We start from the raw sequence: 72,089 nt of genomic DNA on the forward strand, positions 1-72,089 counted from the left end.
ATAAAAATTCTATTTGACAAGGGTATCTTTTGAAATCAGAGTAAATCATTCATATTTTAAAAATTTATTTCAGATTATTTTTATAAGGCTAATCCATAACATATACATTTTTAAATTACATATGGAAGATTACAATAGTCTCTTAACTTTTGCCTCTTCTGAAAGTAATACTAATATTATATGAGTTCTTTTAAATTTTATCATATTATTTTAAAATTTAAAATTCACCAATGATTGTAACTTTTTGAAATTTACATTTAGTTTTTTTATTTAATTTTTGGTAATAATTAATGTTCTCTCCATTTTGTACATATCTTTTAATTTAATTTAATCATAAACTTTTAATTCTTTACAGGTTTTCCCCAATTACACAATCTTATCAGAATATTTTAAATTTCTCTCTCACAAAACTGCTTGCAATTTTCTCCCAGAAAATATTGACCAAATATAATTTTAAAATTAGAATTTTTAATAAGTTATCAAATTATTCATACCATACACCCCTTTGATTGACTTGAAGAGATACATGTCTTTAAAATTGCCCAGTGTAGGCCAGGTGTGGTGGCTCACACCTATAATCCTGGCACTTTAGGAGACCAAGGTGGGAGGATTGCTTGCGGCCAGGAGTTTTAAGACCAGCCTGAGCAAGAGCGGGATCTCATCTCTACAAAAAACAAAAAAAAATTGGCTGGGCATGGTGGTGCATACCTGTTATCCCAGCTATTTGGGAGGCTGAGACAGGAGGATCACTTGAGCCCAGGAGTTTGAGGTTTGCAATGAGCTAAGGTGACATCACTGCACTCTATCCAGGGTGACAGAGAGAGACCCTGTCTCAAAAAATAAATAAATAAATAATAAAATTGCTCAATATCAATGGTTTTCATTAACCCAAGGGCAGAGGGAGGCAACATTAGACCTTGGGTCTTGTTTGCTTCTGAGAGGAGAAAGAAAGAGTTCCTTACAGATGAAACCATAAAACTAAGATCATTTCAAGGGAAGGAAGCTACAGATTCCCATTTCAGTCCTAACGCTAGTAATGGAGACCAACAGTCCATGTCCTGATTCGTATTTTTTAATACTTTCATTTTTATTGGTAATTCTCTTGAAAGAAATTGAGAGTTCTTTTATGAAAGTACACTGTGTTTTCAGGATGAATATTATTGAGTGATTGCAGACTATGTTAGACTTTATGAGTACCCTGCATGCCCAGCATTGAAAAGGTAGATCTACTTCCTTTACAATTACCTAAGACTTTGTGAAAACGATGAGTAGTAGATCAAAACCTGACATCAAACAGGATGAAAATTTTCAGTAACAGACAAAATTGTGGCTTAGTTACTATAAATTAACATTATACTTTTATCTACACTAAAAAAAAATTGATAAAAGAACCACTGTAAGTCCAAATAGTACTAGCCAATTTAAGTAGCTTTTATTTATTACAGTACATCTTATATTTAGTCTTAATGTCACCTGAATACAGCCTGAAAAATACAATTTGGTCATTTCAATATATGTTTTTAAATTACTATAGTGATGAGAAAAGAGTACAGTATAATAAAACATTTAATCTGTACAAGTTTTACGTGAGTGATAATGTAAGTTCATGAAACATTTTCTTAAAATTATTTTTCCTTGATCCCTGGCATCACTCTTTTATTAATTTCCTGTAGGAGAAATTGGGGCTGGAGTCCTTGTGTTACCACCCTCCGAGTGGAAGTTCTTTCAGGTGCTTGGTGATCACTGGCAAAAGAATTTCAGGATGCATTAGTAAGCCAAAGAGAACAGTTTTTATGGAAAGATAAGATTGAAAGCGAAAGTGAAAGTACACTCAAGAGTAAGAGAGCAGGCAGGCGCAGTGGTTCACGCCTGCAATCGTAGCACTCTGGGAGGCCGAGGCAGGTGGATTGTTTGAGCTCAGGAGTTCAAGACCAGCCTGAGCAAGAGGGAGACTTCGTCTCTACTAAAAATAGAAAGAAATTATATGGACAGCTAAAAATATATATAGAAAAATTAGCCAGGCATGGTGGCGCATGCCTGTAGTCCCAGCTACTGGGGAGGCTGAGGCAGGACGATTGCTTGAGTCCAGGAGTTTGAGGTTGCTGTGAGCTAGGTGATGCCATGGCACTCTAGCCCAGCGACAGAGTGAGACTCTCTCTCAAAAAAAAAAAAAAAAAAAGAGTAAGAGAACCAGTAGGTTCAAAAAAGAGCAGCTGCACGGAAAGGAAGGGGTTTGTGGTCTTATGACCACAATTGAGGGGAGGAATATTCAAGGTTAAGGATTTGGTTTTATTAATATTTGGGTAGTAATTCCTGGAATTGGATCCCCTCCGATTTTCATACTTTATACAGTTGTTTCGGAACTGTCATGGCTATTTCAAGGGTGGAGAAACCTTAAAACCACAGTGTAAATGATATTATAATTAGCCAAAGTTTCTGAAAGGTGGCAGAGATAGCTGACAAGCAGTTTGAAGCCAGTTCTTGTCGATGGTTATAGACTTTAACACCTGCACCCACTCCCCCAGCCCCTGCATCCGGCTGGTAGCCTAGTAGCCTAGTTAGCTTCTGTCTGAGGGTTGTTTATTTCAACAGCTGTGCTCCATTCTGCAAGCCCCTGCATCTAGTCTCAGCCCTGTCTCCTATTCTAACACTTGGACTTACAGTAGATTGGGTTTAAGGTTTGTTTCTTTCGGGACATCTGACCCCAGAGTATTTCACTAGCCACAGAAAAATTAAGCTAGAAATAAAGAACAAAAAAGATGACTCGAAATGCCCTTAAGTACTTGGAAATTTAAAAAATATACATCTAAATAATTGAGGAAAGGAAGAAATCGCAATGGAAATTGGAAATTATTTTGAACTAAATGCTTATGAAATTATGACTTATCAAATTTGTAGAATGCAACTTAAACCCTGCTTACAGGAAAGCTTATAGATTTAAATGCATATATTAATAATAAAAGAGAATAAATAGTAAAGATCAAAGGTCTAAGTCTCTACCTCAAGAAATTGTATAAATAAGAGGAAGTAAATTTGAAGAAACTATATGGAAGGAAATAATAATAAGAGCAGCAATTAATCAAGCAGAATAAAACATAGATCTTAGAAAAAAAGAGCCACAAGTTGGTTCTTTGAAACAACTAATAAAATTGATAAACCTCAGAGAGGATTAACAAAGAAGAAAGAGAGAAAACACAAATCACAATATCAGGAATACAAAGGAGAACATCACTAGACATTCTAGTATTGTTAAATATTAAATAAGAATATATTATAAACAACTTTAGTTCCATAAAATTTGTAAAATAGATGAAATGGACAAATTCCTAGAAAAACACAAGTAATCAGTATTAATATAAGAAGGAATAAAACATCTGAATAGTGATATATCAATTTTTAAAAAAATCTGTAATTAATATTCTTCTAATAAAGAAATCTCCAAATCCAGATGTATTATTATATATATCTACCAACATTTAAGGAAGATATCAAACCAATCTCACACAAATTTTCCAGAGATCAGAAAAAGGAAATATTGACTTTTTTTTTTTTTTTTGAGACCAGTAAAACTTGATCCCAAAATCTGACAATGACATTATAAGAAAGAAAAATTACAGGGCAATCACCTTCATGAACATATATGTGAAAATCATAAAATATTGGCAAAGTACAGCAATATGTAGGCATAGTAAACTATCATGACCAAAATGGAATTATTTCAAAAATACAAAATTAGTTTGAAATGTGAAAATAAATCCTTTAAATTTACCATATTAAAAAGATAAAGTAGAAAAATCATATGATAATCTTAGATGTAGAAAAGAAATGGATAAAATTAAATATCCAATAATTATTAAAAGGTACACCATAAATAAAGAACAGTGGAAGACTTCCTTATCTGTTAAGTATCTTAAAAGAAAAAAAATGTAAATCACATACTGATTGCTGAATTTTGGAATGGTTTTCTCTTAAGAGTGAAATGAGACAAGGATGCCTGCTATTTCTATTCCATATTTGCCTGGCCAGTGCAGTGAATTAAGAAGACATAAAAAGTGGTATGAGTTGCAAAGATAGAGTGAAATCTATTTTTATTAACAGACAACACAACTGCATAGGAAAAAATTCCAAAAGAATGCATACATGAAATAATATAATTTAAAAGTTCATTTATTCAGTTTAGTAAATAAAGATCAATATACATAATTAATTATAATTCTATATACTTGCAATAAGCAATTAGAAAGTATTTTTAAAATAGTACCATTTACTAAAGCAAATCAAAAAAACATTAATAGCTAGAAATAAATTTAATGAAAGATGTGTCAGATCTCTATAGAGAAAACATTAAAACATCATTCTGAACAAGTAAAAACCTAAATAAATGGGAGGCGGGTAGGTGCTGTGTTTTAGGATTACAAATTCTAGTTAAAATCTAAGCAAGGTTTTCTTTTGTGGAAATTAACAAACTAATCCTACTTTTATATAAAACATACATACAGTATAAAGGAACAGGAATAACAAACATTCTAATATTTATATAAAATTGCAGAAGCTCAACTCAAGGATGGATAGAGAAGGCAAAGAGAAAGGTCCCAAGACATTGAGAAAGTCACTCCATGAAGACAATGCCCAGGTTGCTCATCCTATGATGAAGACCACTGTAAACAGCTTCCATCCACACGCAGAAACTTTCCAATCAGATTTTCAGCAGCCCTCTACTCTTAGATATGAGCCAACAGTTATAAATAATCAAAAGACATTTCACAATAGCATTCAATGTGATTAATAGCCCAAAACAAACAGAAAAAGAGCAAAGAGCAAACCAAAACCAATCAAGGAGGGTAAAGTAACCTAAAAAATTATATACCTTTTAGAAATATATAATTATATATCTTTTAGAGATAAGAGAACACATTGCTACCATGAAACAGGATGCTATAAAAAAATATATACAAAAACTGTGGGAGTAGATTCTCTTGGATATTAAAAGTATGATGGAAAAAATAAAATGCCCAATTGAAGGTTTGGATGATAAAGATGATGAAATCTTCCAGAAGATAGTGCAAAAGACAAGACATCAGTAGAAAATAAAAGATGAAAAATTAGATGATCAGTCCATTAAGGGAAGATCCAAATAAAAGAAGTTCCAGAAAGGAAGAATAAAAGAAACAGAGGGGGAAAATTATGAAAGAATTATTCTTTAGTAGTTCAAAAAAATTTTCCAGAATTAAACAGCATGTTTTTCAAGACTAAAAAGGGCCCACAAAGTGCCCAGCACCAATTAATTACAGAACTCAAATGATAAGGACTCAGATATCTCATATACTTATTTTTATTTTAATTCCAGAAATCCTAATCACTTCACTATCTTTTTGACCCAAAAATATCACTAAGGAAATTTCTGTGAATATGTTGAATATGTTAAAAATTTTTTGTTTACTTCCATTAAAAAAAAAGGTATGCTTCAGTGTGTAGAAAGTTTTGCCCTATTTTTAACTAGAACAAAATCACTTGGATGTTTACTTAGAACAGTGTTTGGCAAAATCACCCACAATAGAAAAACATTATACAACATAACCGATAAGCAAATAATTTTTTACCTAAATGAAACAAAATTTTGCAATATGATATTTACCCTGGCTACGTGCAATGCACTCTAGTCTGCCCCTATCCTATTTAAAGAAATAATCACTGCTAGTGAGGCCCTATAAATGGATTTCACAATGTTCTCAGATGACTAGTTTAAAAAATGCTGCCTTTTTAGACTGAATATATAATAAAACTTATTTCAAAGTTCCTTTCTACTGAGTTTTTTTTAATTCTAGTAAAATTATGGCAATATTAAAATTTATTACAGTTTAAATAGTTTCGAGAGTGTTGAGAAGGTTTGAGCAGTATTCTTAGAAGTAAGAAGCATAAATTAAGTTTCTTCTATTTTCAACTATGTGGTATGATTGGCGAGGTCCTGTGCAATATTTCCAACTTACTGCTTTCTTGACCTTAGAGGTAGTCTTTAAGAACGTTATAAGTTTTTACAGTAATGTTGTAAGTCTGATTTATTGTTAAAGTGGTCATTAGGCCTACCACCTGCTTTAGCAGATGTAGCTGAATCTATCTTATTCACAGTCTAAAGATTACTAAGGAGAAAATACTATTAATTTTTCTTTATGGAACTGAAGGTCATTTACTAAACATACTATATTTGCCAATTATCAACATCTTAAACTTTACAGATTCGTAGATCATTTATTACTAAAAGGATAAGGAGATCAAGGAAGATGTAACAGATTCTCTGAGATATATCCAAATTTTTCATAAAACTTAAAACAGTATTTTTTCGCTTTTTCTTTCTCAATTAATAAGAGCACTATTGTTCTGACATTTTCTTTGTTCACACTTCTGAATAAATCCATACCCACACCTGTTCTTAGGTTACTTTTATGTATCCCTAGGAGTAATATTGTTAAGAACATTGTTGTAGCAACATAGTGAATTAATTTCATCTTAGTGAAATTCTAGAATTAGTTTGGAGAACACCAATCCTCTTTTAAATTGGGTGGAAAACAACAACAACAACAACAACAACATCAACAAGAACCAAAACTAAAGAACTCCACAAGCAATGAATGACCAGAGTATAAAAGGACAAGATTAGAAGTGATGATAATCTGAAGAAGCAATTCAAATGAAACATAGAATAAGATAGAAGTTTAGTTAATTAACTCCTCGGAAGTCTAAGAGTTTTTTGTCTACCTTTTCATTTTCCTCAGTTTTAAGTTCAAGTGTATATTGGTCATTTTGTACATCTGTTTTTGGATTTCCATTTTCTCCATTGTTTGTCTCTCACCATAAATTCTTCATTGTTCCTTTCGTTTAAAAATAAAAGGCATTTTATAGTTTATGTTTCTTAAAAAAAAAAAAAAAAAGAGTTCTTGTAGATCATGTCCCTCAATTTACCATTTCATGGGCCAGTTATCCCAAATAGATAAAAGCTTCTTAAAGCACAGTGTACACCTGCAATGTCAAATATGGTGGCAAATAGCCACATGTGAGCAATGGGGAGTCATTACAAATACAGATGCAGCTTCTCTTGCTTGCCTGCCACTCACCTCCTGTTACGTGGCCCAGTTCCTAACAGGCCACCACCAGGATGGTTGAGGACCGCAGTAAAAGCTTTGAATAAAATGGTGATTGGTATCATCCTTGTTTGATTGTCATTGATGAGCAGGCTTAAGAGGGACAAATTAAGAATGAAGAAGACATGGAAAATTCTGTGAGCTTTCAGTGTCTTTCTGTTCCTGTGAAGTCTCTGCTAGAGACAAATATCAAAACAGCAATTGACGTGGTGTAACACATTACAGTTTATAAAGTGCTTTCATATGCACGGTGTCATTGAATAAATCTTTAAAAAAAGTACATGCAGTAGGCTTTATTATCTTGATTTTACAAATGATGTAACTTTGGCTCAGAGTAACAGATACAACAAATAACAATATAACTAGCAGGAGTTGCATTAAAATCCAAAACGTGCAAGTTGCCAAATGCTCTCATCTTCTTACATACCAGTGGTCCTTATACTGTTTTGGTCTCAGGACCCTTTACACTGTTAAAAACTGTTGAGGACCCCAAAGAGCTTTTGTTTATGTGGGCTATCTCTCTCAAGGTTTAGCATAAAACTAAAATTTTTAAAAAATATTATGTATTAATTCATTTAAAATAGTCAATAAACTCATTACATGCTAACATAGAAAACATTTTGACAAAAATAACTTCTTTCTCAAAAACATTAATAGAAAGAATGACATTTAATGGAAAGATTTAATGGAAAGATTTGACATATTTGCCAAATCTCCAATGTTTGGCTTAACAGAAGACAGCTGGATTCTTAGATCAGCATCTGCTAAATCTGTTGAAATACATTATTTGGGGCAAAGTATATGAAGAAAATCCAGCTTCGTATAAATATGAAGATTGTTAAGGGAGGGGTATTTCAATAGCCTTTTAAGATAACTGTAGGTATTAGTTTTTGATATTATGCCAAAATCTCAACCAGGAGTAGTGCCTTAAATGTTAGCTCCAATGGAATGTGAAACCATATCAATGAATTTTTTTGGTACTCTGTTGATTTGAAATTCGTTGGTCTATATTTTGCATTGAATGACTCCTTTACTTATGAAGGATTTTGCAACATTAAGCATTGATTGTATGGAAAATGTTGGTCCAATGAGTCATGCAGCTTCTAAATGGCGATCCATTTCATTACATGAGAAAAAAAATTCACTTTTGTTAACATCACACAAGTCTTTTAAGTACTTTCAAGCTACAATGATAATTACAAGTTTTCCAAAATTCAAATTTTCACTTGAAAGTTCAAATTTTATCATTGGAAAGAAATTCTGTCAGTGGTTTTTCTTGAAGTAGCATGTTCACTTTATGCATTTTCAAGAAAACGTCTGCCAAACACTTGTCAGAATATCTATAATTTGTGTGTCAGTTGTTCTATCAAGTAAAAATGGTGTTGGTGTTTCACGACAAAAAAGGGGGCCAGTTCAGCTTGTAACTCAAACAATCACACAAATTCTTTTCCTCGAGATTACCATCAACCATCCTACTTCAGTATTAAGTGCTTTGTACATACTTCTCAGTTTGGCACACAGCATATTAAAGAGATGGGAGCTCAAGGGTAAAAGTCTAGTAAAAGTAATAAATTTTACTTTTTGATCAAGGACAATCTTCAGTGAAATTGGCACAAATATACATATATGTGTATGTATGTGTATATATGCATATGTAAGCATCTGTGCATATGTGTGTATATATACATATATACGTGTATATTTATGTAAACTGTTAATGTGGCAGTAAGAAACACAATGACTACTAGAGCAGTTTGTGTCACTGCATCAATTCATGTTAAGGTGCCAACAATTTTACTCCCATTACTTTTGTACAAAAAGACAAATAACTTTGACTCTACTGAATAGGTCTTGGGGAGCCACAGGTGTCTATAAAGCTTACTTTGAAGACTGCTTCACTGTACACACTTCTTGCTTCTTCTGCTTAATTCTTCATGTTGTGCTACTAAATGAGAAAAGATAGTCACTAAATAATATTAGCATCTTACTGAAAACACTATATAGTATATTACTAATCAGAAGGTAAATGGTTAGGTTCATTAAACAGTTTATTTATAACAAAAATCAAGATGGCCCAGGCCAGTGTTACAGACTGAATGTTGAGTGTCGCCTCCCTCTCAAAATTCATATGTTGAAACCCTAAGCCCCCCCATGTGGCTATTTTTGTAGATGGGGCCTTAATGGAAGTTTAAGGTTAAATGAGGTCATAGGGTGGGGTCTTGATCCAACAGGATTCGTGTCTTCATAGGAAGAGATCCCAGAGTGCTCACTCTTCCTCTCTCTGCCATGTGAGCACGCAGCAAGAAGGCAGCCATCTATGGGCCAAGAAGAGAACCTTCACCAGCAGCCAACTTTGCCAGACCTTGGTCTGCAACTTCCAGCCAACAGAACTGTGAGAAAATAGATTTCTGTTGTTTAAGCCACCTAGTTTATGGTATTTAGTTATGGCAGCCTGAGCAGATTGATACACCCATTTACTTTATATTTCATAAAAACCCAGTCAAAGCCCTAGAATTTTACATTTTAAAAAATATATATACTTGTTGACTTGAATGCAAAATAAGCTTTAAAAAAAAGCTAAATTTCAAATGCCTAATGTAGCAAGATATTATACTAAATTTATTTACATATTGGTTCAGCTCTAATGTTAGGAAGTTAGATTAGATTATTGCTTTCCTTAATGCCTCATACATCCCAAGAGCAAGACCATATTAGCTTGAAGAGTCTGGATATATTTTCCAAAATCAATACTTGTTCTTTAGCAGTTACACAGTAGCAGACAATTGCATAATGAAGCTGTCTGTCTTTATTTACACAATGTATTTTTGTATTCACTAGGCCAGAAAGAATAGTTCTGTGTAGCAGCTGTCATTGTATTTTTTTGCTTATCTCAGTCCTGTCTGCCAGTGTTATAATTCACCAGCTGACACCCGCCTTGGCAGAAACCGAGGGCCGTGATTTCATGCCAAGGCAACAACGGGGCTCTGAACTCTGACACAATTCATCTTAGTTCTAGTTAGTAAAGGGGGATTCTTTGAGTTTTCCCCTCTTCTGTTGAAGTATTTCTCCGCTGGGAGGGGAGCGGGAGAGGAGCAGATAGAGGAGGTAGTGGTGGGATGGAAATGAACACGGAGAAACAGTCATGGCTCTGTCTGGTGCAGTGGAACAGGGTCACAGGAAGACAGGGTCAGTTGTGAGGGATGAAGGCTGGACGCCCAGATAATGAAATTCCTGCTTGTTTGATTTTGCAGAGTTGGAAGGATATGAGAGCACATTTGGTATCCAAAAATACACTTCTGTTCAACTCACACTATTTGGAGGTTCAAAGTGTAATTTCTGGCACTTTCTGATTTAGGAAGCTTAGACTCAGGCATGAAGGCAGTTGATTGTAGTCGTCAAAAATAGCCCTATTTTGGTTGTGAATGCTAAATAAAATAGAAGATACACTTGCTGTAGTTAATTTCTACACATTAATGTTCATGGTTCATATAGGTTTTATTTTGCAGGCAGAATATTGATAGGCTTCACAATGTACACGATGTTAAACCTGAAGTATTGGCCAGATAATCGTTACTTTTTAAAGCATTTCCTTTTTATAGTCAAAAAAAGTACATGTACCCACTCTAAGAATCCCCTAGATTTCCCACAATGTACCTAGAATAAAAACTGTACTTTCTACCTATTTCCTGAACCAGGGTGTTATCATAATGCAGAAATATAAGAAAACAAACCAGAAAACTGAAGCCTTTGAATATCACTTTGACCATAAGCATCTTAAGAGATCAGCCAAAAACAATTTTAAAGCTTGAAATATTAAGGTGAGTGCCTCAGTTTTTTCTCTTTCCCTTCTGTGTGTAGATGTAATCTGTTTAAGAAAGCTTCCAACGGGGGATTACCTTAAAAGTAAACTGACTTCCTATTGTGTAATAGGCTGGTGTTTCTTTACAAGCTATAGAACCAGTTCTGATAAACCCTGTATTATTAAAGAATACATTTGAGTTATTTCTGATTATGATCTTGGCATTGTGTTAACAGCACGACCCTAAATGTGGAGAGAAAACTTACATGGCAATATTGCAAATTTACTAAGAATAATAAAACCAAAAGAATAACAACTTATCAAAATCTCTTAAATAAAACTACAACATTAGTTTGTGTGCACTAGAGTACTAATGGATCAATAGGCACTGAGTACTAAAAGGAATATTGATTGGTTTCATATGTTTTGCTTACTCCTGAGTTGATATCACAGCATTGAATAATGCCAGATTTTCCTGATGAAGGACAATATGCAGGGGATGTTTGAACTATGTGTTCTCTTCAAAAACTAAATCTTGAGGGAAGAAGTTTGCAGGACATAAGTTTTTACCCTCAAGCTCATAAAATAACTTTAAAGTATCAGTGATGGACCACACCTGTTTCAAAGGAGAACAACCATCTCACTCCCATCAGACCTTTAAAAAAAAACAAGGCAAAGGAAGAGTCTCTGTGAGATCTTGGTGATAATATTTAGGATTGGACTTAAACATTAACAGATATATTTGAACGTAAATGGATAAATATGAGGAAAAGCGATTGGGGCACACAAGGAAACCAAATGACTTAGTGTAGGGTGGTGAGTAGGCCAAGCACAAGTGCTGAACTGATAGCATTGTCATTTCTGCCCTTATTTTGTTGACCAAACTAATCATACAGCCAAGCCACAAATCAAAGGGCCGGAAAAGTATAACATATATCACCCACCCTAGCAAGGGTAAGCAATTCTATTTGTAAGAAGATTGGTAAGCAATCTTCTTGCCGTAATAGGCAAACTGTATTTTCTCTCTTGCAGTTTGGATATATTCTCTTTATCCCTGATTTATCATAATCACAAATTATTTTTTATTCAACTCTTTGACAGCTGGTATGAACCTTTTAATTTAAAGCTAATGGCTTTCTTCAATCCTAGAAAATATTTATGCATTATCTTTTTCAATGTTGTTTATAGGACAATCCTTTAATTTTCCTTTAGAATTTCTTTTAGACATCTGTGGACCCGTTCACTTTACTTTACATGTAGTGTAGCTTCTCTTTTCTTCTTAAAATTTCTCTCTCTCTCTCTCTCTCTCTCTCTTCCCTTCACTGCATTCTGGAAAAACTACTGGATTTATCTTTCTAATTTCACTTTGCATACAGTTTGGAGTAGCCTATTTACTATTTTTTAATTAGCAAACGTATTTGTTTAGTAATTCCAATTGGTTTCTTTGGGCCACCATTTGTGGTTTTATTTCTGCCTATTTTTAGTTCATATATTTTTTCTATCTGCCTTTACCCGTAATCTTATCTGCATCTTCTCCCATTTTTATCTGCTTCTTTCCATGTCAGTAGAAGAAAAATCTTGGCTTCTATCTGTGTTTAATCTTTTTAATTGTCTAGATCCCATTCTCTTCTTCCTCCTCATGGCTCCCTGTATATGATTGTTTTTATTTTCACTCGCTTCTTTAAACTCTCTCTGTCTCGGCCTCCAGACTTTAAGTATGTTCAAATCTAGCTGATCTTAAAAAAATGAAACAAACCCTATACTTCTCTGCTGTTACCCTTTTTCTCCTCTTCACAGTTAATATTATGGGAAAATGGTATCTGCCTTCAGGCTTCTGTTAAGCCATCAGTGGCTTTATAAAATTTTAAAAAAGTTTCCTATTTCTCTGGATGTGTGCTACCTTGTGCCAGGGCATATAACTCACTGAACAGAGCACGGAGATATGTTTAGCCCACACTCACCTGCTTGGCTGAGAGGTCTCACACAAGACACCCCCTGAAGAACCATGCTCAATGGCCCCTTGCAATCCAGTCGATTCTCAAAGCCCTAAAGTCTATCTACTGTCCTTACTGCATATTGAAAGAACTGCCACAGGGTCACCGATGACCACCAGGATGTTAAATCTCAATAATTCTAGTCTTCTATTGCTCAATGCCTCTGCAAAATGTGATGTCAGTAATTACTCTCTCACTTCTATCTGAAACCCTCACTTCTTGGTTTTCAGGGCTCTACTTTTCTGGATTTATACCTAACTTTTACTTAAAGTTTTCATTCCTTCTGTCTACTCTTTAAATGTCAATGTTTCCCAGATCCATCATCTTTACTCCATGATGTACACATTTTCCTGGGTTGTCATGTCTACTTTCATGGCTTCAGCTAAGCCCTGATAAATCTCAGATTTTCATTTTTCATCCACATCTCAACCAAGCCTTTATCCAACTACTCGAGGCATGTCTAATCTAAGATAAATCACAAGTTTTTGCACTAGGTACATACAAAAATAAACTCACCATCTTCCATATAAAAATCTCGTCCACTTCCTGAATTTCCTGTGCTGATTTTTGGCACTGTTACATACCCATTTCTCAAAGCTGGAGACCTGGACTTACTCTCCTCGTCCAAACATTACTGAGTCTTGTCTACCATTTCTATCTTCCAAATATATGGTCCTTGAATCTTCCCCCGTTCTCCATCTCTGTTGCCATTGCTCACTCAGGCCTGGTCCAGAATTCAGCAGACCCTCATAGCTGGCCTCCTATTGGTACTCTCTTGTATTTCCAATGCGGTGTCCATGCTGTAGCCAGAGTCTTTGCAACAATCATAATCTGATTAAGTATTCCATGGGTTAAACCCTTTCTCTGGTCCTATCCTGCTATAAAATCCAAACGCCTTACCAAGAACTAGATCTTTCATCTTGGTCTCTCTGGAAAATTTTCCTTGTAGGATTCTATACATTATGCCCTATATTTTAGTCACACTAATGCATTTGTAAGTTTTCATGTTCAACATCCTTTCATAGCTCTTCTAATGTGGCATGTCCCGGTTCCTCACCTCTACTTGCTCTGGCTGATGACCTCCTGCTCTTGAAGGCTGGTTATAAAGGTCACCTCTCCTGGGTGGGGAGCCTTATCTAACCCCTTCTTATTATCTGTCAAAACAACCTACCTACATTTAGTACAATACACATAACAGCATATTACAACCATATTTACACATCCTGTTCCCCCAACTCTACTGTGAGCTCTCTTCTATTTACATTTTTAATGTCAAAAAACTTAGCATATAACATCTGCCATAATTGATGTTCACTAATTTGAATAAATGAATAGGTAATTGTAATAACTTTATGCAACATGGCATGTGAAAATTTTTGATATCTGTCAGATACAGAAATAATTTCTTGTCATGTGAAACAAATAATATTTTAAGATAAGAAATGTGGGTGCTAAAGGAATGATCATGGTGTTGGGTGTTAATGGGGAGCAGGGGGGAGGATCTGAAAGAGGCAAGAATAACCAAGGACATGAACACTGAAAACAAAGCTATTTTTTTCCCCTGTCCTGCCAAATTGATCTTGAAGGCATCAGTAGACACTTTCTTCAAGTCTCTTTTATTCATTTTTAAAGCTCCTTGTGCATTCAAGCAACAACACCTAAGAGGATTTTTCTGCCAAGTTAAAAAAATGTGTGCAATGACTTTGATGATACAGTAACTGAGGTGGGAATTTTATTGAATTCTTTTTTTTTTGAAACTGACAAGAATTTACAAACAGTGGAGCTAAATAGACCTATGTTCCTCTGTCTTCTTTGCCATGTAGAGAGATATAGTTCTAGTTATTTGCCAGAAAAGTAATCTATCAAAATGTGTCCTCTTTTGGAGAAAAAAAAAAAAGTAGCCAATTCTCTATGAGACAGTCAGTGTTGGTACAGTACTCGAATCACCCAGACTTCATTAATCATTGGTTTAAGAGCACTTGATAGTTTACAATACTCAATAGTAGATGATGCTTAAAGTAAGGAAACAACGTGCTTCCTAGGCATTCTCAAGTACATTTCTCCTTAGGAGTATAAGCAAAGGCACACAACCAAAGACTGGCTACCACCTCCACATTCCTTCTAAAGGGACTAAAAGAAAGAAGTGCAGAGAAAGTTCACTCACTCAAGTAGAATTTAATTTTGAATATACGATTTTCCTTCATAGGCCAAAAAGGCTACCATTCCAGATTCATAAATTAATACAAATAAAAATTAAAATAGCTTTCAAATATATTTGGGCAGCAGGATAACATTTTTTGATATGTTAATGATTTTTTTTTATCTTGGTGTTTTGATTTTTTTCCTCCTCTTCATTCAAGCAGATCATTCAGTGTGTTCATTGCCTCAGAGATGAATGTGACACAGTGTAAAGTTGAGAAAATGGGACTCTTCTGGAGTTTATTTCCAAAAAATCCTCAGGTCTTAAGAATATGGAGAAGACAACTTAGAGCATGGACAAATTTGGGGGAGAAACATCTAGCATGAGAGAATGAAGTCTTTTCTCACCAGGAAGGGGTGTGGTGAGAGTAGAAATGTTAGAGGTGGCATGGGAGAGATCTGAAGTTAGATGGCAACATAGACAGGAGGAACATCTCTGTAAAGGGCCTTACTCTCAACTTCTCAATGTGAGCTGAGTTTGCATGAACAGCCTACTCAGCATCAAGACCACTCTGTATCATGCTCACTGGTGCTCTGAGGGACTGTAGGTAGACTGTCTAGCCTCACTTGATCTCTTTGTGTTGGGGTTAACAAGACAGCATCACTCTTTCCAACGTCTTGCTGTTGTCTGGTCGAGAGTTCCCTTCTTTGCCATCACTTTCTGCAGTATGTGCCCAGCATGAACAATGCTGTACATGACCTAAAACTGTCCTTGAAAAGTTCCTTGACTCTTATAGCATCACAAGACATCCATAAACCAAAATGCATATTTCCCTGGACAGCAAGTAAGAAAGTGGGCCTTGAGGAAGTTTTAAGCCACCTTGATCGTATTGATAGGAATTGGGATGAGGAAGTGTGCAGTGTTGAATGGAACCAATCCCATGAACCAGAAGACTCATCAATGAATGGTTAGAAGGATGGAGAAATACTTCTCTTACTCAAGTTATTTCAAACATGTTACCTAGCTATGCATATTACATTTGTATTTCTCTTATAGCCATTTTATATGGCTACTAAGTAAAGTTGGTAAGTCTTATGGAATAACATTTTCTTTCTAGATGTGATATACCCTCTGATTTCCAGAAGTTAGAAACCCACAAACTTATTTTGTTTGGCTCAAAAAATGTTTTAATTAAAATTATTTACTAGCATTTATTTCAAGTGGAAATCCAGGTTTTTGACTACCCTTGTTAACCTGGATATCTTAACAAGGCTGGGACTGTTCTTGCATGGCAGTAATCGATTGAAGCTAAGTAGATCTTGGTGCCTTAAGACAAGGCAAGTGCTCTCTAGCCACTGTGCCCACAGCCATTTTATTTATTCTCTTTCCTTTCTGGACCTTGAAGCATTTGGGTGCAAAAGCATTTATACCAGGAAGCTTCATATTCCTTCTAACTGTAGTCCCCAACCCCACAGCCTGGTACCAGTCTGTGGCCTGTTAGGAAACAGGCCACGCATCACCGCCTGAGCTCTGCACCACACCCTCCCACCCTATGACACCCCATTCCCCCATCCTTGGTCCTTGGAAAAACTGTCTTCCATGAAACTGGTGCCAAATATGTTGGGGACTGCTGCCTTCCAAGAACTATCTGGCCTTTTGATTTCAAGATGAAATATGGCACACTGATAAATATTTGTTACATGCAAAACTAAAAACACAAACTATATACATAATCATGAATCAAATCATCCTCAAGCCTGAATACTAAAAGGGAGACACGGTTCCATATTGAAAGACACGCTCTAGGATTTAAGCTACAAGGAATGTGTAGGAGGAGTGGACAGCACATGCACAGCCAGGATATAATGGACCAATCAAAGAAGAAATCCTGTGCTGAGATTCTAAAAGAAAAGACAGCTTTCCCATTAGAAAAACTCGTGTTGACGATGGAAAATTCTGGGAAATTCTGGGAAAATTCTGGGACATAGAAGTTCCTCTTTGCAACAGTAGACCTGTGACAACTTGTTAACACTTTATTTAGAAATCCAGCTCTTGATTTATGAAATTTTCTGGGAGAGTAATTAAAATGGTCCTTTCCTAAGAAGAACCTCTCCTTATTAAGTTAAAAAAGAATTCTAGTTATTTAAATAATAATTTATAGACAACACTGCCTTAAATAAATGTAAAAGAGAGCTCAGGACATGTCTTTGCCCAGATAACTCAGAATTTTGAGAATTACATAAATATACTCAGAAGTTTAATGGTCAGCTTTTCTTTATTTTCTGTCTTCATCTTGCATTTACAATATATTATAAAGACTTATAGCTGGCATACAGCAGGTAAAAGAAAAACAAACCTGTTAGGATGGGAAAGTTCAATTGATGTCACTTAAAAATACTGCAAATATCTGATGAGCATCAAAATGTTAGATTCCTCTCTTTGCTGAGTTATTAAAGCCCTTTGATTTTAAAGAGAACATGAAATGTGAAATGTCAAAGCATCAGAAAATTTCTGTATGGCATTTCTGTTCAAGGCCCTTTCCTTTTTTGCTATTAATCAATATACTCAACAAAAAGCTTTTATTAAATATCACTCCAAAAAAAAAATTTCAAGGGGGTAAGTTACTGAGCATTGTTTTCCTTAAGATAAGTCCTATTTTATTTCTTACTGACAGCTGTTTATGTTGAAGGTTACTGAGATTTCCAAAGTGCTCAATAGTAAAGATTAAATAAGAAGATTATGACTGTTCATGCATTTTAGCATACTATAATGTGGCCTTAATCTACTTAAATCTAAAGAAAAAATTCATTTGATAAAGACTCATTAGCTATTTGGACATGGTTCTTTATTTTGGGGTATGCCTATTTGGTTTATGGATCAGAAATTTAAAATGCAACAGAAAAATATGCCTTGAAAAAAATAAAAACCAGGCATTTGTAGCATGATGGAAAAGTTCTACAGAGCTTTGAGGGAAGTCCATTCAATTTCACTGGCATTCATAAATGATGACTAATGCATTCAAATAGAATGAGTAATTTACCAAATTACGGACATTTGGATGGGCTCAGAATGAAGATCTTGTTTGTTTGGATATGTCCTGAAGAGAATCTCAATGAGATCTACTTCGTTATGCCTGACTCTACAAATAGGCTTCAGTCACAATCTGAACAAAAGCCCTGACATGTAAATAAATGTGCAAATCATGGCCGGCTACATTACTCCTTTTGTCCCCAGCTTACTCAGGAATAGTCAACCCCATTAAAAATATCAGTCACAAATAGATGGCACCATTGTACTTATCACGCAAGCACCATAAAAGGCTTCTCTTGGCAAGGTGTCAGTGTCACACTCATCCTCCTCGTGACCGTGAGAGCTAGGTATACACACTACAAGGCACCTCTCCTAGCAACTGTCAGCTACCCTGCAAAAAGTGTTCCCTCCCGGTGCTCCCTCAACACTTACATGCTAGCGACTCACATCAGATTGGCTCCTCCCACAGGACAGCACAAGAAAAGAGCTCTAAACCTCAAAGCACTTCTTTTAAGGGGTTTGCACACTCTGGTATAAACCAGAGATGAAAAAGAGAAGCAACAAACCCAATTTCCATCATAACAACATAGGCATTGAGAAATGTCTCACGGCGGGATTCACACTTTGTACACTTTTTGGCTGTTTCTATAAAGGTTGGAAATCTTAGGTGAAAATATAAAAATCTCTATAGAATTGTTTTCATCTATTTCCCAAAATAAACTAGACCTAGTGTATGTCTAGTCCAAAAATTCTGAACATTTGATAAATTTGATGAAGAAAGTAAAAATATAACCTTTGTCTCTGCAAAACAGAATTGAATTAATAACAATATTTTTTTCCTACAGGTAATCATTATTTCAACTAAAGCAACAGCTATCTACTTGATGGGACTTCGTTAATAACTGGAAATCTTACTAGCACCACGTTTAAAGAAGTTCTGTAGTTGTCCCTTTTTCTGCCAGAATGGTGGTGATCCTGGCTACCGTTAACTCGTTCATTCTGATGCTTCATTCAAATGCATATAGGGCACCACATATGTGGCTGATACAGTCAAATATGCTGTGGGCAGGGCATGTTTAGGCAACAAGGATGGCGTCCCTAGGTAAGCTGAGACTTGAATAACGATGGTATTGGGTGAACAAGTAGCATGAGCAGGTAGGAGCATTCCAAGCAGAACAAATGATACATCCAAAGGCTGCAGAATAAGGAAGATAATAATATATTTGCAAAACTGTACAAAGGCCAGTGTGGCTGGAGTGGAGAGAGGCAGACAGTGGCCGAGGATGAGGCAGGAGAGGCAAGAGTAAGTCAGATCCTCCTGGACCTTAGAAACCACATTAGAGTTTCTGGGCTTATCCTAGAGATGATGGGAAGTCACTGGAAGGTGTATGAGTTTGCTAGGACTGCCATAAAGAAGTACCACAAACTGAGGGGCTTAACCCATGGAAATTTGTTTCCTCACAATTCTGGAGGCTAGAAGTCCAAGATCAATGTGTGAGCAGGATTGATCTCTTATGAGGCCTGCTTCCGTGGCTTGTAGATGGCTGTCTTCTCCCTGTGACTTCACATGGTCTTCCTTTTGTGTGTGTCTGTGTCCCAATATCCTCTTCTAAAGACACCAGTCATATTGGAATAGAAGCCACCCACCCTTATGACCTCATTTAGACTTAATTATCTCTTTAAAGACCCTGTCTCCAAATACAGTCACATTCTGAGGTAGTGGGGGTTAGGACTTCAATATATAGATTTTGGGGGGGGGCAATGCACAATTCAGCCCATACCAGAAGTTTAGCATAGGGCGATCACATGATTGCGTGTAGGCTTTCCATGTTCATTCTGTTGTGAGCTGGAAAATGGAGCAGAGGGGCAAGAGCAGACCAAGGTGTTGTCGAGGAGGCCCAGGGCAGAGGCCACAGAGGTTTGCTGGGCGGGCCCCCAGCATTGTTTCCTGAGGACTGTGGTGAGGAAATCCAGACAAAAAGTAACGTGGAGAAGGGACACTTATTATTTTGTGACAGGAGGGGACGAGCAAAGGAAAGGGGTAAACTGAGGTAAATTTGTAGGTATAGTGGCAGGAAACTGAGGTGGTTTTCTGTGAGGTAGGACATCTGCTGAGAAGAAGAAAGAAAATAGCAGATGTATGAGTTGAGTGGAGAATGTTTTAAACTGCCATTCCAGAGAGTGGGAAAGCAAGTTGACTAACAAAACATCTCATTAGAATTTCTATGAAGCGTTAAAAGCTCCTTAAGGATGAGTGGCCACCCACCAATTCAAAATGGCACAAATCTCCCCTGATTTGTGGAGTTTTTTTTTTTTTTTTTTTCCTTTTTTGTCTTGTGTGACTTTGTGGGCACAGATGTGGAGAAGGTGCGGAGTGGATTTTCTCAGGATTCAGGCCTCTCTGTTTGGAGCACTCTGCTGGTCCTGGAGGAGTTCTGGGCCACACTGTTCCAGCTCAACTCCTGAGAATATCCCAGGTGCTTGAGCTTCAAAGTCATAATTTTGCAGGAAAGGATGGGATAGTAGGTGTTTGCTGACAGTGCTGCTGAAATGAAAATCTCCTGGAAGCATTTTGCTCTGTGATGCGGCTCCTGAGGACTGTCTCCTTGTCCATCCTGAAGCACATCTTAGAAGCCATAGCTCCACATGTCTGGACTGGATACACTGCATCTTTTTATATTTTTATACTTCAGATATTTCACATGTCTTCTTGGCTGCACGTTTCCCTGTATGGGAAACATGCTTAGAATTTAATGAAACAAGTATTATATTCACGCCACGTAGCATATTATAAAACACAAGATGTGATGAAGGGCGGCTGCCTCTATATCATCCTCCTGCTCCACCTGCTAAAGTGCCTCTGGGATTTGGTATCCTTCTGGCTGCCTTGAAAATTGAAAAAAAATTTATTTCTCCTCTGAAAAAAATTGTGGTAATCTCTCAAGAGTTGAAATGCAATGAGAGAAGTTACCCCAGAATGCCTAGGAATTTAATACTTCCCTTCCATCAGCCCATGTGTACGTGAGAATCCTTCCATTTCAGACTGTTCCATTGCCTCCCCCAGCAACATGCACACATACATGTGCACACATACATGTGCACACACAATGTCACATAATTGAGCTTTTCAGAACTTTGGAGTTCAGATTTCATATATCTCAAATGGAAGGAGTCTAAGGATACAAATTCCACAACCAAATTGTTCTTACATGTGCTACTACTTACTGTGTTTTGTAGCAGGATATGGCTTTTGGTGTGAAATAATAATAATGACAAGAGATTTTCCAATAAAAAGAAGCTAGATGCTATAAAATACTGTCCAAAGTGTAGCTCTAAGATAATGCCTTGACATGCTAAAGCAAAATATGCTTATCTGAAATGTACATTTGAGGCAAACATTGATTTTTCTGAATAATTGCATGATTTCTGTGTTAAACTTAATGGTACGAGCTACAGTATTAGAAATGGGAACTTCATGTATTCAGCCTACAATATAAAAACATAATATAACCTTTCTTAAAAATATGCTATCTTTCCATTATTTAGGTTGTGGTTGCAAAAAGGTAAAATTAGATGCAACCAGTTGCTGAAACTGCTGAAAGGGAAGGACACTCTTGAACTGAGTTGCTGTTAGTAATTAGAAACCTGAATTGGTAAGGAAGGAAGAGGCAGAAATAACAGAACACGGCTGGGTGGTATTTTTATTAGATGGTATCCTCAGAGAATCACTTATTATGTGGCATTCCAAAGATAATGAATAGGACCCCCCAAGTTAAAGACCCAACTGAGCTAGAATTATGACAGCTGGCCCCCTTGCAGTGATGGCAACCAAACTTCTATTTCCAGGACTTTTCAATAATTTAGACATTTGTTTCTAAAATCTAATGCATTTCTAGTGTCAGATCACTGAAACGGATATGTATATAGAAACTTATAAATTCTGCAATTCTTTTTCCTCTATACAGAATTCTTGAAAGAGATAAAAGAAAGAAAGGAAGAAATATAATCCATATAACAGCTAGAAGTATCTGCCACGGGCTCACATAGTCTCCTAATTAAGAGCAAATTTTCCATATGCCTCACCATCAGATATCTCACCACCTCCTTAAGACTACAGAAGGAAGCAACACCTTATCATTTGTAAAGAGAGAATAAATTTATCTAAAGAAATAAAGCAGTCATAATCCCCTTTGCGGGGACATTTTGCCTTGGGGATTTTGGCTTTATTTCTTTTCATTGTAGAAACAATTCAGATGTTATATGTCTCAAACACATTTATGACATTTTATCTACGAGAGTTAATGGCCTCAAAGAGGCAGAAGAGAGACACCTCCATAGCTCCATAAAGCCTTTTCACCAAAATTAAATGGCTACTAACAACAACAAAAAAAAAAAAAAAAACTACACATGTGGCAAACAGACCTGAGAGTTGGTTCTAAATTGGAAGTGTTCCACTTTCCAACTCTGAGTTGAAGACCAGAATTACTTCCTTTGCCAGAGATCTGGGAAAATCATGTTGAAGAGGGGCACAGGCTATTTGCTGTAATATTATTTCAATTCCATGGACTTGTAGAAATTTTCAGCTGTGACACCATGGAATTATTTTTAGATATTCTAATATAACATTTTCCTTTCTTTTCTATTCCCTTCCTTCTACATAGGAGCTTATAACTCTGCATATATAAAAAAACAATAACCATCTTTGACATCTCATGGCTTCAGACCTTGGCTTTTTAGGTCAATTTCAGTGAAGACTGTTTCTGCTAGTCTTCAAAAGATCAGGAACTGAGTGTCTTCAGGATACATATCACTTGATACCCTATACAGCCCAGATTGTGCGTTTTTTTCCATGAAATTTTCTCCATCTTCACAGCCACTTGTACCCTGAAACTGGGATTAAGTTTATGGTCAAGGTGGAGAGGGGTAGTGATTGGATTCAGAACACACTACCTCAAAATATGGCTCCTTGGTATTTGAGAAACAGCAGAAGCAGGAAGATCTCTCTGTTCTTCTCCCACCCATAATAGAATTTTCTGATCTTCTTCTGAAGCAGGTCCTAAGACTTACATTTGAGAGGTTTCCTCTCTAAAGCATGTCTTTATCTCTAAAGACACAGGGATGCAGAGAAGAATCTAATGAAACAGGCCTTGCAAAGTTCACCCCAGTTTATTACCATTAGATCATATCCCTTTTGTCCAATCATGCTTTTCAACGATTCACTTCTTTTTCAAACTTAGTATAAAAATACAGTTTTCCCTGTTTCTTTGGGTCTTTATTTCCTTATGAAGGCTGCTATGTCATGTAAAATTTATATTAAATAAATTTTTATGCTTTTCTCTTGTTAATCTGTTTTTTTGTTACAGGGGGCTCAGACATGAACCTAGTGATGGGTAAAGAAATAAACCTTATCTCCCTTACAGGGAAAATAACACTGACTCCAGGATCTAGTCTTCTCTCTATTGTTGTAGTCTATTCCAACTGAAACTGCAGATTTAGTGGCCCATTAACAAACTCTCAGAATGGACACCCCCTTTCTACAATTTTTCATGTCTTTTTGGTGGCATCCTCCCCTCAATACTCACATTTCTACTTCTCTCCCAATCTCCCCCTGTCAAAACTTACTCTCGGGAAAGAGTGCAAAAAACTTTTACATGGCTTTGCCAACACCTTAGTATGCAATCATGAGTGATTCTAATCCTAGGGCAATTGAACTTAACAGCAAACACAAATTGTTAAAGCAAATAATTGTCTCTCTATTTGCAGAATTTCAGGCTTGAGCAAGTATGTATAGAAATATGGAATCAATTACCCACTCTACCTTCATTTATTCATTCTATAAGCATTGAGTGCCTACAAGATATCAGAAAGTGTTTGTAATCTAGTAGAGGAAAATAGAACCCCAGACAAGGAAAGTTATTTAAATGTTAGTGACTAAACACAGAAAAGGAGAAGTAAATTTACCCTAGGGTGTCAGTAAAGGGTTCAGGGAAGAGATGATGCTCCAGCTAGGTCTAAAAGGTATGCAGATATTTTCTAGGGAAACAAAAGAGTGAAAGGTTTTCTGGCACCTAGGAATTGCTGTGAGCCAGGCCTCTAAAATGGAGTGAATTTGGAGCAATATGAATTATTCAAGCCATCTAAACAATGGGATATGAAACATGGCTCGAATAAGATGAAGCTGGAGAGAAATCAGGGCGGGATCACTGAGGCTTTGTGCGCTTGCCTAATGAGGACCTTACCCAGCATGTCCATATTTCCCAAAGTGTGTCATGTGTGTCTTCATATCAGTGGAACATGAGGTGATTTTAGGTGTTTTGGGAGACTTTGGTTATTTTTTCTTAAACATTTTTTGGGAAAAATATCTTTTAAAAATAAGTTTCTTCTTATGAAGGCCATGAGACACCGGTTTTACATTTGTCGAAGTAACACAAAATGTCCTATACTACTACTGCTATTACTGCTACTACTAATAAATGTATTAAATATTTTGTGAGATAAAAGGATACATTAAATTATTAATTATACAAGTGGTACCTAGGTATGGCGAATACAAAAGTGGTGTATGAATAACTTCAGTTTGGGAAATATTAGAGAGATAATAGGAGGCTGTTGTGACACCCTACCTGGAAGGAAAACCGTCAGCATGAAGTTCCCACGTGGGTCATTGCATCCTTGCCACAGAGATACCAGCAGCCCCATTCTGAGTTTCTACCCAAGAGCCCCTTTTTTCAGTCTTCTTCCTGCCTGATGAAAACACCAGGTGTTAGTTAGCTCATCAGGCTTGTGATGTGAAGGAAAAGAATTGAGTGCTTTTCGGTAAAGGGTACCCTTCTCCATTTCAATGCAATGGTCAAGCATTTGATTTGATTGATCGTACTGCCCCCTTGTGCATGCATGTGCATGCAAATGTGCACATGCGCACACGCCACACACAGGCACAGGCACGTGCACAGAACAAGGCAGGGAGGCATCCCCTTCTGGAATTCAGTCAAAAGTTATTATTTTACACTCCAATGGAGATCACATTCTGGAAATCATCCAAGGAGACAAAATCAAAGGAATTGATGTGTCTTCGCATTAAAAATAATTTGCAGGGTCAGTGACCTGAGCTATCTCTATGTTTATTAATTACATGAGTATTTTAGTTTCCACTCGTTTTCTGTCCCTTCCAATCAAAGCAACTGATGAGATGTTCTCGAGTAATCTATTAAACAAACTTTATTTATAAACTCCCCTTAAGTAAAAGGGACATTGTGGGCAATTTCACATGAAGTTTTGGTGCTACTTACAGTCATCATTTAACTACTCAGAGCTTAATTACATATTGATTTATATTGTTCACTAATTATTTTGTTAGTAATAGTCTTGCTCACCCAACAAGAGTGTGTAGTTTCCAAATGAAAAAGTCATTAATTTAATTCATTTATGTATCTCTCAAGACACTTTGCATATTGTTAGGCATACAGTAGGTATTAGAAAAATACATGTCCTTTTGTGATACAACACTTAGTCTGTAATTTCTTACTAGGGCATGGAAGGAATAGAAAAGATGGCTGGGAGGAACTGTAGAGATGACAAGGGAACTTAGAAAACCTGATTCTATCATGATTTCTCATAGAGTGTATCTCCTTTTGGAGCCATTTGGCACAAAATGGCTCATTTCACCTCAGTGACCATTTTGATCAAAGATTTCCTTTAGGAAGGTAAATTTTTCTGCCACTAAGCATCAGAGCACAGTCTTAATTCTCTAGTCTTACTGAAGTCACAATGATATGTCCACCTAAACATAGTTGCCCAACTTCCAATTTGCCAGTCAAACAGATTTCAGTAGGTATCATAAGAAAATGTCATTGCTAATTACTCGAGGACATCTCAAATGTGAGATTGCAGACTATGGGTATTCTCTGAAGTTCAAAAGTACCTCCATAAGATATTTTTGTTGCCATATTGCAAGTTTAATATTTAAAAGCTGCCAATTCTAATTTTAAAATATTTTAAATTAAATTAAAATAAAAATGAAACTTATAAGAAATTCATGCATAAGCCATGAGAAATTTATGGTATTAAATGCATATACCAAAAAAGAAGAAAGATATAAAATCAATGACCTAGATTCTGCCAGAGGCAAGTAGAAGGGAAAAAATTGAGCATAAAACAAGCAGAAGAAAAGAAATTATAAAATAATAATAAAATAATTGAAAAGAAGAAAAGAATAGATTAAAAAAACAAAAATAAAAGCTGATTCTTTGAAATACTCAAGAAAAATGATAAACTCTAGCAAAACTAACAAAGAAAAAAGAAAGAAGACATAGATTATCAATATCAGGAATAAAACAGGAGGATATTCACTCAGACTCTGAAGATATAAGAAAACAAATTAACAAATAAATGCTGCAAACAACTCCACAAATATAAATTTGACAACTTAGTTGGAAGAGAACAATTGCTGAAAAAAAGAAAAACTACTACAATTCACAGAAAGAGAACTAGATAACTTAAAAACCCCATAATTATTAAGGAAATTGAATTCCACCAAAAGAAAAATGAGCTGGGCTAACAACTCAAAAAGAGAGAAGACACACATTACCAATATTAGAAATGAAAGAGTTGTCATCACTACAGATCCCATGGACATTAAAAGTATAGGAAAGGAGGATTGTGAACAGCTGTAGGCCCACAAGTTTAATAACTTAAATGAAATGGACCAATTCCTTGAAAGATATATACAAGCTATCAAAACTCACACAAGGAAAAATAGATAATATAGCCTATATATTAATATATGAAAGAAATCAAATCAATAATTATGATTCTTCCCATCAAAAAACACCAAGCCCAGGTGGTTTATGCACTATAGATCTTCTAAACTTCATATTTTCCTAATGCTTCAGTATTCCCACAAATAGGCTATGAACATCTATCCAGGTGACCAGGTGCCCCAGTGTGATAGGACTGGTCCTGCCACAGGTTAAACCTTCCTGCCCTCCCCTGACTGAGACATTCAAATATACCAGCAAAGTCCCCACATGCCTCTTACTTGTATAATATAATGCACTCTGATGACCAATAAACACACTTGCCCCCAGGTCATTCCTCATTCTCTCTCTCTCTCCCTCTCGCTCTCTCTCTCTCTCTATCTCCCCCCCTCAGATTCCCATCAGCTTGATTAAGTCACTCCCAGGGGGCTCCTCCATGGAGTCCATGCCTCTTGTGCCTAAAAGGACCTGTGAGTATAACAAATCCTTTGATTTCATATGCCCCTCTGAGTGTAATGTCTATGGCCATATTGGGATGATCCCTAAAGACCCTTAAAGGGAAACTTACTCTCCCATTTACAGCACAGTGTCCTGTTGAATTCTACCAAACATTTAAAAAAGAAGTAATACCATTTCTCTACAATCTCTTCCAAAAAATATGGAAAGACCACTTCCTAACTCACAACTCATTCAATGAGACCAGCATTACTCTAATACCAAAGCCAGATAAAGACAGTATAAGAAAGAAAAGCTACAAAGCAATATCTCTCATGAACATAGATGCAAATATCCTCCTCAAAATACTACAATCTGAATCCAATAATATTTAAAAACAATTATACATCATGACCAAGTGGGATTTATTCTAAGTATGCAAGGCTGTTCCAACATTCAAAAATCAATCAATGCTATTTCCATATCAACTGGATGAAAAAGAAAAATCACATGCTCACACATCAATTTATAAAAAGAAATTGACAAAGACCAATTCATGATAAAAACCCAGCAGACTAGGAATAAAGGGGACCTTGCTCACCCTGATAAAAAAAACATCTACCAAAAAGCCATGCAATTAACAACATACTTAACAGTGAGAGACTGGATACATTATCCCTAGGATCAATAACAAGAAACCACACCTGTTCAAAATCATACTAGAAGTCCTAGTTAGTGCAATAAGAAAAAGAAAAGAAATTGAAACTATGCAAATTAGAAATAAATAAATAAAAATCTTCCTTGGAGAATGGTGTTAAAAATCATGATCTAGGGAGGGTCAAGGCTTAGTTGAGAAGAAGACTCAGAGGAGCCTGACTAAAGTGTGGTCAAGGATGGAGTCCATCAATGTACAAAAAAATGAAACTTTCATAAAAATTAACTCAAAATGAGTCATAGACCTAAATGTAGAATGTAATACTATAAAATTTCTAGAAGAAAACATAGCAGAAAATCTACATGATCTTGAGTTTATGAGTTTCAGATACAATGACAAAAGCATAATCCGTGAAAGATAAAATTGATGTTAGAGTTTATTAGAATTAAAATTATTTTACAAAAGATAATATTAAGAGAATGAATAGACAAGTTACAGAATGGGAGAAAATATTTACAAAGTACATATTTGATAAAGGACTTATATCCAAAAAGTACAAAGTACTCTTAAAACTCAACAGTAAGAACACAACCCAATAAACGGCCCAAAGATCTGAGAAGATCCCTCACCAAAGAATAAATATACGAAAAGATGTTCAACTTCATTTGTCCTTAGCTGTATTATTTTCCTATTGTAGCTGTAATAAATTATCACAAACCTAGTGGTTTAACTCAATACAAATTTATTCTTTTATAGCTCTGAGGTCAGAAGTTCCAAATGAATCTTATAGGCAAAAATCAAGGTGTCCGCAGAGCCATGGTCCTTCTGGAGGCTCTAGGAGAGAATTCATTTCATGTTTTTTCTAGCCTCTAGATATCTAGAGGCTTAGAAATACATATATGCAGGAATTTATTGACACATACATATTTCCTTGCTCTGTCAGCTGGGATGTCCTAAAAGCTGTGACACCCCAGTAGCAATGAGCATGTCTAGATCCCAGATCATGGCTTTTAATACTCTTCTCCAATAAAAGGAACTCTAGGCTCCTTGGAGAGGTGGCTTCTAGGTTTGGGAAAAGTAATATATGAGACTAGCCTGGAGCATCTTATAGTGGCAGCAAGTAAGGAAATTAAGAAAAAAACTCATAGTTATGGAGACATGTTAGGTGACACAGGAGACAACTGAAAGAGCTCGTACAGGCAGAAAGCTGATTTTGAGCAACAAAACATACTACTGGATTATAACCCAAAGGATAATATAAATATCCATGAGTTCATACTGAGATAAATGAATGATTGAATAAATAAATAAGTGGGGGGAGAACAAATCTCCTGTGCAGAAGAATTCCAAATAATTTATGTTAAGGGAGTAGTGCATAACACCCCACGCTAAGTGTGGGCTGCTCATAGTGACTCCCTTTCAAAGAGTAATGTATAAAAATGGGAGAAAAGTAACTTTACAGTGGAGAAATCTGACAGACATTACCACAGCGAGATGGCCAATGTTAACATCAACAGTGGTAAGTCATCTTGATGGTATGTGCCCTTGCTATGACATGATCAGAGTGGCACTTTAGCTTTGTTATCTTCCTGCCAATAACTCATAACCCTAGCTTAATCATGAGAAAAACAACAGACAAATTTCAATAGAGCAGCATGCTACAACAATACCTGACCAATATTCCTCAAAACTGTCAAAGTCATCAAAAGCAAGGAAAGTGTTTGAAACTGCCACAGCCAAAAGCAACCTATGGAGGCAAAACAATGAAAGGTAACGTGGTAACCTGAATGGGATCCTGAACAGAAAAATAACATAGGGTAAAATTAAGAAAATTTAAATAAAGTACAAACTTTAGTTAATAATAATATCAGTATTGGTTCATCAAATGTGACAAATGTATTATGCTATACTAATATATCATGTTAATAAGGGGAGACTGGGTGTGAGTTATATGGGAACTCTGTACTATTTTGCATTTTTTCTGTAAATCTAAAACTTTTCTAAAAGTAAAAGTTTTTTTTTTTTTTTAAAAGCTTGTTATAATTTATCTGGATCACCATCTTACAACAAAGTTTACCACCAAATTTTGATATACACACTGTACTTCTTTACAATCATGTTTGTGCCAAGCAATCATGGGTACATTTAAGTTTTGGCCAATATATCTAGGACCTAATAGCAGGTTTGATCTAAATTATTGTTCTCAGACTGAGTCATTTTACTAGAAACATATAGAAAATGTATCTTCTACATGAATAATTCATATTTGACAGATATTTACATAATATAAAATTTCAATTTCTCAATTTTTAAAAAAGTAAGACTTCAATTATATGTGATAAAATGACAACATGTGGAAATGTAATACACTACATTTATCCTTTTAGACTACAGAGGAAAAAATAGTGGCTTAATCCTAAAATAAAATGTTCAAGTCAAGTAGAAGCGAAATGCCAAATAGTAGCTTCATGAGAGTTTGAATATTCCAAACACAAAACAATAGAGGATCCATTTCTAATATTTAGTGATTTCCTTCAACAGTCCAATGATGTACTTTGTTGAAAGTATATTTTCTTATCATCTTAAGAGTCGAAACCAACTTTAGATACTATTTTCTAGTTCCTGATTCCAGAAATACGAACTGAGTACAAATTTTAATGTACTCATATTCTAATTTTATCTTGAAATGAAGAAGTCAGCTGTATAGATTTAAGAAATGACCCCTCATTAAAGCAACATTAGAGTATTGAATGACAGATTATGCTGAACTTGAATTTACTACTCTCCACGTATGCTATTGTAATGCTAACAGACATATTCTGAATTTGTTTGACTAAAGTCAACGGATAGTAATGAAAACAAAAATGGATCCAAAGCACCATCTTTCTCATTAAAATTTGAAGTTCTTTATGTTTGTTATTTTGTATTTAATTTGTAGATTAGTTTTTGGTGGTATAGAAGTATAGAAACCACAATCATGGTAAATTTATAACAAATTTTATCTTATATATGTGTAGATCACATGATGATAAAAATAACAAAAGGCAACATTACAGGTCTAGAAGGTTGTTTCTTTGTGAGAGAAACTAACACATTACTCAAGTTTCAGAAACACTGCATACAGGGCTTATAAAATTCCCCCAATAGTAAGCCAATGTTGAAGAACATCAATTATTTTGAAGCAAGTTAGTACTAGATTTCATCTGTTCTTTTCTTTCACCATTAATACTAATAGTCAATCATCTTCTACAATATGCATTATTAAGGAGTTAGCATCTCTAGTAGAAAAGTCACCAGGTACAAATAAATCTATTGTCAATAGTGAGATTTAATGAACTGCCAAGTTTATAAGATAAGGAGGTGCGATGAAGAGAAAAGAGGAACAGTTTAGTAGAAAGAGAAAGGGGGATGGTATTGAAGTCAAATTAGAAAACAACACAAAGAAAAAATTAAAAGGAAATGGAAACAGAAGTAATGTCCTATATAGCTTCATTAATGTGTATTTTTCTGGCTCTTTGTCTTGGGATATCTCCTCTTACAAAATCAGACAAAAATACTCTCCTTTCACAGGAATTAAAAAGTTAGGGAAGCTGAGTCTACCTATCAGGGAGACAGGTTGAACATCAATCAAATGGTTGATCTATTTTTATGATAGAAAGCAACATATTTGACTACTCTGCTCAGTATACAATTAATATTTTTTCCATTAAACTGAACCACGCTATTTGGATTTTAGATTCAGATTTGCCACTAAAAAAACCCTGGGAGATGTAGCGCTAGTCTTATGTTGTGACAGAAGCCAGTTTATTCAGGAAAATAAGCTGTTGTTTTCCATTTCTATGGCTTCCCTTCCAGGTTTTGGCGAAATGTGAAGGTAAAATGGGCATACGGTAGGATACATGGTCCAATCATTGTAACCCTCTTTGGAACCGCTCTCAGTACTGATCCTGAAAACAAACAAAATTATTGGCTCAGATAGTCACAAAGGGAGCAGGGATTTGAAGGATTTATCTGGATTATTCAAACAGAAAACACTTTAGTTTCAGTTCATTAAACATCATTTCATATTGGTATAGCAAGAATGTGTAAGAGATTCCAGAAGTAATTGTACTTCTGGAAGTAGTCATATTTCTAGAATCTTCTTTAAATTATCATTATTCCAATATCAAATGATTGTGAGTTAGTTGAATGAGTAACTGTATGCATATAAAATATCAAATTTAAATGTACATTAAAATTAAATGTATTTGTATTTATATTGATATAAAACATTCTTTTATCCTATAATATTAGATTCGTGTGTGTGTTTGTGTATGTGTATTTTAAGTAACTAAACTTTGAGTTTCCTTTTAAAACTTGGGAGTATTTTAATACATAAAAAATTTTCAGATGGAACAGAATCTAGATATGGAAAGCATATTTCCCTCACATCTAAAAATTCTGATCTATTTTAGCAGTCATATGTGGTTACATCTAGAATCAAACCCACAGCACCTAGGTATTTTTCCAAATCTGACAATAAAATTTAGTCAGATCTGAAACAGTATTATAGACTTGAAATTTCTCGAGTCTATAATATTATGTGAAAGACACCTAGTATAAAATTTTATTTATTTTATTATGGGTAAAAATGTATTTAATTTAAGACACAAGACTGGGGGGAATGTTCGTCTCTTTTGAAAAAAAAAGAAACTATTCATTTTCCATCAATGTGTGTTCTCTGCATTCCAATTAATATTGTCATTTTGATAAAATGCAGCAACTATTCTTTGGCTTGAATACATCAATCACCAGTTCCTTCCTGTTTTCAGGCTCTTCCTGCAGGGCTCATCTTTTGCATTGCATCCAGATTTTTTTTCCTAAAACAACAAAATAATTCTTGAAAGGTAAACAATGGCCTCCCTGTCAATAAACACAAAAGATATTTATCTGCCTTTATGCTTCTTGACATGCCCGAGATTTAAAACTGTTAATGATTCTTTCCTTCCTGAACCACATGCTGCTTCTGCCTCACCAAGCGTGACACTCTGCTGTTTTCCTCGCCGGGCTCTGGCTGCTCCTTCTTTGCCCCTCTGGCAGGTTTATCTTTCTTTACAGAGCAGTCAGTGGCTGAAATTCCTGAAGGCACTCTACTCAGCCTCAACTCTCTCCTTATGAATTCTCACATATACTTTAATTACCACTTCAATACAGGTGATTTATACATTTATATTTCCATCCTAGACTTCATCTCTGATCTCCAGACAAGGGTATCCAGCTACCCTTCTTAGACAACTCAAAGACACCTGAAAGTGAGAATGTCCCAAACTGTACTGAGGTGGTTTTATAACACAGTTGCACATCCTTTGAAATGCTTCCCATTAAGAGATAGGGTTTCTGTGCCTGGTCTTTGAATCTGTGTGGGTTTGTGATTGTTTCAACTAATAAAGTGCAGTGCAAGTGAAGGTATGTAATTTCCAAGACTAGAATATAAAAGGTCCTGTCGCTTCCACCCTCTGTGTGGAAATGCTCATGGGAAGCTACAATGTAAGAAATTCAACAACACTAAGGCTGCCACACTATGAGGAATCCCAAACTACATGCAGAAGCTGTATATACTCAGTCCAGTAAACTACCTCAGCTGAGTCCAAGACTTTGAGCCATCCAATGCCTTGCTTTAAATATGAGAATGAAGAAGCTTCTAGACTGTTCCATATACTGGCAATCCAAGCCATTTCCACCCATTTGATTTTCTTCAGCTGAGACTCCAGATACCGTGAAGCAATCCCCATGGAGCTCTGTCTAAATTCTTGACACATTGGTAATATAACAGGTACAACAACATATTAAAACCCTGGTCTTCCTTCAATATCTCCTTCTGTTTCAATTCCTTCGTCATTCCTGTGGATTTCACCCTTTAGATAGCTTTTGAATCCATGAACTTCTTTCTATCTTCATCAACAACACCCCTGTCCAAATTACCATGATCCTTGGCTTAAATTATGGCAATGTCTTTCCTGTTTGTCAGCCATTATCCACACTGCCAGCTGAGTGGTCTTTTTAAAACTCAAATCTCTTCGTATTATCCCATGCTTAGTACTCTTCAGGGGTGCCTGTCCTCTGATCTTGGAATAAAGACAAAATCTTTTATGAGGTTTACAAGGCCTGTATGATCTAGCCATGGTCTCACTCCCCCATTCTGCACTGTCCAACAGGGTAGACACCAGTCCCACTTGTGACTATTTGTCACTTGAAATGTGACTAGTGTGACTGAGGATCTGAATTTTTAATTTTATTCCATTTTAATTAATTTATATTTAAATTTAAAAGTGACTACTCATCTTAATTTATTGGAAAACTTTTAAGTATGTTAGTAACAACTTGGACATGTAAATTTACTTTTTCAACTACAAATATTCTGAAATTTAAATACAGATCAAGTATTCCCAATAAAAATTTAGTATCTGAATTGAGAGATACTGTAAGCTTAAAATGCATATTGGATTTCAAACAGTGTAAGAAAAAGAAGGTAAAATATCAAATTAATATTTTTTACATCGAGTATATGTTGCAATGGTAAGATTTTTGATATGTTGGGTTAAATAAAATACTTTATTAAAATAAATTTCACCTGTCTTTTTCTTGCTTTTTTATAACGTGGCTCTAGAAAATTTGATGTTACGCAAGTGGCTCTCGTGATATTTTTATCGGACAGTGTTGCTTTAGGTCTGTTTCCTCCAGACACTCCAGCACTCAACTCACTACGCTTCCTCTCTGCACAAGGTCCGTCTACGTGCTCTTCTGCTCTGCTCTCTTTCTAGTCTTTGCCAGTCAGCCCCAACTTATCTCTCGGCTCTCTGTTCAAGCCTCATTTCCTCCAGGAAAACATTTCTGACCTCCTTGTCTTGGTTGAATTCTCCCATTCTCTGCTCTCACAACACGTTGGATCTCACCTTTGTAACATTTGTCACAGTGGCAATTTTACCTTTGTGTACATATTAGATAAATCAACACCACACACACACACACACACACACACACACGAAACTGCCAGTCTCAGGAGGGCAGAGACCGCATCTGCTTTTGCTCGCCATTTTCCCCCAGTGGTTAGCACAGTGTCTGGCACACAGTTGCTTGAACCACAAAGATTAATAAGACATGAGTCAGGACCCAAGAATGTCAGACTAGAGCTGACAGGAGAGCTTTGTATTCAAAAAGCAATAAAACAATGACGTGCATGTTTTACTGATTGAGTGCAATATGTAGCTACTAAATGAATGAAATAATAAATGAATGACCATGTCATTTCCCCAAGAAAAATATTTCATGCTTCTCTACTGTTGAGGGAATAATATCCAAACTCTTTACCTTACCATTCCGGCGCTTCACCATTTGAGCCCTGGCTTTCCATTCTGGGTTTACTTCCAACCAGTGACCTCATCAGGAGGGCATCCCGGCTAGGGGATGCAAGGCTTAGGGTCAAGCAAGACTAGGTGTGGTCCCACTCTTCTCTATGATCTCCCTAACTTGCTTCCTGATCTCTAAGAGAGGATAATAATAGTACTCACGTCACAGGGCTGTGGCAAAGATTAAATGTCATGATGTATATTTATGTCTGTCACGTAGGAAGCTTAATAAGTTTTAGCTATCAATATTATCTCCAGGCCAAGCACAAGATAATAATAACTACCTCTTAGTAAATGTTTGCTCTATACCAGTTGTTGTATTAAGTGTATCATTTGAATGAACCCTCACTGCAGTTACTACCATGAAAAGGAACTGAGGTTCAGAGAGGTTAAGTCACTTGCACAAAAACCACACAGTTGGCGAATGGAAGAGATGAGATTCACAGCTAGACAATTTGGTGAAAAAGCCCACATTTTTTACCACATTCCCCTATCTCGCAGTGGGCACTCAAGCAATCTTAATTTCCTTTCTCTTTCCATTTGCCTTTGTTCCCATCATGTAAATAACCATTCCTCCAACACAGCATGTATGTTCACAACTCCATTTTTCTGTTCACTCTATTCTCTTTATCTAATTTACTTTCCCTTGCCTTTTTCCAAAGGCTAAAATTCTATTTAATTTAATCATCATCGTCTTCCTCTATTGTCTACCTTTCTTCTGCATGTGTAAGCTCATTCTACCTGCTAGCTAAGTACTGTATTCATAGACTTAGTAAAACATGCCTTTTATTGCTTTACTATATTGCTCAGTGTATGCAAAGTTATCTCTCCTGTTCATCTCTGATGTTCTTAAGGCCTGAAACAGGGTCATATTCATTTTTGCATCCCATGTGTCTAACAAGATGCTAGAGACATAAGTAAGTGCTCACTGAATTTTTCTTGACTTGAAAATTACCTTAATAGGTGGCCTGCACAAATCTTTCCTGCTTAGATATACATACATATTCACACACATACACATACAAAGGCCCACATGAACACACACATGCATGCACCTGCACACATACTAGGGCCCATATGAACACATGCATGCATGCACATGCACACAAACATACCTGCTCAGTCACACAAAAACACACAGGTACACACACAAACACAAAAGTATGTGCATGTGCAAAAGCATCCACATACATGCATGCATTCATGTTCATACACATGCATGATGCACACTCAGAGCTTAATACAGTTTTTGTTTATAGACAAAAAAATACTGAGGGAAGAATGAGTTAAAAATGATTTTGTGGGAATAAATGTAGGGTCTTTTCCGTGATTATACCTCGTAAAACAATAAAAGTAATTCATATATTTAATTTTAATAAGAAACAATAGCTGAAGGGGTATTTTTGTTACTTTATTTTTCTACTTTTTATTATAAAAATGCATTTCAAAATAAAAATAATAGTATCTGATACTGGAAAACACCTCTTTTTCTTTCTCCTCCGTCTCTTTCTCTCACATACACACCCTTAAATAATGTTCACTCATACATTTTTGGTAAAAGAACAGAAATATTAAGAAAATTCAAACAAGGATCATCTTTAAAACATAACACCAGAGGCTATATATCTCAATATTTTTATACAAACTATTTGGCTTTTGGATTTTATGCCCTATTAAGAAATCATAAACTTCTAGAATAGTTTACTTTATGATCTGAACTTTTAAGGCAGTAAAGCTACCAGTAAAAATTGTCTTAAAGAATTAAACAGATGCTTTCACCTTTTAAAAATAAATTAAAAAGTACCACTGAAGGAGGAGAGCGATGCTCTATTATCATTAAATTTTTAACAAAGCACATTATAAACAATCAAGTGTACAACTACACATATAAAGATAATTCTGCCCCAGATCGCTGATGGCATTACTAAATCATGGTAGCATCGCTTCCAGGCTAGGATGTGCTGGGAGCCCTCAGGGGAATTATGGCCCTATTACAAATAGTCAAGTGCACATTACTATCTGTTGGGAGGAGGTATGGAGGTTATAAACATCTCGTATGGTCTGCACTCCATTAGATAAGGATATTAAACCCTCAGATCAATAAGACACCATGAAGCTAATATGATTATTGGCAGTTGAAATAGGCCAAAACACTTGCTTGTGTCCACAAAGAGAGGAAGAGTATTTTAATATCTGTGTGTATCAGATGTGGCTGCATTCTATATTTTCCGTTTGAGGCTTCACCCTCTCTGTCACTAGGAAGCACCACTTACATTTGCATACTCTGCCTGGTGCCTGCAACATGAGTGCTTGAAATGGTGTTGTCAAATGGGCTTGATTTATGTCACTTTAAGAGAGCCTAGTAATTTCAGATCTCGTAATGGGGTTTTCATTCTTCTAGCTACATAATGCATGCAAACATTATCCTGATGCCTTTTAAAAAGTTGTCAAAATGCATGGGGAGAACGAAATGTATTATATATTTGCCTCCTATAGGCTGCGGCAGGGAGAAGAGTGGCTCAGAGAGATTTCAACTGTGTATAATTATAAGTAGCGCCAGAGCTGAACAGCTATTGTGATGCCTGCAGTGTGCGGTATCTGGGAAAGAATACGAATAAATGTGCAGCACAGCGTTGTTGCCTGATATATTAAACACATATTCACACACACTGCGCGATGTGATCACCACGCCCCATCACTCCTGACACAGGAGAAACTGGCAGTCACAGTACACCCCTGTTCCCACCTACTTGTGCCTCCCTCCATGGCTTGCTTGTTCTCTGAAAGAGGGGGACAGGGACAGTGGCGGCCCGTATTTCTCTTTGCCAGTCTGGTCCACAGCTTTCCATCTGGTCTTAACGATGGCATGTGATTAAGTGGAATTATAAATCTGTCAGAAAACAATTAGCCCTCACAGGCCTCTTCTGTGTTTTCACAGTGGACCACACCGAGGGGGGCAGCTCTAGGGAAATCACCCGACTCCTGTATGAGGCCACTTAGAAATTATTTCAGCAACTTGCAGGTCAGGACGCTGCCAGAGGGACCGACATGCACTGGCATTTCCCCAGTCCCGAAAAGCCTGTGGAAGACATGAGGGAGGAAGCCCAGCCCCTCGCCGCCCTTTCCTCTCTCAGCCTCATCCCCACGGTATCACATATTTTGTAGAATCTCAGCCTCCAAGAAATATACACCCATTTGGGGGATACAGAAGTCCCATGCCTCAAATAATTAGACATGAAGTAGGTTAAGCAAATAAAATGCTAAACTGCACACCATCGGGGACTAACAATACAAATAGTACAACATGAGAGGGAAAATGGTCAAATGCCTAGTTTTCTCAGAAAATTTTATAGAGAAAATGGAATTTGAGATAAGGCACCAAGAATAGATGAAAATTAGATAAGTTGACCAGAAAGGGGTGGACAAAATAGCACGGAACAAGGCCCAAGGCCAGATCTCATGGCAACACCTTCTCATGGAGCAGAAAAGAAGATGAGGACCGTGGTAGATAAAGGATGGAAGCACAGGCTGAGGAGGGGAAAAGTGGGAGCCATTCTCCGTTCCTGGGCACTTGGTAGCCATCAAAATCACCTGCAGGCAGGGCCCGCTTCAGGGATGTGCATGTGAGGCCGCACAGGGCCTCGTGCTCAGGAAGACTGCACGTGGCTTAAAGCTCTGCTGTGGATGTCTGGAAATTCTTGATAATTTTTGAACAAAAAGCCCTGCAAATGATGTAGCCAGTCTTACCTGCAGTTGCCATTCCTCATACACTTTTATTAGATGTAAAATATTTCTGTTCTCACACACGTCAAAGCTAACGCGCACGCTAATGCCTGGTAGAGAGAGAGAGAGAGAGAGAGAGAGAGAGAGATAGTGTGTGTGTGTTCGGAGTGTGGAGCGGGTGAGGCTTGTCTGTGGGGGCTGCCGGAGCAGGAGTCGCTTGTCCTGCCCCTGCACACTGACTGCGTGTTAGAGCCTTGCGAGCCTCTCCCATGTCCCTTCTCTTCGTGCCTTGTGACTACTGGGGGAGCCCTTGATGTCATCAGCTGCCCTGATAGCTTTTCACAGTAGTTTTTCCATGACCATATCACCTTGGAAAATTGTTGGAAAAGATCAGTCGTGGACAGCATGGTCAGACAAACCACCACTTTCTGACCCCCTTCCTCCCCCTCTTCCCTTTGGTCCCACTGTCGGTGACCTTGGGAAATTGTCTTAATTTTTCTAAGTCTTTGTTACCCTGTCTGTAAAATTAGGACAATCATATCTAGTTTAGGAGTCTTACAATGATTCAAAGCGGATAATATATGTAAACAAATTTAGCTCAATGGCAAACACGATGGACCTCCTCTTCCACGACTGTCCCCCATTTTCCTCCCTCCCTGCCTCTCCCCTTCCTTTTTTCCTTCCTTCCTTCTCTTTTTTTAAATTTTTCCTCTATGGAAATATGTTAAGACCAGGGCATAATGATGATCGGTTTTCCTCAGAAATCTTTTTCAGTTTAGAGGGGGTAAATAATGAGGTAATAATGAGGAAAGGAGGAGACTTTGGAATCAAAACTGGAAATGAGACTTTCATTCGAATTACTTCAATGCAGGAAGAAAGAAAGTGAGGGCTCTCCTGCTAAAGGCTGGCAACCACCACACCCAGCTTGTTTAAAACATCAAAATTACAGAATTTTTCTTAACGAGGTTCCATCTAAGACCTTTGGCATGCGTTGCCCTGTTGTTAGCAGGAAATCGGAGGTCTCCAGATGATGGAGAAGGAGAGAGAGGACCGGGCAGAGGAGTTCACTAAGAGATGCTAGAAGGGCTTTGTCTAAGTTTGAAGGGCGTTATGGTGTTTGTTGCAGAAAACATTAATAATTTGTCATTTTCTTGACTGTCTTTTTATTATTTGTCATATCACGGAGGGACAGTGTCTTCACCAGTAGGCAGGATGATACAGAGACAAACAGATCCATCATCAGCTTTAGGTCTTTCCCCCACTTCACCTCTTGAATTCAAAACCCCTGTTTGCCTCCCGCTGACGACTTATCTTTTCCCAACTTGGATTTGTCTCTGACTTGATCTCTTCAAGCTTGGACCTTTGCCCTGCTTCCCAACTTAAAAGCAAGGGCTGCTGAGTTTCTTCTTTTAATCTTCCAGGCCCTAAGTTATTTGTTCACTTCTGATCCTAAAGCAAGGGTGGACGTAAGACGGTTCTGAATCTGGACCTTTACCTGGGACACCGGAGGTGCTTAATTAAGACTGAAGCAGGAAGTTCTGAAGGGTCCCTTCTTTATTCAGTTTTAGGGGAAGATAAGACAAGAGACTAACAGGAGAAGCTCAGGAGAGCAAAGATGTTGCATTGCTATAAAAGAGCTGGGAACAATTCTTACCATTTAAGAGGATCTTTATCTTCCCTAGTTATCAATAAAGAGTCAAAAAAGAATCTCAAGTAGGCACAGGCAACTCCACATTACCTTGTATGAGGGGGAAATGGGTGAGGGGGCACAAGGACAAACTGACAGAGAAGTCTAAGAATTGCTACCTAGGCGAATGGAAGACTTTTCTGGCTAGACTGAATTTATTTCACTATAGCTTGTGGAGACTGAAGCAGTACTTACAGCTCTAGCGTCTGTCCTCATCTCTTGTTTCTTCATTTGAAATAACACACAAGCAGGTCCTTTTGGCCTAAATCTTGCATCACTCACTACAACATAGCAAACATGTTGACTCTGCTGCAGCTCATCTTGATGAACATAGATCACATCGAAATATCCCGTATTCCTCATTCATTCAATGTTAATTGATAAGAAACACAACAGCAAACTGTGAACATAGCAAGATCTGTGTGGTATTGCATATTACGGTTAAAATCCTGAAGATTTTGCCTGCACTATGAGCCCAATAAAGTATGTATCTAGAGTGGCTTCCTTCTGGAGGAGGGAGTTCAAGGCTACTCATAAATGGACAAAAATGGACTATGAAACTGGGAGAATCAAACCATAGCCTACCATCATGTGAGAAATTTTAAAAGCTTCTGTGTTGGAAGTTTGTTTTCAAAAACCATCACCAATAAAATTCACTGAAAATTTTTCCCTGCTTTCAAAAATAATATTGCTTCACTCACAGGGAAAAAGAGAGAGATTGCAAACAAACTGTGCATCCTCTCAAACTCTTAATGTGTCTTCACTAAAATTTTAAAAAGGAGAATTAAGAGCCTACTTACTATATAGGGAGTAATAGGAGAAAAGGCAATGTTGCAATAATTTTAAAATAAATCATAATACCAGATGGATGCTTTCACTGCTTGAATTAAATTGATTTTGACAGCAAGTGCCGTTTTTTGGCTTAGAGAAACTTCTGAATTCCTACCTGTTCCCTTCACTGCTTCCCAAGGGACTAGATTCTGATTGACTCAGATATTTTGTCCATCCATTAGTGCTAGTGGTATTGAGTGACAGCCTCAGCCTTGCTTTTAAAAGGCTTCTTACCTTCTAAACTCTCCTCGCCTAGGAGTTCTTACTGCAGTAAATTTTGCCAGTGTGCCCATGATCCATGGTATCACACCACAGCCTGTAAGGAATAATCTTCATTGCTAAATTTTATATTCACTACTATGTGGAAACCAAATGATCTGAATTATAATAAATACCATTGCCATCAAATAAAATATTCGATCCTATGTAAAACAGGAGTTTTATTGTTAGAAGTTAGATTACATACCAATCAAAGCTGGAAATATTCTGTCATATGTTTTTCTTCTTTTTAGAAATATTGCATTAACTTCCAAAAACTCGTGTTGAACAGCGATATGGGGAAATGTAACACCAGAGGGGAAAGAAGGAGAGTTTTCTGGTGACAGAGGGTATTATTAAGGGTGGGATTCAAAATCTGCCCACGTGTCTAGACCTCACCATCTCCCAAGCAAGGAAGTAAGACTTAGGATCCTAAGTAAAGTGACTGCCTACGTTAGTGCTATTAACCCACTTGAGTGAAAAATGCATTCAATTAATCCCCACTGGGTATCAAACTGAAAGCAAATAAGGAGTCTAATGAGTCTAATTTGGTCACTAAATTGGTTACAATTCAATCAAACTATTTATATGTATATATATCTTCCTCGCTTTGGCTGTGTGTGTGAATGCCTATGCACGTGTGTGTTCCTGAGTTTTTATTTCATATGTGGAATGTTTGGAATGATGGACAGAAATTGCAAAAGAAAAGATTACATTTGTAAAACACCACAATTTTCATAGAGAAGGCTAAAAATCACTTTTAAACAGGAACCTGAGATTCTCTAAATAAATCAATCATGTTAAAATTTTACCATGTGGTCCAGTGTGGGCCAGGAGGGGTGGTCTTGGGAGAGAACATTGATTTGGGCCTATTGTTCCCTCTTCCATCCCTTCATTAATATTAGATATTAAGTCTTTAAAATTAATTTGCTAAAATTTTAATTTTATAAAGCAAATCAACAGTCAATATTTTAATACTTTTATCTTGAAGTGAGAAATCAGATATGTGTTTATTCATATAGTTGCTTACTGTATTAATGCAGTGGCCGCATTGTCGGGTAGAACAATGCATTAAAGTATCACTGAGAAAGCTGACCGTCTTTCCTGTTCAGCTGAGACCAGCAGCTAAACTAAACATGTTAGCGTTACTCCTTGATCCGTCCCTGGGCAGGCCTTTGGAAGTTTATATACTTACTTGCCCCTCCTTTTTAGGAAACCCCTGCTGGTACCTCCCATGGAGGAATTCCAGGTTCTTGCTTCCTCAAGCAGACAGCATCTGGATTGTCTCCTCTGTGGCTCTGGCGCCGGAGGAGGCCAATGCCTTGACCTCTGAGGGGGCTGCAGCCTTTGAAGGGCAGCCCAGCATCTGGGCTGTCTCAGGGCCCAGCAGGCCTAAGGGCTGAAGTTGCTTGTCACTAATGAACATAAATCCAGCTTTAACATCATTTCCGTTTTGTTAATTAATGTGTATCAATACATGTATCTTTGGAAATTGAGGAATAATCTTGTAATTGTACACATTCTATAAGCAGAAAGTTCATCAGAACTTTTATTAGTTCATCAATATTCTTGCTGGACCTACTTTCATAGAGGGTATCAATTTAAACAGGAATGTATATGTCTGTATATAATATGTAAAAGTGTACAGGGTACAGAAACACATATGCCACCCTGAACTCTTTCTGCAAAGAGATATGAAGCTGTCCATCTTTCTACACCCTAAATATACAGATAGACAGGAAGATATTACTTCTTAACTGTCATAAACAACATTGTATGTTTGATTCACTGCTATATCCCCAGAACCTAGAAGTTAGAACACTGTCTTTTGGAATACGGTAGGTGCTTGATACATTTTTTTAAATCCATATGTGAAGACCTACCCAAACTTATTAGTAAAATGAGAAATGGAGTTTAAAACAAGGAGATCCCCTTTGACTTAATCACCAATGATAAACTGACTCATGTTGATATTATGTATCCCCTGATATGACATGATGAGAAGGGAATCTTGTCTTTGTTATATTCTTCCCAAATCCAAAATCCAAGTCTAATCAAGAGAAAAGATCACAGAAGCCTAAATTAAGGGTATTCTAGAAAATACCCTGCCAGCACTCTTCAAAATATCAAGATCATGAGAAACAAGAAAAGACCGAGAAACTATCACAGATAGGAGGTGGCCAACGGGATATATTAATAATAACTAAATGTAATGTAGTATTCTAGAGTGAATCCTGAAGTAGAAAAAAATAAAACACAAGTGAAAAAACGTGAACTCTCAATAAAATCTGTAGTTCAGTTATGTGCATAGTGCCAATTTTGGTCCCTTAGTTTTGACAAATATACCATGGCTATGTTAACTTTAGGGAAGCTGCATTAAGGATACATAGGAACTTTCTGTATTATCTTTGCAACTGTTATGTAAATCTAAAATTATTTCAAAACACAAAACTTTTTTAAAAATGAAATATCATTTTAAATCTATTAAACTGACAAAACTAGAACATTGGAAAATGCAAAAGTTTGGCAAATAGGTTTTGGGTTAAAATGTTTTAGACTAAAATTTCAAATTATATATGTATTAGTTTTTACTGAATCCCAATTTTATCTGTACATTTCAATAACCTAAATAGATTAAATTATGAAATAGATTTAGTGCTACTCCCTGTATGCTAGGAGAAATCTGCTTCATATTAGAAGTTTATTTTTGTCCAATTAGTATTTTGATTCTCCTACAACCCCAACCTTAGGAACTGACTAATAGTTTAAATTTCCTATAAGGACAGTCTTAGAATACAAATAATATGGTCATGTCCTTAGAATAGGGAAGGATATCATACTTTTTGTTGGCTCTGATAAAAGAACTAGTATACATTTTAGTCAGAAACAGAATTGGTCAAATAATGGCTTTTTAAAATTTATATATTCCCATATAAATGCAAACATTTTCACTTACCAATGGCAGAGACATTTTTAAATGAGCAAATAATTCCCGGTTTATTTATGCAATGAAAATACAACTTGTGAATATTTTAGTTTATCTTCATTGTGTTTTCCATTAAGAAGCATTCACTATTTAGCTATAATATACATGCTAGTTAGTTCCTTCCCAAGGTATTTATTGCTGTTCTGTGGATAGTCATCAGTTATAAATCAAAAATTCACCCAAACATAATTCTATCATTATCTTGAAGTCAACATGAAAAGAATGCTAATTAAATTTGTTTAACTACTGAAAAATTAACTGTATTTTTTTTTGTATTAATTCATTTCATATAGGATTCTAATCTAATGTTAGACATTTCTTTGTTTTTATCATTTGGCATAATTTTTAAAACCTGAGCTTCTTATCTATAAGTATTTCATTTACACAGGTTACCATTTCAGTAGTTCAACAGTAATTAATGGTTAACATAATTAACCTAAATACATATGATTATAGGATTTTCAACCTGTAATTACATTGCCTAATTAGGAAATTATGATGCAGAATGAAATAATTATGAAAGGTGGTGACTTTAAATAAAATCTATCCTAAAGAATTCTTTGTTTACGTAGTAGAGCATGTGATTAGCAAAATTATACCGTATTCTGCTCTGCACAGGTATGTATTTTTGAAGGAAAGTAAATAACATGTATTCGGCACTGACTTTTCCTTTCCAAGGTTAGGAAGAACCCACTCGCTCCAGGAAGGTGGGAGAGAATCAATCTCATTCTCAATTCTTTTTTTCACACAAACGTGGCAGAAAGTATAAACGGGAAAGAACACTACTCATCAGAAAGTAAAATCATAGTTTCAGTAGAACTTGTGCCCACTTTTTCCTTTTGATTCCATGAATCAACATGTAACTAAGACTCCTAGAATTAAATACTGAATCATATTATTGAATGTGAAGAAGAAAGAGAACAGTTTACTAATAATAGTTTTCCTTAGCTCCTATATGAAGGAGTCTCTCAACTCCCGACTGCTTCCTTATATCAGGGACCGTCAACACCACGTGGTCCTGGGGAAAGTCATGACCGCGTCCCCTCGCCCATCCTGGACTTCCACACGGAGGCCCACACAGAGAACTGTTCCTCTTGCACAAAAGCTTATGGGCTTACGATCATTTGACAATGATGTCTATCTCACTGGTTTGTTTGAGAATCAAATAAGAAGGTATTTTAAAGTAGTTTTGAACTGTAAAAGGTTATAAAATCTAAGGGATTTTTGTTGTTTTCATTAAAATCCACAGCTGCCCTATGATGAGATTAAGTGCAGTTTCAATCTACCCTCTCTTCTGAACCACTGACATTTTCCCAGAGAAATGTTTGCTAGGTTGAATTGTCCCTCCTCCCACATACACCCTCCCTGGGGAAGTTACTTATTCCCTTCTCTGTGCTCGTAACATATTGTGTCTTTCCCATTTTGCATTTCTGTGAAGGTGTAGATCTTCTTCCCTAAAATGAGGGAGGGCAGATAACACATTGTTTCTATCTTGCCTGGCACCTATTAAAGTATAATACCTGTTAAGTAGAAAGTGTCCAATACATATTTATTGAATAAGTGAATAAACAATGAATTAATTTGTCCTTAGACAGCACATTTTATACCTAACCTCTTAACAAATTTACATCTAGAGTCATCCAAAAGTTATAAAAGTAATGAGAATCAAATTAGGATTTAAATTCTACATCTAAATGAAATGTAATCCTGCCACACAAAATAAACTTGCCCATTTTAGGAAAAATAATTTTTTTTAAATTTGAAGTAAAGTGAATTTGCATGATCATAATACAAAATATGACCACAATTTCACTATTCTAAAGAAAATTATAAATAAAAGACTTCCTAGGAAATAAACACACACATAGGTTTTATTTTACCTTTTAAGGAAATTAATAAATGATGTTGTTACTGTATTTACTTCCAGCACATCTATTCTTGAGTAATCTACAGTGGCACAGAAAATATCTGGGGGCAGACACGAGCGTAATCGTGGTCTAAGGTGGCCGTGTGCCACAGCTGCTACTCTCTGCACGATGCAGGGCAGCTCCAGAGCATCTGAGGTTGTGGAAATTGTTCAGTGGGGCTCAGACGATTACCCGGCAGGAGGCAAGTACAGCTTGGAGAGCCATCGAAACCGTCTCTAGTCACTTTTTAAAATGTGTTTTAAAAATTCAGGCTTAATTTTCATAATGCCAACATAATTTAGTCCCCAATCACTGAAGAGTGAATTCTTTTTTATCTCTTAATTTCTGATATTTTCTTTCAAAATTTCTGTACTAGAAATAGCTGATCCCATATTAGCTGAAGGATCTTCTTCAAAATAGAACCTCCTTCTGTAAGTGCATTTTCTGGTTTTTCTAAAATTTGGGTGTCATTTGTAGCTGAGCAAAACCTTTGCATTATGTTCCTTTATCGCCATGGTCAGAAAAATAAACTCCGTAGGCGGACGTTCTGACTCAGTGATGCTGTCTAAGTGCTGCGTCCTCAGAGGCCTTCCACACTGCACCCAGAGCTGCTCTGCAGCAGCAAAGCCCAAAAACACGGACTTCGGGAAAATAGACTGTGAAACCTATGACTACCTTTGCCTTTCTGCAAAATCAACAAGTTAAAAGACTAACAAATGAATAGATACAACAGTCGTTTTAATAGTTACACATGTAAATGTTGTTAGCCTTTGGTGTAATTGGGAAATCAAACTTTGCTTTATCAACTAACTTAGGGGTTTGTATCCAAAATGACTCCTCTGGGAAGTGTAAGGGATAATCCTCCACTCAGCAGACTGCCTGTTATCTGAGACAAGTCGGGAGGAGAGGAGATGTGATCTGAAAAATTATCCTTCCAGATGGTTTGCAGAAATTACTGTTAGCTGCTAATTTGAAATAAATATTATATTGGCCTAAACATTCAAGATAAGACTGCTGACTTACATGGGCTTTGCAAGATAAGTCCATTCTTATAATTGTGAAAAAGGTTTGAATCAAGGAAAAAAAAAATATATATATATATGTATATATATATATTTAACAAAAAAGACTTCTGTGAGGTGTTGCCAAGATCTACCAGGACATTGAAATTGACTTTTTAGAAGTTGCAAATAAAATTTTCTTTCAAGATCACCCTTGATTTGCCTTCATAACTAGGTAGAGACATGCATGTGATAAAAATGAACTAAACAGACTCTTTTTTAAACACATTAGAGAATAATTTGATCAGGTTTTCTGATAAAAGGATAACATCTTAGGAAGAACAATCTATTCCCAACACCAAATTTCTTGAGAGAAGGTTCTGCCTTATCTTTGTATCCTTTACAATAACTAGCATGGAGCCAGGTATGTAGTATCAATAACTGAGTATCTGGTGATTTCAGTCAAATCACTGTTGAGTGTGTGTACTACGTAAGAATGTATTATGTGTTTATTGAGTCACTAAAGGAATATAAGACACAAGTTCTTTCTTTTTGGAGCTTATTGTCTTATTTGGGAAACCAAGCTCATAAACATGAAATTGTTAAATGACAACAAATAAGAATGTAACACCAAACAAGAGGTCTATGTAAGTTATCATCTAACTTTAATAACTATAAAATTAAATTAGTAAAATATCAGATAACTTGTAATTAGGCATATAAATAGAAAGAGAAGAAAAACATCAGTCTTGATGCTAGCAGAGGGCATCAAAAGAATGGACTTGGATAAAGTTTGCTGGTGGGAACGGTTTGCTACAGAAGCTTATAGAGAGAAAGACTGATTAAAAAACTGATGTGCTAAACAGGGTTTGGAGACATGAGGCTGAAGGCAATGTACTAATAATCACTGAATGCAAATGATTGAAAAGAGAAAGTATCCATCAACCAGCTCTTTCACTATATTCTGTTGAGGGACTGATTTACTTATTTCTTTTTAATGAGTGAGTACACAACCACCACTGTTGAAATGTCAAGGACAATGCCAGACTTTTTGCAGCATCATTATCTTGCTGTTGACCATGATTTTTGGAAGTAGGATATAGGGGCATCATTTACAAGTATGCTCAGGTAATAGCCATCTTCAGACCTTTATACCTGCCATTGCCTCTATCTAAAATTGCCTCTGACGTCTGCTGTGGAGGGAGCAGACTCAACCCACAAGCGGAGCCACCTCCAGTTCAAAGCTTTAGTTCACTCCCCCCAGCATGGTGGCTCTATTAGCGTCTTTGCCTCATTGTGCCTTTCACACACTCTGAGTTTCTCATCAGCAAGAGAGTATTTGTTAGCTTGTTTTTTGACTTCTGCTGCTGCTCCTCTTCACTGCTTTCCTCCACGCAACCCTCAGAGCTGAGGATATAAACCCCACTCATGATTTGTTACAATGAAAAGCACAGAAGTGACAGAGATATATGTGTAACTAGGTTAAACCATTCAGGTAAGAAGAGGGAAGGCTAGATTAACCTCCTCCTTCTCTGGCCTACCTGAAGCTTATTCCTGTAGCTGGTGCAGCATGTCACATTGAATTATCTGAAATCATTTGCCTATATGTCATGCTCAGCACACTGTTATGTGGCATATAGTTTATATTCAACATATGTTCCTTGAATTAATTCAAATTATTACTGTCTTCGAAACATCTAATATAATTTAATGGTGTAAGTTGTTATTCCAGTGCTGAGATAGAAATAAGCCAACAGATGTGGGTCAGTGAAGCTAAGAAATGGTATTTAAAACTAGCATAAATCAAATCGCCTAAAATAAGTGGCAGCACACTACAAGCCAGTGAATAAAAACACAGCCAAACCACAGGTAGTTTGCTTGGCTCAGAATATTCCTATGACAGTTTCAGGGGTAGCATATGAGCAGCCTGCTTCAAACACACCCCTCCCCATTGATTTACACCAGGCCTTTTAACACATCAATGTTAACTCCTTGGCCTCTTCAGACATTTGAATTTGTGGCCTTCCTATTAATATTATAACTTGTCTTGATGTTATAAACATGATCAATCTACTTTTTCGCTCAAGTATCTTATAAAATTTCTTTCTTTAAATTTTAGTCTACTAAACTTTTAAAATTATAAATTGCATTTCTAAATCAAAGCAATGCCCACATAGATGCAAAGATATGAGAACTTGTGTTAATAATGCATATAGTAAATTTGCTTCTTCACATATATTAAAGCATGATACCTGGTTACATGTATTGATTATATTGAACATCACGGGCATGACTGTTTTTTATTTAAATTGAATCCTAATTCTTTTTCTGTTTGGTTGTTTTTTACTGTTTTGTTGTTTTTAGCTTTATTGAGGAATAATTTATATATAATAATTACACACATTTAAGGTATACATTTTGATGAGTTTAAACATTTGTACACATCCATGATATAATCACTGCAACTAAGGTAAGAAACATACTCATCATCTTCAAAAATGTTCTTGTGTTCTTTTGTGGGTTTTGTTTTAGCTATTTTTTTTCTTTTTTTTTTTTTTTGTAAGAACACATAACATGAGCTCTATCCTCTTAACATATTTTAAGCCTATAATACTGCATTGTTAACTATAACATGCTATTGTACAGCAGATCTCTAGAACTTATTCACCTAGCACAACCGAAACTTTATACCCATTGAAAAACAATTCCCCATTTTTCTCTCTACTATCTTATTCTCTGGCAACCACCACTCCATTGTCTACTTCTGAGTGACCATTTTACAGATCTCATGTAAATGAAATCATACAGTATCTGTCCTTCGGTGACTGACTTTTTTCACTTAGCATGATGTCCTCCAGTTTTACCCATGTTGTTGCAAATGGCAGGATTTCCTTCTTTCTTAAGGCTGAATAATATTCCATAATATGTATAAACCACATTTTCTTTATTCATCTATCAATGGACTTTTGGGTTGTTTCTGTATCTTGGCTGTTGTGAATAATGTCACAATAAACATGGGGGTGCAGATATCTCTTTGAAGACATACAAATGGCCACTAAGTATAAGAAAAGGTGCTTAATATCACTAGCCATCTGAGAAGTGCAAAACCACAATGAGATATTACCTCATACCCATTAGGATGGCTATTATCAAAAACTGAAGATAGCAAGTGTTGGTGAGCATATGGAGAATGTGGAACTTTTATATACTATTGATGGGAATGTGAATTGGTGAAGCCACTATGAAAAACAGTATGGAAGTTCCTCAAAAAATTAAAAATAAAACTACCATATGATCCAGCAATCCCATTTCTTGAATATATAGCTCCCTAATTCTTTAAGTGCCATGAATTCTTGGAAGAAAAAAATAACCTTTCTAATCTGTTCTCTCTACATGAAGTAATAATCCTTTGATCTTGGATCATGGAATTAAATACATCCTGAAATAACTAAAGAAATAGAAATGCAAATAATGGTAAAAAAAAAAAAAAGTCCTTGAACTCTAGGAAACAAGTCTCATTTTTATGCAAAATACAAGAATGTAAATAAAGAGAATGTCGCCAGTAGAATAGTGTTTGGATGATTAAAGATTTCTCCATGCTGTGCCTCAGGGATTTGAGGTACAGGTTAGTCGCTGATGATTATAACAGGAGATGTGCAGAGTGTCAAAACTTCTATAGATTTTCCACTGAGAGTTAGAATATGATAAATTTTGAGCAATACTCTATTTTCTCAGAATTAAAATTAAGAAAAATATCCACAATTCCTAGAACATAACTGAATTTATGATTCACAAGTCCTCTTTTCATCTTGTGTCACTAAAGTACCAAGAAAGTGTTTTATTACTTCAATTATGAACATGCAGTGTACCTCTTTGGGGAAAATGTTTACTTTACTGTGACTTTCAGTGTGAAATAAATTCATATTTAACCATCAACTTTGATTTTGTAGAGTAGTCCAAAGATTAAACGGATTAAAATCTGAAGAGAGATAAAAAAAAAGAAAAGCATATGTACTGATATAGTCATCTCTTTCAGATAATTTATGATTATTTTAACAGCCCATGTTCCTGATTTAGAACAATACTTCCCTAAAAGATATTGATGGTGATACTAATATCTAACATTTCTTAATTTCTTACTAAAAAAAGATATTTGACAGATAGCAAGTGATTAATAAATGGTAGTTACTATTGTTATATATCAGATATTAGTCCAAAAAATTTACATATATTAATATATCTATTTTCCCCAAAAGCTCTGCAAGGTGGGTATGATTACTATTATCCCCACTTTATAGATGAGGACACTAACGCTCAACCTCCCAAACCAGTGTCTGAACCTAGGCCAGACCCTTAACCACTCATGGAGCAGATCCAGATTGAAGACGTGCAACAAGACACATCATTATTTTTGGTTACCTTTCTAGTCAAGTTTTAATACATGGTGTATGTAAGGGTCATTGTTTGAGACAGAAAAAAAGAAAACACTCATTTATTTTATCTAATAATTACATGTCATTCCAATAACAGGTTATCCAATTAGGTTTGATTAAATTAGTGCCCCAAAGTTTTGATGAACTTTAATGATTGTATGTAACGTGTTCTCCCCATGTAGAATTTCAATTTATTGGGGGTAAAAGTGTTGACATTAAATGATCAAATTACTTCAAAAGTAAGTATTTTGTCTTGTGAGACACACATAAACAGTTATAACTTTGTCATCTCCTGTCTAATTATTTTCACTCTTGAGAGAGTGTACATACAAAAAACTTCTTGTTAAATGTGTGGCTAACACTGAAGTCAGTAGTTTTAGACTTGACTTTTTTCCTGGAATTCAAGAACATAGTTTCCAATTGTCTAATGGTTGATGTGATCTATTGATAAACAAACACAAGAAAACCTCTCAATTTCCTCTTAACTTCCTTCTAGTGTTAATGATGCACCATAATTTTCTTATTCACTCAAGATTAAAGCTTTAAAGTCATGTCTTTTTTAGTCTCAGAGCATTTGTTCAGACTACTATGTTTCTCTAGAATGTCCTCTCACCTTAATGCACCTATCAAAATCCTACCATCCTTTGAGGCTTAATCCCTTCAGTCACATATGGCCTCCTTTTCCTTACAACCTTCATCATATTTGTTTATTCCTTCTTGCAGAAGCATACATGAGGAGTTATGAGAATGAACCCAGAGGGGCCAATACTGCTTGGGTTTATTTTCTGGCTCTACTACCTACTAAGCTATGTGACATTGAGCAAGTTAATTTATCTTGCTAAATATAGTTTCACATACATAAAAAGAAAAAAACTATAGTATCTACTTTATAGGAAAGTTTGGAGAATTAAATTAAAGAAAATAATTCTTTTAAAGTACTTGGTACCTTCTAAGTGCTCAATAAATGTTAGTTTTTATTATTTTTATTAGATTCACTATTGTCATCATTGTCATCATCATCCTTATTGCATGACCATTCAAAAGTCCTACCCTACCTAAGAACCTTTCCTTTTCTTTTTCAACAAGCACCCAGGTGCATGACAGAATTGCATGTGGTGTTGGGTAAGTGGATATGACTGATCAGCCTTAATGAGGAATCAACTCTAACAATAGATGTGACTGTCAAGTTATCTTCAGGCATTATTTCCTGAATGTAAGTTTCCATGAACAGCAGTACAAAATACATTATTTGCAGACGTGGCTGTCTAATTCATTTGTTATCCCTGTATTACCTAGCACAGCCTCTGATATGTAGTTGGTTCTATATATAATGCTGCAAATAGCTAAATATGTCAGCATTATGACAGCATCATTCAAAAAGCCATAACACTGAATACATTTTAGGCAATCACCTTTGTCCACCTTAATTTACTACTGGACTCTGGGTCTCTTAATGCAATAAACTGTTAACTTCCCCAAATTATCAATATTCATTTTTATTCTTTCATTCCTTCATTCAACTAATATGCATTGACTCTCTTACATGTTGTTTCCTTAGAATCCTAAAAATATAGATGAAGTCAGTGTCTAGGACCTTGCTAGCCAAAGTATCACGGCATTAGCAACACCTGGGAGTTTGTTAAAAATACAGACTCTCAGGTTCTAACCCAGGCCCTAATCCAGGCCTCCTAAATCAGAGCCTGCAGTTTAACAAGGTCCCCAGGTGTTTCATGTACACATTCAAGGAAGCACTGGGCTGCATGCGTGTAAGAATCACTTGTGTTTATAAAAATACAGATGTCTGCCATCAAAGTGGAGGGCCAATGATATTGAGATCTTAACCAATTAAACAATTCTCTGATAATTTGAGAAGCCCTTTTTAATATAAAGAGCTTTTATAGAAGTACCATTTAACCTTGCTACAGAATAAGTTTTAATGATGTGACTACTATGATTCCATAGCATAACCTGTCATGACAAAGAAACAAAAGGTACTGAGATTGTATGAGGTTATTTGCTTTGGTTCCTCTGTTGGTATATTCTTGGGAAATTGTATCCAACTAATGTTGTTTTGTTTTAAAAGAAATGTCCTTCATGAATTTTAATGGTGATAAATTCTAGATGAAAAAAAAAAAAAGATATTTGCCAGAACCAGAGATACTAAAACTTTCTCCATCCGAAAGGGTTAAATCGCAGGGATACTTTCATGAGGAGGCAGCCATTTCTGTCACCTGGAAGAATGTGGCAAGAAGCAGAGAGTTCCACACAAAGGGACAGCCAAGAGCCCCAGCTCACCAGGCGGGCCACGTTGGGGCAAAGCGGTTAACCTGAAATCTGCATATTCAAAGTGAAAGCCAAAGAGTCAAGAGAGAAGCTGAATCACAGCAAGGGCTGGGTTTGATGAGAAATCAAGATGTGCCCACCAGGAGCTTGAATCAAAAGGAAGCTATAGGTGGAAATGAATGTCAGTTGGGGTGCCCAGTGGGACCTGCTCAAGGGACAGGGACAGAGCAGGTTGAAGTAGCACCAAGTGTCAAAGATACTAGAAGCAAACTGGGCTTCATGTGCTAACCAAAAAATTCCATCTGAGAAAGAAACCTGGGGCTTCTCAGCTGGTCCTGTGGAACTAGCATTTGCTTCTAGTACAGCTAAGGAGTTTCTAAGGCACATTATGTTAATGACAAATGCATTATAATGTGTTCTAATTAAAATCGTTATAATCATTGTAATCAGATCAGCTGAAGGGAAAATTTCTCTCCTATGCCTTCTCAAGGTTTAATGATGTTCTGTGATCTGCTCTGGAACAAGCTTTTCAAGGCACCTGGGGTGCCCAGAGATGACCATTTTTTTGTATATTTAGAATTTATGATAGGAAAGTTTCCTCAGTGTGTTTCTTATGTGGCATTTCCTGGATTAAGAGTCATGAAATAAAATCACCAATAAATTAGGGAAAACATAAAACACCACTGGGTACTGTGAAAATGGCCTGAGTCCAAGAAAAGCATGCTAAAAAGCAAGCACTTTGCACTCCTTAAACCCTCCTAAGTTTTCAACACTTTTTTTTTTGCACTGCTTTAAGGAAAACCTTTAGATATACATCATAGCGAGAACTTTCTGTCCCCTTGGGTCTTCTGGTTTCCTTATTTATATATTGATTTAAGAGCTGCCCGAAACAGGCTGACTACATGACAGGTAGAACGAACGCCTTTTCAACAAACTCGACAGGGCACCAGCAGGGCTACATTATAGCCACGCTACGTTCAGATAGAAGCCTATTGCCCATGTGAATAGTTGAGGTGTAAACGGCTTATAAAAATCTTTTTACAGACTTCATTTTCATGAAAGAATAAGCGTGGAATTGTGTATCAGCATTCTATGCTAGAGAGATAAACATTGCTATTCCTCAACTTACACCTTCAGCTGAAACAGTGTAGCCAGTCTATTCACGGAGTCCAAAGCATGCTTCTACCACCGCCTTGCCTTTCTTAGGGCTTTCTTTCTCCATCCAGAGTCTGTTTGTCAAGGTCAAATGCAAGTCTTTCTTTCTCAGGGAAGCCTTCTCAGACCCCGCCCTCAATTTCTCTTTCCACTTAGAAAGCCTCATTTACCTTATAAAGATATAAAAAGAAGGTCATTTATTATATTTATGTCTATTATTTTTGTGTATAAATGTGGTTTATAATCAGCCCCACATGCCCCTGACCAAATTCCCACACCTCTGTCTCCATGAGGTAAGCTACCTATCTCTACCTATCAGAATTTAATAGGGAACACACCCCTTCCTCCTCCTTTTCCCCATCCTGCCACTACCCATTGTCATGCTTAGCACTAAAGAGGTATTTAAACAATATTAGATGAATGATGGAATAAATGAAAAAATGGATTGTAAATAATGTGAAAGCATAGTTTATCAAAAGGACGGGTTAATTCCAAATAAACAAGACATGAATAAATGTCCTTTGCAGAAGTGGATGCTCAGGAGAAACCCTCCATTCTGAAGGTCACGCTGTACAAGTGCTCTTGGTTTTGTCCTTGAATAATCACAGGATAGAGATGCTCAAAACCAGTGCAAGTGAGGGTCATCTGGGGTGGGGGGGATGGTTTAAAAATTCCTTGGGGTCTCAGACCACAGACTTACTGTATCAGAATCTTCAAGGCCATGGCAGGGAACTGGGTATTTTATCAAGGACCTAAATTATGTCCCCAGGATCCATACATAGGCTTTGTTTCCTCCTGAGCATTTGCAAGTAGCTCCGGACTCTCTTTGGGGTTGTGGCTGTACCAAGCCTCCCATCCTTGTAGCATTAATCTCAGCAGAAAAGAATCTATGTATCCATGTTCCAACATTCAGAGCAAGAGGTCTGAGATTCACTCTGATAACACCAGCCAGCCTTGATTTGGTTACCAAATCCTTTCTCCCAAAACCAATCCTTAGACCAGTGATAGACCTAAAGTAACTATAAAAAGTAATGGAGCATTAATCTCACTCAAATATATTTATCTGGGAAATTCAAAACCATGTTAGGAAAGGAGGAGAAATGGATATCGGGGAGGCAATCAGGAGATATCCACTAGACATTATTATTTTCCCTACTCGGAGGTAGAGTGGGGATTTCTGCTCAGTCATCCAAGAGGTAACCTCAGGTTCTTTACTGATAAAATGATGATATAAGGATATTTATTAAATGATGATACAAAAACAGTCCTAACTTCTTTAAAATCATAACTTAAAATTAGGTAAAACCTATTATAATTATTTTGAAAACTGTAAAGCCATTTATATGCATTATCATAGTTGCTTCTCACTAAATGTCTATTAGGCAATGGAAAAACTATCGGTCTCTTTTAGTAAACGAAGAAACTGAGGTCTAAAAAGGTGAAATGTTTGCCTAAGTTTACACCTGTGGCTGAGCCAGGAAGAATCCCAGGCTTCTAACTCATACTCTAATAATCTTCCCATCTTATCACTTTGACTTTTCACATTTGAACAAAATAGTTATAATAAAGCCTTTCAATCATATGATGGCATTTTTATATAAAGCTGGCTTCTATAATGGCTAAAGCAAAGTAGCATTTTACCTAGAGTCTTCCCAAGAGCTTTGTATAACTTAAATTATGCATCTGCCATGTACAAAGTGACCAGCCAGGTTAGAAAATAAAATTTAAAACATGATAACTGGTCTGAATCCACAGTCCATGTTTTAATCTCCGTGTCTATGGTGACATGTCAAAGCGGTGTGGGAGAATCGTATGGCGGCCTTTAGTTGTCACCCAGAACCAGAGTCTCCTCCTCCACAGCTGGCCAAGGAAGTCTAGGGGAGACAGCAAGCAAATCATTTGGTAAAATTTGTCTTATCTTTCCCGCCTGACCCTTCCTCTTATCTTTGATACCCAGCTGCCTCCTCTGGCATCAGACCCAGCAGGACCGTCTGGGCTTGGAATCCTACAGTGTTTGAAATGACTTTTGCTGCTCTCTGTGGAGTGCTGGTACTGACCCCTCCTCATCCTTTGTGCTTCCACCCCCGACACCACCTACTTTTACCTCTCCTGCAAGGCCCTGGCAACAACCTAACTCTTGGCCTCACTTTCCTGTTACTAACCTGGCATGCCTGCCCCCTGGGTTTGATATCTGACTAGCCCTGTTGTGCCAGTGTCTGGCAAAAGCTATTATTGACTGAGTTTTAATTGGGAAAATGCAAATATGCCTCATGTTCATTTGTTTGAGACAACAGGCAACCTGTGCAGAACTCCTGAGACAAAGACCTAATCTGCATGCCAAGGCACTTGCAGATATCTAGACATACCTTTCTTGATGCTGTCTTCCTACCTTGTAAATCTCTAGCGACAATAGTTGCTCAGACACAAAAATGCACACACTCACATGCCCAACACTGTAGAAGTTCCTATGCTCATTTCCAGCAGAGCTTTGTTATTTCATCTGTGATCTGGGATATTAATGAAGCAGCTGGATGGGAGCTGTGCTTTTCACATGGTGAAGGGAAGGAAACACTGAAGCAGAACCCATTTGCAGCCAGTGCATTTGCAGAGGGCTGAACTAGTGTCAGATCTTAGACCCACAATCACTCCCTTGCTGTGACTTGTACCGTCCTCAGAAGACGCATCCCGATGCTGCACTGCCAACGCTGTCAGAGGATGGCGCAGGCATTAATCAGTGGGCTTCAGTAGTTTCTTTCAACCAAGTCTTATGTGTTTCCAAATATGAGATTAGAGATATTCTTTCATTTTAATCAACCACTGGAAAGCAAAGTTATAGTCAGAGAGTCAGAGCTAGAAAGAGTCAGAAGGAGAAAGCTGGGGAGAGAGTAGGGAGGAGAGAGAGGAAGGAGGTAAAGTGCAGGGAGGGTTAATTGATTTCTTATGTTTTAGGAATAGTCTGTCTTAGGCCTCCTTCAAACCACAATCTAAAAGATGCAGCTCATCTGATTGTACATCACAAAGTAACCATTTGTGAGGTTGAGGAAATTTGCAGGACTAGATGAGGAGATTGTTCCTGTCATGTTGTACGATGTCTATCGCCACCTGTTCCACTGTAGGAACTATTAAAAGAAATTTTCCATCAGAAATATAGAACTATATTTTTGGAAGGTCAGGAGTCTTACTGCCAGGATAGTTCCATTTTAAGTTATATGAAATCTGATGACTGTCATTATCAGTTTTATTCCTTCTTTGAAAGATGCAAGGTGGGTACTTCTTTCACCTGAAAGTTGTTGCTAAAAGTAAGTCAAGGGTAAAAGATACTGCTCTGTGGGGATTGATTCTCATTTCTTTCTCAGAGAAGATGAACTTGGATCTGGGTTGGAGTAGGGAAGACTATCTACGCCTCCTGTGCCCAGAGAACAGGAAAGCCTTTTCTTTGGAAATAAATGTGGGAACTGGGGGACACTGACCCATGGCTCTGAGCCCTTCTCTTCACCAGCTAGTGGTTCTCAAACCTGCATGCATTTTAGAATTATATATATATAGAATTAATTTAATTATATAATTAAAACATATATATGCCAGGACACTTCCAAGGAGTGAGCCTGATTGAATATGCCTGGGAGGTCTTGGGCATCTATGTTTTAACAAGCTCACATATAATTCTGAAACACACTTAAGTTAGAGACACAGCTCTAGGTCCACACTTCCCCAGTTCCCTTAAGCGGATACACTATACATTATCCCTTCATCAACTGGTTTTCCCTATAAACTGGTGTTTTCTTGGAAGAGTCAGGAGAAACTGGTGGGAGATGAGCAAGCCCTCAAATATAGCTTTTATGAGATAAAAACTCTATGCCAGGTAAACTCCACCTTTAATCACTGCGGCAGCAAACAACTGCAAAAGCACAAAGGGAGATAGAGTACTAAACAAAACTCAGAAAACCGACACATTATTAAATCTCACTGGCCACACCCTTCAAGCCCTTAGTCCAAAACAGCACAAATGTCATTTATTGAGGCTGTCTTGGTCTTAGATCATCCACTATAGAAATACCAGGTAAGCCCATTTCAGCATTTGTTCTGGCAAAGGAAAAAAAATCTATTCCTTTTAATTTTGTCATTCCGAAAGGTCTTCTTATGTGGACAAAATCATTGATACTGAAGAGTTCTAGAGGTGTCACTGCCTTTAACTATGCTGTTGTCAAGATTCTGTGCAAAAAACAACAAAAAAAATCTATTTAAGTTGATTTTTATGGTAACATTACACCAGTCCATTTGTACCCTAGCTTATAACCTTGTAAATATCTTTCTAAGGAGAAGTGCATATGTTTTTGGTGATCAGGGAGGAAAAATTTTATTTCTATAGCTTTGGATTTTAAATATTACATTGTCCTGTATTAGCTGATATAAAGTGTAAGTTTTAATTCAACTGATCGTTAGCCCTGTGATGATGAAATACATTTGTCTAGGTTCTTTGGTGTGTAAACCAATATATTTATTTCTAGAATACCTCCAGTGGAATAGAATAGTTCCTAGATGGCATGTGCTGTTTGGATGGAGAGAGATTTCCAGGAGATTATAAATATGTTGTAACAGCTGCTTTCGAATATTTTATGACATACTCCAGCATTGCTGGGTCAGCTTGATAAAAGTGAACTTGCTTTAGAGTTGGCCTAGGAGTAGAATATGACTTTACAGGCTCTGACCAAGCTAAATTATCACACAATAATCTCTGCCAAAATGTTTGCACTTATTTGTAACCAAATGGATATCAACTGATAAATATCTTCTATGTGACATATATTTTGCTTATTTTTCTAGACAAAAGTAACATGTCTGTTCCTACTCTATGAGTTACGATGATTCATGGATGCTGTCATTGTAAGAGAGTTAAAATCGAAAGTTATTGGTAATGCTTGCAATGGTAAAGGCCATTTTATTTGATGCTGAGTCCCCTCCAGTTCCTTCAAAACCTTTTGCTTTCCATGGAAAAGTAATAGGAATTGACCTTTTTTTCTTTGAAGACAAGTATAACTTTCTTATTTCCGTTAATTATATTTTCCTCACTCCCTGCCTAGATACCTCAGTCTGTGACTGCTTCTTTTGACTCCCGGTGTTGCCTTGGTGTCACCACCATTATTGTTTCTATTTCAAGATCATAGATAACTGTCTCTTGTTAGATTTTTTTTTTTAAAGAGGAACCTTGCTGTTACTTCCCAAATTATTTTTCCTGGTGTCAACATTAATGTTCTACCATGCTTTTCACATCAACTTCAGTAGTGATCTTTTGAAGGTAAGAGTGATCTTATTGCTTCATATCAAATTATTCTAAAATTATTCTAAAACATGGCAGCTTAAAACAACAATATGTACCTATAATTTCACATCATTTCTGTGGGTCAGGAATCTGAGAGCAGTTTATCTGAGTGGTTCTGACTCAGTCTCTTGTGATGTTGCATTCATGATGTCAACTGGGGCTACATCATCTGATGGCTTGAAGGGGACTGGAGGACCCACTTCTAGTAGAGTTCACGCTTGTGGCTGTCTGGTTGGTACTGGCTGTTGGCAGGAGGCCTCAGTTCCTCACCACATGAACCTCTCTTTAGGGCTACCTAAGTGTCATGACATAGTGGCTGGCTTCACCTAGAGCAGGTGATACAAGCCAGAACAAACGAGAACCCACGTATCTTTTATTATCTAGCTTGGAAGATACAAATCATACATTTTCATTTCTGCAATATCCTGTTTGTTATACAGGGAAGCCCTTCTTAACATAAGAATGTAATAAACAAAGATGTGATTACCAGAAAGTGGGATTCATTGGATTCATTGGATTCATTGGACCAGCAAAATTCATTGGTCATCTGGGAAGCTAGCTGCTACAAGGCTCACTAACTCAATTTGCTATTTCTTCCTTCTGTAAGAATCTGTAAGAATCTGTGACAGATACTTCTGGGTTTCATGACAGAATGTTTCAATGGCACAAAATTTTACTTATAAACAAGTAGTATCTTAGGAAGAAGAAAAAGTTTATGAAGCCTTTTCTGTAGTAAGGTGACTGCCATGCTCAACCAGGGCACAAAACAGGAGGATAGACTCTCACTGGCTTCTAACTACAACCTAGTGCTCTTTCCCTGAATCTGTTTCACTATTTATCTTAGAAAGAAAAATGTTGGATTCTATTAAAAATGGAAGGCCCAGCACTCTACCCTAGCTTTCCAACGTTAATGCCATGAATATGCAGATTAGAAATCCCTCTGTTACTCTCTGTTCATGGATAAAGATAAACTTGTGGATCTTATCACTATAGCTCCTTAACTCCTAAAACATCATAGTAACTTAAATGTGTGCCAACCAAATAGGCAAATAAATAGTACAATGAATGCTATGGGTGCTCGAGTACATATGATTTGGGTAATGGACCGTGGCTCAGTTTATGGAGAAGGAAAGGAAAAAAAAAGATTAAGAACAATCAAAGGATATCAATGGTGAAATATAGAAAACAATTTCTTTTGAGTTTGGTTATAGGACAAAAATACATGCTATTGTCACTTCTATTCACTCTACCCTCCATTTGCATTTTTCTAATAATCTGTATCTTATATCTCATTGTGATCAATAAGTATCTTATTTATATGAAAAATTGTGAAGAGGTACTAAATGCTTTCCTATTTTCAGGCACAAGATAAAATCTGAATCACAAAATTATGTATGCCAAAACTTGGGTATTCTGTCCCTTGCACTAAAGTTATGATTCCTAGAGAGATTGTTTTCATAGCCACCCACTGTTCAGAAGTTATTCATGCCCAAAATTATAAGGAAAGATTACAGTCCTTTCTTGAGGGCCGAAACCAAAGAGAAATGGTGGGACCAACTTTCCTAACTGACCAGTAAGTTGTGACCATCATAGGGTCCCACAGGTAGGTAGAGCAAATGGTCATTGTGGTAGATGTCAGCAAGATCAGAAAGAAAGGAGACATCTAAGATTACAGACCTTTAATAGTGGTCTTACTATTAAAAGAAGCTTTCTTTAGAAGACTTCCAAGAGAGGTTAAGATGCAAAAAGCAGCACATGATGAAAGCCCAGTAGGTTAGTGACACTTAACAAAACCAATCCTTGAAAAGATTAATGCAGAGCTCTAAGTGAATGCATGAAAGATGTTTATGAGTAGACAGAGAGAAATGTTTCCCACTCAGAAGCCTAATGCAAAGCACAAGAGTGCAAATATGCAGAGACAAAGATAGATAAAATAGAAAGAGTTTCAGAAAGAGTAAAAGCAGATGCTGTAATTAAGATGTGCAGCTTAATACACTGGGAACTAGACCTCAGGAAGTGCAGAGGCTTCTGCAGAGACCTGGAACTACCATATTTAAACACATTATTGTCGTAGAAGGTGCCTTAATTGTTCATTCAACATACTTTGAACACCACTATACACCCAGCATATGAAGAAAAGCATTATCTGCACAGAAAGGACCCCATTAAAACTGAGAACTGAGGTCAGCACTGTCCGTGCATCTAATCATCAATGGTGGAAAAATGTATCTATCCCTGTTAAAAGTGAACAGCAAATAAGTAAGAATTACATCCGAGTGCCCCACATTTTAACCATGTTATTTAAGTTTCCAAGCTTAGAGTCCAGGGAAGGCATCACAGACATACTTAATTGTGATGCCAGGGTCAAGGGGAATGTTTATTTATTTTTTGCCGATAGCTGCTCCAATTTTCCTTGGGAATTCCCATTGTCTCGTAGTAGTGTATAAAATAACAAATGTCCAACCTAATTTATAAATTAATGTGATAGGTTAACTAAACAATCCCTTTAGGTAATTATCAGTTTGGGGGACCATTGCTCCGTCTCTTAGTTCTGCACTCCTCTCTATAAGACGGAGTCTGGGGTACGTGAGGAGGGTATTAGTGTGACCTTGTAGATAGAGAAGAGTTAGCAGATCCATGCAACATCAGCCACGTTCTGGAGGGTTGCAGCTGCAGTGTGTGGTCTGCATCCCTGAGTGCACATTCTGCTGCCTGCGCGACGGTGTCTGCCTCCTTTCACCTGGGATCCATTTTTCCCCAGCTCGTTGGCCTCACTCTGCAGACTCAGTCTCCCCTTAGCTCCTGTTAAGTCTCTGCCACATGCCCCGGTTGGCCTGGTTGCTCTCACCCCAAATTCTGAAACAGAAGGTCCCCTTGCTCTTGCCCCAGCAGAGCCCACAGCAGGTTTGCTGGCTGTCAGCATAGCGCCCCTGTGTGACTGGCACATTGGACACACTGGCCTTGCAGACAGCAATCCATTGGAAGAAACCTTATGCTCTTTACTTACGGTTAATTTTCTTTCTAGTCCCAGTTTGGGCCTATAGCAGCAGGCTGGATTCGTGCAGAAGGACAGGGGTGTATGGTTGGTTACCTCCTTTATTTCCCTGTCTGAAGCTGCTTCTCTCTCTTCCTTCCACTCACTGGGCTGTGGAAGGAAGGAGAGGGAAGGGAAGGAAGGGCTGGATGCATCTTATTTGGTTGGCACGGATGGCATTTGGCACTGGTTTCCTCTGGCCACAGCAGCTGTTTAAAGCTTCTTGTGGGCACTTTTGTCTTCCTAATTCTTGGCCTGGCCCCTCTGAACACAGCCCCTCCACTCAGCTGGGGCCCCCCACCCCACCCCGTGGCTTCCTATCTATCAGCCCACCTTTAGTTCTTTCTGCCACAGATGTTGTGCCCTCTGGCAGAGGCCTTCCTTAGTGTTATCCCTTTTAAAATAGCCCCAAGTCAATCTTTCTACTGTTAAGTTCCACATCTGGTTTTAAAGAAGCAGGGCCTTTGATCTTCTCTCAGTGGGAGTGCGGTCGGTCGGTTCCCCCAAGCAGCCCTCTCCATTTACCGGTCTCTTCAGGCAGCCTTTTAGCATTTTTCAGGCATGAAACATTAAGTCTACAGTGTCCCCCAAACTTTATGGGGAATCTTAAACTGAATTTAGAAGCTTTATTGTCGATATTGCAATTTTTATTTTGAAACTACTTGAAACCAATCTGGCCCAAACTGGGCCTCAATGGTTTCTTCCTTTGTGGCATCCCACCAGATACTCAGTGGAGGGAAGCCTCCTCCCTGGATGTTGGGGCTGGGAGATAGCTTCCACAGTGGGAGTAAGTTCACTGGTTCTTTGCTGCCCCTATTGTAGCTCTCACTGTGGTGTATAATTGTCTGTTTGTGCATCTGTCTACCCTACTAAACTGTCAGTGCTCTGAGGACAGAGACTTCTGCCCGGGTCACCACGGTTTCCAGCAAATAGCACATGCATTCTCAGTGGAAGTGATATCACCTTCAAGGGGCAAAAAAACTTAGATAATATAATATAATGGCTTAACACTCTTCAAAGGGCCAAAATTCATAAACAGATATACAGTATATCTGTGGTACTAGAAGTTCATTGGAAAGGACTATAATTAGGTGAAGAATGTTGATAAAAAAAGCTGACAAACACTGATCTAGCACAATGTAGACAATAATAAATGTGGATTAACTAAGTGTGTAAATGAATGAATGACTCTAGCCTTTGCTCACTGTCATTTTCTCTTTTAGTGCTTCCTGATGGTGTTTCATGAGGCCAATGGCTCATTCTGCACAGCCATTTCCTACTCTGATGTACACCCAGGAGTTTGGTGTGTATTGTTTCAAGAGCATTGAGCAAAGGTGAAGTGTCCTGTTCCTCTATTACTGTATGTGGGGTTCATAACATCTCTTTTATGAGTGTCTCCTATTTAGTGTCCTTCTCAAGAACGTGAAGGTTTTCAACCATGTTGCCTTATAGTTATAATTTCAGTTTCACTAGTAGACCTGAAAATTCAGATATGCATATGATTTTTTTCTTGTTTGCTTTTTCAATTATTTTTGGTAATTAATGAGTGCTTGAGCAGTGTCTATGCACATGAATGTATGTTATATACTCATATGTACTTATATGTACTTGTAAATATTTATCTGTAGAATCTCTAGGTAAACTTTGAGCTAATACCACCCATAGAAATACATAACTGCTAAAACTAAATAGCAGTTAAAGGAGGTACTTCAAAATGTTGTAATTCTCACAAATAATAAGTATTGGGAATACTGAATGAAATATTATAGATAAATATATAGAATATAAATTTCTTAGAAGCCAAATTTGAACAGAGTCCAATGTCAGCCAAACAATTACTGAACACATCTTATTTCAAAAACAGAGAAAGAATGGTAAGGGTACCTAAACTTCATATAGTATTTTTTGACATATCACAGTGCTTTATACAATGATTTTATTCAGTTTGAAAAACCACAGCTATAGCAGAAAAATGTTGTTAACCCCAATTTTATAGTTGGTAAATTGAGCTTCTGAAAAATTAAGTGATTTTCCTAAGATCACACTATGAGTGAGTAGCAAAAAGTAGATTAAAATTTAGGGACCCATACTGTTTCTTCCATGCTTTTGTATCTCAGAAGTGAATCTTCCAATCCTTTGTGTAGATTTTTCCTAAACTGAGACCCAAGAAAAGTGCAATTTTTATAACAATCTAGAGGAATTACACTTCAAATTTGTGAACGAGATTGCCCTTGACTTAGTCACACATGACCTTGCCACATTCCAGTAGCCATATTCACTGTCTTGGGAGAGGAATGATGCAGCAGAATACAAAATACAAATACCAATTCTCAATTTAAAATTTTCAAAACAATTTATGGCATAAAAACAGATTTTAAATAATGAAAAATGTGAACTGGAAAATTTTTCTTGCCTTCTATTAACTTTTCCCCACCCCAGATTGTATAAAGATCTGAGAGCCACACTATCCAATATGGTTGCCACAGCCACTAGTGGTTATTGACATTTAAATTAATTAAGATTAATAAAACTCAAAATTCAGTTCTCTGTCTCACTGGCCACATCTCAAATGTTCAATAGCCAAAGCTAGTAGCTACCATATCAGATAGCACAGATATAGAACATTTCCATCATCACAAAAATCCTACTGGACAACACCTCTTTACAAACTGAAAGAAATTGAAATAAAGTTCAGGAAGAGGGAAGAGGACCACAGATGAAGTGACAAAGTGATGCATTATTATGTGTCCCTGAGAAAATACTTGAGCCCTGTCAACCAACCACCACCATGGGGTAGACATTTGAACCGAGAGCTGAAGGGTCTCCTATTTTGGCCACAGATAGTCTCTAAGAAAACAGCAACATTTCAAAATTCTCCATGTCTCAGCATAGCACAGAAGCAGGAGAACATCAATGACCCATGAAGGGGTTATCTTTGCAGACAGCCGTGAGATGATCTCATGGAGTTCCCATGTACACTGGCACAGCCCAGACAACAGTAAAACATGATTTTTTTCTAGGCCCAAAAGTAGAACAGGTATTCAGGCATATCTCATTTTATTGTACTTCACTTTATTGCACTGTGCACATAGTGCATTTTTTTACAAATTGAAGGTTTGTGGCAACCCTGCCTCAAGCAAATCTATCAATGCCATTTTTCAACAGTGTATGCTCACTTTGTGTCTCTGTGTGATATTTTTTAATTCTTGCAATATTCCAAACTTTGTCATTATTATTATTAATATTTCTGTTACAGTGATCTGTGATCATGCTTTGCGGGGTAGTCTACAAACCACACCCGTATAAGATGGAAACCTTAATAAATGTCAACTGTTCCGCTGACCAGCTATTCCCCCATCTGTCTCTCTCTCTCTCCCGCCTCAGGCCTCCCTATTCCCCAGGACTTAGCTGATAAAGCAGCAGCAGGGTTTGAGAGAATTGGCTCTAATTTTGAAAGAAGCTCTACTGTAGGTAAAATGCTATCAAACAGCATCACATACTACAGGGAAATCTTTCATGAAAGGAAGAGTCCATCATGTGGCAAAATTCATTGTTGTCTTATTTTAAAAAATTGTCACATCCAATTCAACTTTCGGCAACCACCACCCTGATCAGACAGCAGCCACCAACATCAGGGTAAAAAAATTTGACTCACTGAAAGCTCAGATGATTGCTAATATGTTAGCAATAAAGTATTTTTAATTGAGGTATGTATGTTGTTTTCTAGACATAATGCTATTGCATGCTTAATGGACTACTGTATAGTGTAAACAACTTTTATATGCACTGGGAAACCAAAAAGCTTATGACTGGCTTTATTGTAATATTTGTTCTACTGAGATGGTTGGGGACAAAACCAGCTGTATCTCTGAGGTATGCCTGTAATTAAGTTTCCTGCCACTCCAATAGGACACCAAGATGATTGAGAGAGGACAAACCATGGCAGGCTTTGTGGCTGGGAGAAAGGATGCATTGGCCACCTGTAGGTACCAATGACTAATAACTTCACAGCATCTGATAGTTCAGCAAATGTCTGCATAGCCTGGTGATAAAGAAAAAACCAGGTGCCACTTCTGAACCTTATGTTGGGACATGTGTAATTTTCATTAGAATAGTTCAGCACAGATACTACCATATCTCATGTGCAGCTACCATTCTAATTAGGGATCTCCACCCCGGAATGGCCAGCTAGCATTGTATCAGAAAGGCCACTAACCAGAGGTGGTTATGATAAGTGCTTCAGCTATTGTTTCTGATTACAGCAGATACTTAGCTAATTAGTTGACTGTCAAAAATGAGTTTTCCTTAATGAAATTAGTGGGTTTTTTTTAATAGCATGAAGAATGTTAGAAATATACTTTCTTTGGTGACAGTAAATGTATAATAGAATGTGGATTGAATAAGATATTTTAAAGACACTCTTTCCCTTGACTGCTTGGTGTCATTTTGATAATAGCATGAATTAAATGCTACACAAGACTAACTGAGTATGTTTGGTCCCAACTCCTATATGTCAGATTAATCAGAGTTGCTGATAACATTGGCATACTCATAGGAAAATCCACCAGAAGCTAAGACAGTCTAGCAATGAGAGGTGGTCATTATTGAGAGAGAATTTTCCATGAGTGTTTCAGGCTTCTGCACATCTTTGAGCAGAGGCACTGACTGTGCTTACTCTGGACTACCTTGTCAAGGATGACTGTATTTTGGATGGCCTTGGAAGATAGAGATGGTGTTTCCCCCTTGAGCAATTGGCAGGTTTATTTATAGCAGGAGTTGGCAAAAATGGCCAGTAGGCCCAATTCCACCTGTGGCCTGTTTTTATATGGTATGTCAACAAAAAGTGGTTTTTAAGTGGTTAACTACTTGTAAAACAAACAAAATATAAAGAAGCATATGCCACAGGGGCTATATTTGGCCCACGAAGCCTAAAATACTTACTATCTGGCCTTTTACAAAAAAATGTTTGCTAATCCTTGGCTTGCAAAGTTTTGAAAGATAAAGATAGTATGTGTCTCCATAGCATAAAGCAGTCAGGCTTACTTTTCAGTATAAAAGATTCAAAGTTCCCTAGTTCAGGTTTACTCTCCTATAATGTACCTGATGGAGTATTGCAGGTATTATCTGGTCCTCTATGTGTCACCCTTTGGGAACAGGGGATCAGAAAACCGGTAAATGCTAATACTCTGGCTAATACTATTGTTGTGAGTAATATACTATCCTTTGTCTCTGATCTGAGAGTCTCATGTCTTCTGCCAGTATTCTTAAAACAGTGGTAGGTTAGTAAGTGAACTTGCAATTAGGATAAATTTCAGATCCTTCACAATTCTTGACATCTGTTGCCAATGGAAAAGATCATGGAATTCTGCCTCTGAAAAATCACATCTGCTTTGAGGGAACCTTTCATGTAAGGTAGTAATTAGAACACATTAAAGAATAAAGAACTGAGAACTGGGACTTTGTGGTGATCATAGAAGGGTTTATGTACTCTTTACATCTGCTTACTAATAAAGGTTTGTTTAGTCTCTCTCTCTCTCTCCCCCCCCCTTCTTTGTGTGTGTGTGTTTGTGTGTGTGTGTATGTATGTGTGTGTATAAAATATTTGGTCTGAGGCTTACTTTCATTTTAACCTTGGAATTAAAATTTCTTGGAAGGCTATCATTATCTACAACAAAAGCAGGTCAATTTGTAATATCTTGGTACCTTGTGAGCCTCTCATAGCGGAGGTGCAACTTTAGAAAATATGTCCACTACCTGGCAGGATGAAGTAATAATTCAAAACAAAGATGCCATTCAATTATAGAAAAACTAAGAGTTTGTAACTTAAGATTAGTACTTGCTATAGCAGTTGTTAGTGACTGAAAAAAGAGATGTAAAGCTTTCAAGATGAAAACTAAAATATGCATTATTTTTATTTTCTATCTATACTATTCTAACCATACAGGCATTTATAGTATAATTAACCAAAAAACTATTCTACAGAATGTTGTGAATGATCGAACCTTAGGAACTTCAGGATGAGATTCTTCACAAAAATAAGAATAGTTAAGAGAATTCAAGCATGTTTTAAAATTTACATTTTTATCGGAAAACATATAGAATGCAAATTACTAATCAGTTAGGAAATTTATCCTGGAATGAAATTTTGACACCATATGTATGTCTAGCCTATTGTCAAAAAATGGGATTCAAAAAAATTTCACATTAAAAGATAAAATTATATGAAGAAAAATGTTACTGGCCTTTTAGAGAATTTTCCATCATTTTTGAACATTTAAAATGTTCATCATCATACTTAACAATATTCACATTACAGTTTCTTTTCTCTAATGGCTAGCACCATTTCCTTCCACCTGAGTCCCCTAATCTTTGTTTGATGTACACATTTCCAGTTATGAAACAGTGTTAGTCCTGGTGTGTGTTAGCAGGGGAAGAAATGCTGCATTTAAGAATTTTAGCTTTATTCCCTATTTACTTATTAAATTGTAAACATAGTTTATAGACCCTTGGTGGGTGGATAGTAACAGAGTGGCATTCTAGAGCCCGGGCCATTTTCACAGATCTGTGTGAGACCCAGTCAACACCAGGCACAGGTGGCTTGGACTCCACAGAAAGCCATTTTGAGTCACTTGATGATGACTCAAAATTTTCTCCTTTCCTTTCTCTCATTTTCTTTCTTCTTTTCTATTTGTTTTCTCTCCTCTTCATCATGCAATAGATGTGCTTATGTATGTATATGTGTTTACTGTTCACATCATGTACAAGCTATCCAAAACAACACCTAGCATCCTGCAGCTCACATATCTGGATGATTGACAAAAGTCTCACTTTCCATTTGAGATGTTTTAAAGTACTATAGATACAAGTAATGTTCAGGAAAAAAAAAAAAAAAAAAAAAAAAAAAAACACCCTTCAGAAAGGAATCTAACACTGCTCAGAGTGCAGCAAAAAAAAGCTTACTCATTAGAGGAGACCACCAAAAGAGGGAGGCCATTTCTGCTGGAAATTTACTTTGCATCCAATATAGGTAAAATTTATGCCTAGAGGGCCCATGAGCTATACTTATTTTACTGCTTCTCAGTGTCTAATGTGGGGGAAATGAATTCAAAGTTTCACCGCTGCATGAGTGCTCTGCAATTAGCATCTTCTTTGCACGTGTTTTTCATAAATGTTCCAGCAGAACAGAGTTCCTGCTGGCCACTCCAGTAATAGAGATGTATGTTAGGTGTTTGTCCAAACATGCTGAATATTGGCTCTGGATGCCTTTTCCAGAGGAATTTGTATTGTTACAGGAAGGATTTTTTTTTTTTAAGTATAGAATGTTGTAAACTACTCCCAGGCATACCAAACCTTGAACTCTAGGGAGATGTGGTCTGGAAGATTGAGAAGGCATATTACTTCCTCAGCTTTTCTTTACTTTTTGTCCAGATGGAACTGCTTAAATGAAGTCATAGCCTTATGTGCATGGAGCAGAGGCCAAGAGAAAGAAATATAAACACTGTTCCCATATATGTGTCTTGATATAGATATGGTATATGTGTGTGTGTGCACGCACACGTATATATTTCTCCCCAAACAAGTACTGAATCATTCTCATTAATGTTTTAAAAATGTTGTTATATAAATTCTTATGATTTCAAAGTGCTTATAAACACACATTTACAAACATACATATATGGTCTTCCCATCTACTCTGTAAAGTAATTAAGCTATATTAATTATCCCCATTTTGTAAGTACAATATAAAAAAGAAAATAATTTGCCTAGTATCACAGTTAATTAATAACAGAGTCAGAATTAAAACCCAAAAGTCCAGATTCTTATGTTAGTGTTCTGAGCCCTACACTTTAGAATAATTTGCTGCTGAAAGAGGCCATGGTAGTTCTCTCTTAATCTGATGGCACGTTGACTGCCAAAGGACAGAGTATAAAACAAGATGCTTTCCTCATAAATCACTTCCACCTGTTCTTTGGAAGTAAAGACAGTATCAGTGTCCAGGCCAGTCTGGTGAATTGCTGTATATGGGAATTCCATTTTCAAATAGATCTTCTGAAAGGAGGTTGTTAGCAGAATAACTAAATCGATTCACCAGGCCTTCCTTTGACATGAAGGCAAACCAGAAAATGGAATATCTTACAGTA

The sequence above is a fragment of the Eulemur rufifrons genome, chromosome 15, assembly GCF_041146395.1.
Source record: "Eulemur rufifrons isolate Redbay chromosome 15, OSU_ERuf_1, whole genome shotgun sequence".
Lineage (NCBI taxonomy): Eukaryota > Metazoa > Chordata > Mammalia > Primates > Lemuridae > Eulemur > Eulemur rufifrons.